The sequence below is a fragment of the Choloepus didactylus genome, chromosome 1 (genome assembly GCF_015220235.1).
Source record: "Choloepus didactylus isolate mChoDid1 chromosome 1, mChoDid1.pri, whole genome shotgun sequence".
NCBI lineage: Eukaryota > Metazoa > Chordata > Mammalia > Pilosa > Megalonychidae > Choloepus > Choloepus didactylus.
The window spans coordinates 14,846,766-14,911,333 of record NC_051307.1 but is presented as its reverse complement, the minus strand read 5'-3'; the positions used below and the strand labels follow the sequence as shown (position 1 = coordinate 14,911,333).

Here is a 64,568-nt window from a genome sequence, read left to right as displayed (position 1 = left end):
TAGGGAACGCTCACGGACTGTGTGGTAATGAGAGATCCAAACACCAAACGCTCCAGAGGCTTTGGGTTTGTCACGTACTCTACGGTGGAGGAAGTGGATGCAGCCATGAATGCAAGGCCACATAAGGTGGATGGAAGAGTTGTGGAACCAAAGAGGGCTGTCTCAAGAGAAGACTCTCAAAGACCAGGTGCCCACTTAACTGTGAAAAAGATCTTTGTTGGTGGCATTAAAGAAGACACTGAAGAACATCACCTAAGAGATTATTTTGAGCAGTATGGGAAGATTGAAGTAATTGAAATCATGACTGACCGAGGCAGTGGCAAGAAGAGAGGCTTTGCTTTTGTAACCTTTGACGACCATGACTCTGTGGATAAGATTGTCATTCAGAAGTACCATACTGTGAATGGCCACAACTGTGACGTAAGAAAAGCCCTGTCTAAACAGGAGATGGCCAGTGCTTCATCCAGCCAAAGAGGTCGAAGTGGTTCTGGAAACTTTGGTGGTGGTCGCGGAGGTGGTTTTGGTGGGAATGACAACTTTGGTCGAGGAGGAAACTTCAGTGGTCGCGGTGGCTTTGGTGGCAGCCGAGGTGGTGGTGGATATGGTGGCAGTGGGGATGGCTATAATGGATTTGGTAATGATGGAAGCAATTTTGGAGGTGGCGGAAGCTACAATGATTTTGGCAGTTACAACAATCAGTCTTCAAATTTTGGACCCATGAAGGGAGGAAACTTTGGAGGCAGAAGCTCTGGCCCTTATGGTGGTGGAGGCCAATACTTTGCCAAACCACGAAACCAAGGTGGCTATGGCGGTTCCAGCAGCAGCAGTAGTTATGGCAGTGGCAGAAGGTTTTAATTATCACCGGGAAACAAAGCTTAGCAGGAGAGGAGAGCCAGAGAAGTGACAGGGAAGCTACAGGTTACAACAGATTTGTGAACTCAGCCAAGCACAGTGGTGGCAGGGCCTAGCTGCTACAAAGAAAACATGTTTTAGACAATACTCATGTGTATGGGCAAAAAAAAACACGAGGACTGTATTTGTGACTAATTGTATAACAGGTTATTTTAGTTTCTGTTCTGTGGAAAGTGTAAAGCATTCCAACAAAGGGTTTTAATGTAGATTTTTTTTTTTTTTTTTTTGCACCCATGCTGTTGATTGCTAAATGTAATAGTCTGATCATGACGCTGAATAAATGTGTCTTTTTTAAAATGTGCTGTGTAAAGTTAGTCTACTCTGAAGCCATCTTGATAAACTGCCCCAACAGTGTTAGATTTCCTTCAGGGTGATGCCAGGTTCCATTCAAAATTCGTTTACAATCTTAGAAGACCAATTTGTGGGCAGAGAAGCCTTTCGTTTTCAGAAACCTTGGTGTAGTTGAACTGACAGTTAACTGTGTTTTGACCTGAAGTTTATCAGTTAAAAGGGTCACCCAAGCAAACTTACAGAATTTCATTTGGTTATAAAAATGATTGTTGGCACATCCTATGCAGTATATCTAAATTGAATAATGGTACTAGATGAAGTTATAGATGGGAAATGAAGCTTTTGTATCATCCATTATCATGTGTAATCAATAAACAATTTGATATCCAAAAAAAAAAAAAAAAAAAAAAAAAGCAACTTCCACCAGAAGGCCCTCCCTGATGCCCCCAACTCCTGGTAATGCTCACCGGTCCTTGTCTGTCTCCTTTCTAAAACTGATCACAATTGCCACATATTACCTGTTGTAAAACCATTTATTTGTTGTCTGTCTTCACTGCCCTGTAAGCTCCTCTGTGGGGCCAAGAACAAGCCAGCCTTGTTCACTGTGGGTTCTGTGGTGCCTGGCACAAAGTTTGCACTTGGCAAATATATACAAAGTGCATTTGGGTTCTAGTTTCAACTGAGATGCTGAATTAGCAAGACAACTGATTCCCCCAAGATAAACCTGGGAGGAATGATAGGAGGAAAACTGATAAAATTCTGAGAAGCCCCTGGGATGGGGGGTGGGGTGCTACTGTGAAGGAGTCATGGGTGGGACTCAGTGGGCTGGCTATGGAAGGAATAAAATGGAAAAGAAACCGTGGGCTTCTGCCCTTGCTTCGCCCCACAGCAAGGCAGGAGCAAATGGTGGTGCCCCACACTGATGCTGACTCTGACCACCGGTCCAGAGGTCCTCAGGATAAAACCCAAGAATCTCAAAAGTTCTGTGTTTGTGGGGACCTGAAAAAGACAGGTGGGAGCAGGAAACAAACCCCAAGCAGTGGCTTCCTCTTTCTGATACCTCCCCTTCCAAACCCTCAGCCCAAAGGAATCCAAGGAGTCCCTCCTACTAAACTGCTTCTCCTGGGGGCAAAGGATGGGAGAGCTGACCTGAGAGGTTGGTTTCCAGGGGGAGGAGTGATTGAGGGCTGCAATGTAGGAGGTTTCCTCTTTCTCTACATCCTCACCAACACTTGCTATTTTCTGTTCTTTCATAATAGCCATCCTAGTAGATTTGAAGTGGTATCTCACTGTAGTTTTAATTTGCATTTATATAACAGCTAATGGTTTTGATCATATTTTCATATACTTATAGGCCATTTGAATATCTGCTTTGGGGAAAGGTGTATTCTAATCCTTGGCCCATTCTTTAAGTGAGTTGTTTGTCATTTTGTTGTTGACTTGTAGAAGTTCTTCATATATTCTGGATTTTAAACCCTTATCAGATATTTGGTTTCCAAATATTTTTTTCTCAATCTGTAAGTTGTCTTTTCACTTTCTTGATAATGTCCTTTGCTGCACAAATGTTTTAAATTTTGATCAAATCCATTTTATCTATTTTCCTTTTGTTGTTTATACCTTTGATGTACAATCTAAAACTCCATTGTGTCTAATCTGCCAATCTCTGCTTTTTAATAGAGGAATTTAATCCACTGACACTTAAGGTAATAAATGAGAAGGAAGGATTTACTTTTGTAATTTTGCTGTTTGTTTTCTGTATGTCTTGTATGTTTTTTTGTTCCTCAATTACCCCCATTACTGCCTTTTTTGTATTTGGTTGCTTTTTTGTAGTGTACTATTTTGATTCCCCTCTTCTTTCATTTTCTCTAAATTTTTTAGTTATTTTCTTAGTGGTTACCTTTGTAATTACAATGAACATCTTAAACTAATAAAACCAAGTTCAACTAGTACCAACTTGGTTTCAGTAATATACAAACTCTCTACTCCTATATGTCTCCATCTCGCTCCCTTTATATTACCATTGTCTCAGATACATCTTTATACATTGTATGCCCATTAACATAGATTTTAATGTTATTTTATACATTTGCCTATTGTATGAGGGGAAAGCAGTTACAAACCAAAAGTACGATAGCTCAGAATTTTATATTTACCTACGTGGTTACCTTTACCAATGTTCTTTATTTCTTCTTATAGCTTTGAGTTAGTGTCCTTTTATTTCAGCCTGAAAGACTCCCTTTCATATTTATTATAGGGAAGGTCTTCTGGCAATGAACTCTTTCAACTTTTGTTTATCTCTAAAGATCTTAATTTCATCGTCATTTTTGAAAGATGAGTTTTCCAGATATAGAATTATTGGTTGTCAGGTTTTTTCTTTTAGGACTTTAAATATGTTACCCCACTGTCTTCTAGCCTCCATGGTTTCTGATGAGAAATCTGCTGTTAATCTTATTGGGGATACCTTGTATGTGACAAGTCAATTCTCTTTTGCTGCTTTCAAAATCTCTTTGTCATGAAAAATGAAATGAAATAAAGCTTCAGTGGCTGAGAGATTTCACATGGAGTCGAGAGGTCACTCCGGTGGACATTCTTATGCACTATATAGATAACACTTTTTAGGTTTTAATATATTGGAATAGCTAGAAGTAAATACCTGAAACTACCAAACTCCAACCCAGTAGCCTTGACTCTTGAAGATGATGGTATAATAATGTAGCTTACAAAGGGTGACAGTGTGATTGTGAAAACCCTGTGGATCGCACTCCCTTTATCCAGTGTATGGATGGATGAGTAGAAAAATGAGGACAAAACCTAAATGAAAAATAGGGTAGGATGGCGAGTGTGTGATTTGGATGTTCTTTTTTTATTTTTATTTTTTATTCTGATTCTGATTCTTTCTGGTGTAAGGAAAATGTTCAAAACTAGATTGGGATGATGAATGCACAACTATAGGATGGTACTGTGAATAGTTGATTGTACACCATGGATGATTGTATGGTATGTGAATATATCTCAATAAAACTGAATTAAAAAATAATACTAACTCAATAAATTTTACAGCTGCCATAACACATAAAAAAAAAATCTCTTTGTCTTTGGATTTTGACAATTTTGCTATAATGTGTCATGGTGTAGATCTCTTACAGTTTATCCTGCTTGGAGTTTATTGCTTTTCCTGGCTGTTTATATTCATGTTTTTCATCAGATTTGGGAAGCTTTTGGCCATAATTTCTTCAAATACATTTTCTGCCCCTTTCTCTCTTTCCTGTCCTTCTGGGACTCCAATGATGTGCATATTGTTATGCTTGATAGTGTCCCACAAGTCTCTCAGGCTCTGTTCATTTTCCTTTTTAATTTTTTCTTTCTGCTCCTCACACTATATAATTTCTTTCTGCTCCCCACACCAGAATTTTTCTTGCCCTTCTGGGACTCCAGTGATGTGTATATTGTTATGCTTGATAGTGTCCTGCATGTCTTTGAGACTCTGTTGATTTTTCTTTATTATTTTTCTTTCTACTCCTCACATTGTATAATAGAAATTATCTGCCTGTTCAGATATGTTCTTGTCCATTTAATGAGTTTTTTTTTTCATTTCAATTGCTGTATTTTGCAGCTCCAAAATTCCTTTTTTAAATAATTTCCATCTCATTATTTTGTTCAGACAACACTTTCCTAATTTACCTTAATTCTTTGTATATGGATTCATTTAGCTCATTGAACATATTCAGAACAGTTGATTTAAAGTCTTTGACTAATAGTTCCAATGTATGAGCTTCCTAAGGGATGGTTTCTGACAAATTCTTTTTTTTTTTTTTACTCCAGTGAATGAGCCATACTTTCCTATTTCTTTGTGTATTTTAATTATTTGTTGAGAACTGGATGTATGAGTCAGGGTTCTCTAGGGAAACATAACTGACAGGAGATACCTGTAAATATTATGAGATTTTATAAAATTGTCTTATGTAACTATAGGGATGCACAAGTCCAAATTCCACAGGGAAGGCTGCAAGCTGGGAACTCTGCATGAAGGTTTTCAATGAATTCCCTGGGAGAAGCTGGCTGGCTGAAGTACAGATGGAAATTATCTCTTCTGACCACTGAAATCATCATTTATTTTAAAGCCTTCAAATGATTGGATGAGATATCTCTCATTGTTGAAGGCAATCTCCTCAGTTGATTATAGACGTAATCAGCCATAGATGCAACCAACTTACTGATGATTTAAAACCATGAAATATCCTCACAATAACAGTCAGGCCAGTGCTTTCTTGACCAAATAACCGGACACCATCACCTGGCCAAGTTGACACATGAACCTAACCATCACATTGGACATTCAGAGTATTGTGTTGTTATAACTCTGGAAATCTGTTTCTCCCACTCCCCTGAGATTGCTAGGTTTTATTGTTGTTGTTGTTACAGGAAGAGGATAGACAGGAAGGGGTGTGGACAGCAGTTAAAATTATCTTGGAAATAGTCTTTGCCTCTGCTCTCTCACCCAGAGAAAGTATTAGAACATCAAGACCAGGTTCTCTTCCTGCCAGAATCACAGCTCCTCCGAGACCCCCAAAAGAACAGTTAGCAAAGCCTTTCTAGTCTTGCAAGTTTTTAATGAGTTCTCCAAGGCAGCTTTCCCACTGAAGGAAACTGGCTGAGTTCTCTCTGCATGACACTGGGGAACCCTTGAGGGGTGCTACACTCAAAAACCCAGGGCTCCCCCAACAACCAACTTGGAATATAGGATCAAGTCCTGGCATATTGATTGGCCCTTGGCAGCCTCATATGAGCTACCTGCCATCTTGGGCCACTCCCCTGGAAAAGCAGGGTCTTCTAGGAAACCATCAGTTTCCCATGCACTTAGATATCCACAGTGGATGCCCATGGGCCACTGGGACACCCAAGATAAGAAACATGGGAAAACCATTGGTGAGATTGGCTGTTTTGTTGTTGTTTGATAAACCTATATTCCTGCAGTACCTCACTAGATGAGATTCAATTATGTATATTCAAAATTAACTCATTGCCTCATTATAAAGTCTCAAGAGACTTCAGGAAACACCTGTTCCATCACAATGTTTTAGATGAAAACTGGCCCAAATCCCCTCACTGTCTTTGTTCTTGCCCTTCAAGCACTGTTTGCATCTGTTTCTCAAGCAAGCTTGGGGGATGGTCAGGATTCCATAGGGCTGCAGTATCCCCAATGCCCTGGAACCTTCCCTACAAGAAGACTGATAGTGTTAGGGTAAGGGCAAGAGCCTTAGAGGGTGGTGCTAGCTAAAGAAGAAGGTGAAAGAGGAAGGAAATGAGTAATTCTGAGAACCAGAAATGGAAAAAAAAAAGGTCACATGCATATATTGGCTTTGGTCAGGGGTGATGGAAGCAGCAGCCTTTTTCTGTATCACGCAAGAGCAGAAACTTGCCAAGACAGCAACACCCTGAGCTATTAGTAGAGATATCTTGCAGCTGAGCTGGAAGAAACAGCCCCTCCCTGCCCTGGGCCAAGGAAGGCAGCTGCAAGAGAGAAGTGGTTAAACCATAATTTGGGGTTTCTCAGTAAGAGACACAGCAGAGGAATTGGTCCCCACTCACCTTTTACATTTGAGTTTGCAGGAGGCACATACCTTATCATGGGTATACACCTCTAGAACCTCAGCTAAGACCTGCTAAGAGGAAGCTGAAGCTGAGCATTTGACCTCAGAAATGAACTTGAACCACAAGTTGTTGATGCCAGACAGCAGTTCTGGACCCAATTCTCCAATCTCCTAATTTGGTGCTCTTTCCACTGCCCTCCAGGAGAGTAGAAAGTGTAGGGATGTGGATTTTGTGGAGGGGTGGATCAAACCCACACCAGTACTCTCTCCAGTCCAGAGACATGCCTTAACTGAGTCACCTTCCTTTAGGAAATCTTTGAGAAACGAGAGTATTCCACACCTAGAATGTCCTTTCTCTACCAACCTTCACAGTCCACCCCACACACCTCATTCTTAGCAGACATGCACTTCCTGCAAAAGACAAAAGTTGTCAGACAGGAACTCTTCTAGCTTCTGCCTCCAAATCTACCTACTCTCTCTGCCTTACTCCCCCTGTTACTAAGGACATTTTTTAAATGCAATTTTATTGAGATATATTAACATACAATCCTTCAAAGTGTATAACTAAGACTTTTAAAAGGCCCCAGCTCCTATCTAAAAACAGCCCCTCCTGGCGATCCTGGAATGCCCCCCCCCAACCCCCATCATGTGAAGGATGTCACTGTTGACTTCCCCCCTCCCCTGCCCATTATCAACTTCTCACCATCTATGAGATCATTCTTGTGCCGGTTTGAATGTATTATGTCCCCCAGAAAAAGCCATATTCTTCGATGCAATCTTGTGGGGCAGACATACTAGTGTGGATTAAGTTGGAACATTTGGATTAGGAAATGTGCATGGAAATGTGCACCACCCGACTGTAGGTGATAACTTTGATGAGATACTTCCATGGAGGCGTGGCCCCACCCATTCAGGGTGGGCCTTGATCAGTGGAGCCATATAAATGAGCTGACAAATGGAAGGAACTCTGTGCAGCTGATAGTGACATTTTGAAGAGGAGCTACAGCCAAAAGGGACATTTTGAAGAATGCTCTAGAACTGAGAGAGGAGCTTCAACTTACAGAGACATTTTGGAGATGGCCTTGGAAAGCAGACTTTTGCTCCAGAGAGGCTAAGAGAGGACAAATGCCCCAAGAGCAACTAAGAGTGACATTTTTGAGGAGCTGTAGCCTAGTGAGGAACATCCTGGGAGAAAGTCATTTGAAACCAGAACTTGGAGCAGATGCCAGCCATGTGCCTTCCCAGCTAACAGAGGTTTTCCGGATGCCATTGACCATCCTCCAGTGAAGATACCCAATTGTTGATGCGTTACCTTGGACACTTTACGGCCTTAAGACTGTAACTGTGTAACCAAATAAACCCCTTTTATAAAAGCCAATCCATCTCTGGTGTTTTGCATTCCAGCAGCATTAGCAAACCAGAACAATTCTCAATAGACTATAACATGCATGGTAATCTCCATCTTCAAAATACCCATCCTTGTCCCCATGGTTTGTTCTGATTACCACCCCATTTCTATGCTCACGTTCTCAACGAAACTTCTTCAAGGTTGCTTTCTCTCCTTTCTCACCTCCCATTTTTGTTCCCAGCCTACTCTCTCTGCATTTGTTTCCTATTTCTGCTGTAAACAAATTATCACAAACTTAGTGGCTTAGTTCCAAAGGTCAAGAGACCTAAAATCAAGTGTCAACAGGACTTTGTTCCTTTTGGAGGCCCCAGGGGACAATCCGTTTCCTTGCCTTTTCTAGTTTTTGGAGGCCAAAAGCTATTCCTTGGCTCATGACCCCATCTTCCATCTTCAAAGCCAGCAGTGTAGCATCTTCACTGACCTCTGCTTCCATCCTGTCTTCTTTCCTGACTCTGACCCTCCTGCCCTGCTCTTATAAGAACCTTGTGATTACATGTGGTCCAGTCAGAAAATCCAGGATAATCTCCTATCTCAAGATCCTTACCTTAACCATGAGTGCAAAGTGATAACATATTCATTCAGAGGTTCTGGGATTAGGCCATGGGCATCTTTGGGAGGGGGTGGCCACTCAGTCTCCCACACTCTAACTGGGTTTCCATTGGAACAGCTCCTGTCAAGAGGCCACCAGCAGCCTCCAGGTTGTAAAGCCCTGCGGTCACTGCCCTCCTCTTTCTAGACCCATCAGCCATATTCCGCTCAGTTGACCACTCTCTCCCCCTTGAGAAATTCTCTTCTCTTGGATTTCATGACATCCAATCTCGGGGTTTTCTCCCACACTGGCCATATGCCTCAATCTCTCTGCCTCACTTCTCTGCAAGATCTCTCAACATTGGTGTGCCCCAGGGCCCAGTCCTCAGCCAGCTTCTCCATCTCCTCCTTAGGTGAATCCATGCAACGACGGCTTAACGTTCCACCTCTACGGTGATGATGAGCAAATTTATAACTCCAGCTCAGACCTTTCCACTGAAGCTCAAAATTGTATATCTCACTGCCTGCTTCTTTGTACGTCTTCAATAAATTCTTATTTTAAACAATCCTAAACTAAAAGTTGAACTACAGTACAAAGAACTTCTTCTGGAATCATTTTCTGGTGCCCTATCACCCCCACACTTTCACATTGATGGGGGAATGGGGAAGAAAGACCCAGGGGGCGGGGAGGGGTGGACCCAAAATTTACAATATTTACAAGGGCCGGCTTGAGTCTAGAGCTTTGCCAAGCCTCTCCAACTCGAAACGGTGGGTATTTTTATCTCCGTTTTATAGACTAGGAGAAGGATGATCAGAGAGGCTTATCTAACTAGTAAGTGAGGGGAACCAGAGGACAACTCATTCACTCATTCAACATATTTTTATTGCGTCTTCTAAGTGCCAGGCACTGTTCTAGCCGCTAAAGATACTACAGTAAACAAAACAGCCCCCAATCCCTTAACCTATTTCTTACGGAGTTTACCAGGCGGGTCCGGGGCGAACGTGGACGATAAGCGTAAAAGGATGACACGGAGCGTTATTCCCGCCCCCGGCCCGCCCCCGGCCCGCCCCGCGTCGGCGTCCAGAGAGCGCGGCTCCGAGGCCGGAGTTCGGCGCACCCCCCGCGAGGAGGACTGTCCCCACCCGGCCGGGAGGAGGTCCTGCGGGATCCAGCCCCGGCACCTTCCGGAGCGGAGTCTGCGGGCCACGACCCCGCGGTTCTGCCGGCTTTTGCCCCAGATCGGCCTCGGCCCGCGCTCGCCCGAGGGGCCGCCAGCCGCGCGCATCCTGGCGGCGAGCACCACCGGGGCGCCGAGGGGCGGCCGCGGAGCCCGGGCCCCGGGGCTGGGCCTGCAGCCAGCCATTGTGAGGGGAGCGGCGGGGCGCAGCTACCGAGGTAAAGCGGGGAGCGCGGAAACGGTGGGAGGGGACCGCTAGCGCCCGCGGACAGTGGGCCAAGACGCCGCTTCCCCGCCGCCGCTTCCCGGAATCCCTCTCCCGCTTCTCCTCCGGGAACGCCTCCCCTCCTGCGGAAGGGGCTTCGGCTGGAGCGCCGCTGACAGCCTCCCGGGGGCCGCCTCCGCACCCAGACCCCCGCGCAGCCCTCCGGGTCAGTGCTGGGCGCCCGCTGGCTGTCCCCCTCCGGCCCGTTCCGAGCGCCCCCGTTCATCGGCCCTGCTGGGAACCCTCTTTCTTTGCGCCCAGTCCTGCGCCCCCCCCCACCCCTACCCCTGCCCCGCGTGGGATTCCCGGGACGCTCGGACACTTGTCGCTACAGTGCGTGAGCGGCTGTGACGCTCGAGGGTCGCCTTCCTCAGGATCCTCCCTGCCTTGCAAAACTGAGTGATCAGCTCCGGCCTCCGGTTGTGGGTAAATCTGAGAAGGGGTGTTGGGGTCTCCGCCCTGCCACCCCAGGACTGCCCCCCACCGGGTGCTTTATCATCCCTAGTTCCCGCGTGGGAGAGGGTCAAGTGGGGCTGGAGTGCCCGATGTTCATCCAGATTCACTGCTCGGAAGCTGTTGGGGACAAAGGGACAGCACCACGGAAGCAGAGGGATGGACCCCAATCTCGAACTGGGTTCGAGTCGGCTCTTGAGCGTCAGCCCGGAGCAGATCAATCAGTTACGCGGATAACCATCAACCCGTTTGTTTGGCCAGTGATGGCTTTATTGAGAAACCTTGGGTATTCCTCCACCTTTGTTTCTTTTAAAATTTGTTTGATTTTCTTGCTTTTGTTTGGCAGGAGGGCTTAGGAACTAAGATAACAGGCCAGATTTGGGCCTGAGCTGGACCTTGGTGGGAGGTTCAGGGGCTGGCCAGTGGTCGCCCTCCCTTAGCGACATGCTAACTGATTGTTGCAGGGGCTGAGAACCTAAGGCTGGCTTCTGTCCCACGCCTGGCCAGGGTTCCCAAATACCTCCCCACCCCCTGCAACGGCCAGTCCTCCTGTTCAGCCTTGGGGGAGGGAGGGAGGCCATCCCAAAATCCGCTCTGAGGAAAACTGTGACAAAATGCAATTGGATGGTACTGATAAGATCTGATCTGTTTATCCCAGTAAATGGCTTGTACTTTTAGCTGTCACTCTATGGTTAAGTTGTTTTTCAAGTTGAGGACTTCAAAAACCTGCATGACTCTTTATCCTTACCTGTATTGCCTATTAGGTTTCTTAATTTTTAAAAGGTACATGGTGATTTCTCTTAAAAAAAAACAAAAAAGGTAGAATAAAGACCTTAGCAGTAAACCTTTTAGTAAAACATATAATCCATCCCTCGCACTTGCACACACAGAACCGCTTTGAACTCATTTTCCAGTTACATTTATAGACCTTCCAATAGTTGGAAAGTCAATGCTATATAAATTTTGTTCCAGTTCTTACATGTTCTGCTCTGTTGGACCAATATTCCTTGACTATCAATCATCATATTTTATCCAAACTAAAAAGCATTTGGTAATAAGATGCATTTGTACTTTATGTAACCAAATAAGACAAAACAGTCAATTATGCTATGATATGCCTTATGATTTCAGAGATGCTCAAGTGTGGAAAGGAAACATGAATTTTATGATCTGTGACATGGTATGACCCTGTGCAGAGCATGAGGGTACTTTGTCCAAGGGTGGTATTGATACTGATCAAAATATGGATATGCTGCAGGATGCCTACAATGAACAATCAATCCTGTGACACCAGGGTTTCAAAGAAAGAAAGACCTTTTATTGCAGAGCACAAGGCAAGGAGAGCAGGAGGCTTGTGAGCCTCCAATCTGTCTCCCCGAACTGGAAAGACTCTAAGTTTTATTGTATTCTCCTAAGGCCAGGCAGGATTAGGATAATGAGTATAATGGCTTGAAATGAGGAAGTTAGAGATAGTCTAATTATTAAGCATGTGCAGATTGAGTATGTGCTTAGTCACAGAACATTTTTAAGAAAATGGCAGCTTTAACATGATTTTAGCATTACAGTGAACTATAGGTCACCTATAGTTTAAGGTTTAAGCCATTGCACATGTGAGGTGGGCCAATTCTGGTTAGAACTAGCTTTGTCTAGCAAGATAGCAATAGGAATTGGGGTGGATTAGCTCTGAGCTGACTTAGGTTCCTTCGTTAACAAACATTAAGGGGCTGCCTATGTGATCACAACACTTTAGAGTTGAAAAACTGGATGGGGGGGGTACAAGTGGGGCCAGTCATGGGTTATGAAGCTTTACAGTTACAAAGTAAAGATTATACAGTTACACAGTAAAGCATCATCATGACAGTAATGAGGCATCCGGGTAGCAGTTCAGGGAGTTATGATAGTTACAGATATTTGCTTCTGGCTACATCAAAACAAGCATCTGGATTATGGTTCAGTGAGTTTCGGTAGTTTCAGGTATTTGCTTTTGGCTCTTCTACAATATGCTAGACAGTAAGAAAGCATCTATATAATGATCCAGTAACTATAATCATTTGTTGACTCTCGGTTAAAGAATGCTTTCTAGGGAGGAGGAAAGGAAAATTAGTTGGGAGAGGAGTTGGCAGAGGTAGAGAAAAGAGAAGACAAAGGAGGAAAAAGAGAAGTTTGGAGGATGAGGAGTAGTCCTGAATCACTGAAAATTTCTGACTACATTTGGTTGCCACACAAGCCAGGGCTTTATAAATGTGTACCAAGGAAGGAAGGAAACTTGGTTGTGAAAAAGCTAAGTGTGGTAAGATGCAGTTTGCTTCTTTCCTGTTTATTAGGGAGACTCTTCAAGTATTTTGACTCATCAATATAGTTTCTGGTGGTTGTAGCACACTCAAATCTTAAATATATTAAAAGGAAAAAACACCGACAAATTAGACAACTTAGAGGAAATAGACAATTTCCTGGAAACACATGGACGACATAGACTGACCCAAGAAGAAATAGAAGACCTTAACAAACCAATCATAAGTAAAGAGATCTAGTCGTCAAAAATCTTCCTACAAATGAAAGCCCAGGGTCAGATGGCTTCACAAGGGAATTTTACCAAACTTGCCAAAAAGAATTGACACCATTCCTGCCCAAACTCTTTCAAAGCCTTGAAGAAAAAGGAACACTACCTAACTCATTTTATGAAGCTAATATCACTCTAATACCAAAGCCAGATAAAGTTACTACAAGAAAGGAAAACTACAGGCTGACCTCCTTAATGAATATAGATGCAAAAATCCTCAACAAAATACTTGCAAAATGAATCCAAAGGCAGATTAGAAAAATTATACACCACAACCAAGTGGGCTTCATTCCTGGCATGCAAGGGTGGTGCAACATGAGAAAAACAATCAATGTAATACAATACATTAATAAATCTAAAGGAAAAATCAAATGATCATCTTGATAGATGCTGAGAAAGCATTTGACAAAAATTCGGCATCTCTTTTTGAAAAAAAAAAAAAACACTTCAAAAGGTAGGAATTGAAGAAAACTTCCTCAATATGATAAGGGTCATATATGAAAAAACACAGCCAGCATAGTGCTCAATGATGAGAGACTGAAAGTCTTCCCTCTAAGATCAGGAATGAGACAAGGATGCCCGCGGTCACCATTATTATTCAACATTGTGCTAGAAGTGCTAGCCAGGGCAATCCTGCAAGACAAAGAAATAAAAGGCATCCAGATTGGAAAGGAAGAAGTAAAACTGTCATTATTTGCATATGCTATGATCTTACATTTGGAAAATCCCGAGAAAGTGATGATAAAGCTATTTGAGCTAATAAACAAATTCAGGAGAGTAGTGGTTACAATATAAATGTGCGAAAGTCAGTACTGTACCTATACAATAGAAATTACCTAACTGAAGAGACACTCAAGAAAAAAAATTCCATTCACAATAGCAACTAAAAAGTCAAATACCTAGAAATAAACTTAACCAAGGACGTAAAAGACCTCTAGACAGAAAATTGCAAAACTTTACTAAAAGAAATCAAAGAGAACCAAATTAGGTAGAAAGACATTCCTTATTCATGGATAAGAAGGCTAAACATCATCAAGATGTTAATTCTGCCCAGACTGATCTACAGATTCAATGCATTTCCAATACCCTACATTGCGGACTTGGAAAAGCTAGTTATCAAGTTTATATGGAAGGGAAAACTTGCCAAAAACATTCTAAAAAAGAAGGAGTTGGGAGGACTTACAGTTCCCAACTTTAAAGCGTACTATAAAGCAGCAGTGGTCAAAACAGCATGGTACTGGCACAGGGATAGACATGTTGCTCAATGGAATCATATTGAGAGTTTAGAAATAGACCCCCAGATCTATGGTCAACTGATTTTGATAAGGACCCAAAAATCTGCTAAACTAGGACAGAACAGTCTCTTCAATAAATGGGGCTGGGAGAACTGGATATACATATCCGAAAGAATGAAACCCCTACCTCATACCCTGTGCCAGTTTGGATATGTTATGTCCCCCAGAAAAGCCATGTTCTTTAATGCAATCTTGTAGGGGCAGACCTGTTAATCTTGATTATGGTGGAACCTTTTGATTGAATGTGTTGTAGTTTGCTAATGCTGCCGGAACGCAAAACACCAGAGATGGATTGGCTTTTATAAAAAGTGGGTTTATTTGGTTACAGAGTTACAGTCTTAAGGCCATAAAGTGTCCAAGGTAACACATCAGCAGTCGGGTACCTTCACTGGAGGATGGCCAATGGTGTCCAGAAAACCTCTGTTAGCTGGAAAGGCACGTGGCTGGCATCTGCTCCAAAGTTCTGGTTTCAAAATGGCTTTCCCCAGGATGTTCCTCTCTAGGCTGCAGTTCCCCAAAACTGTCACTCTTCATTGCACTTGGGATATTTGTCCTCTCTCAGCTTCTCCGGAGCAAGAGTCTGCTGTCAACAGCCGTCTTCAGACTGTCTCTCATCTGCAGCTCCTGTGCTTTCTTCAAAGTATCCCTCTTGGCTGTAGCATGCTCGCTCCTTCTGTCAGATCTTATATAGTGCTCCAGTAATTTAATTCAGACCCACCCAATGGGTGGGCCAACACCTCCATGGAAATTATGCAATCAGAGTCATCACCCACAGTTGGATGGGGTGCATCTCCATGGAAACACTCAAAGAATTACAATCTAATTAACACTGTTAGTCTGCCCACACAAGATTACATCAAAGATAATGGTGTTTGGGGGGCCATAAGACATTCAAACTGGCACAGAATGCTTCCACGGAGATGTGACCTTTTGAACTGTAAGTGAGAACTCTGGCTGAATTATTTCCATGGAGATGTGGACCTCATCCATTCACAGTGGGTCTTGATTAGTTCACTGGACTACTTAAGAAAGTTCAAGAGCCGACACTGATGCTGACGCATGGAGATACAGAAAGAAAGATGTTTGGAAATGGTAAGCTAAGAGTTTGCCCTGGAGAAGCTAAGAGAAGATCCCCAGATGCTTAGAGAAACACCCTTGGAGAAAGAAGCAAGGACACACAGGAGCTGAGAGAGAGGAGCGAAGACAGAAGCCCAGAGACATTTTGGAGAAAGCCATATTGAAACACAACCTGGGAGCAGAGGAGCAGCAGACACTAGCTATGTGCCTTCCCAGCTGACAGAGGTGATCCAGGTGCCATTAGCCATTCTTCAGTGAAGGTATCAGCCTTAGTATGGACACTTGAATGGTGGTAGAACTGTACATTTGTAACTTAATAAATTCCCTTTATAAAAGCCAATCCATTTCTGATATTTTGCATTACAGCAGCATTAGCAAACCAGAACAAACCCTATACAAAAATTAACTCAAAATAGATCAAAGACTGCAATATAAGGGACAGTATCATAAATCTCCTAGAAAATAATATAGGGAAACATCTTCAAGACCTAGTAATAGGAGGTACCTTCTTAAACCTTATACCCAAAGCACAAGCAATGAAAGAAAAAATAGATATATGGGAACTCCTCAGAATCAAGTTTCTGTGCCTCACAGTTTTGTCAAAAAGGTGACGAGAAAGCCAATTCAATGGGAGAAAATATTTGGAAACCATATATCTGATAAGAGACTGATATCCAAAACACATGAAAAAATGTTCATCTTCTCTAGCTATCAGGGAAGTGCAAATCAAAAGCACAATGTGATATCATCTCACACCAATGAGAATGGCTGCCATTAAACAAGCAGGAAACTATGAATGCTGGAGAGGATTTAGAAGAATTGGAACTCTTATTCATTGCTGGTGGGAATGTATAATAGATAATGGTTTTCCTCAGAAAACTAGATATCGAGTGTTCTAGTTTGCTAATGCTGCCGGAATGCAAAACACCAGAAATGGATTGGCTTTTATAAAAGGGGGTTTATTTGGTTACACAGTTACAGTCTTAAGGCCTTACAGTGTCCAAACTAAGTCATCATCAATCGGGTATCTTCACTGGAGGATGGCCAATGGTGTCCAGAAAACCTCTGTTAACTGGGAAGGCACGTGGCCGGCGTCTGCTCCACAGTTTTGGTTTTCTCCCATGATGTTCCTCTCTAAGCTTCAGTTCTCTCCGAAAGGTCAATCTCAGTTGCTCTTGGGGCATTTGTCCTCTCTTAGCTTCTCCGGAGCAAAAGTCTGCTTTCAAATGCTGTCTCCAAAATGTCTCTGTAAGCTGAAGCTCCTCTCTCAGTTCCAATGCATTCTTCAAAGTGTCCCTCTTGGCTGTAGCACCTTTTCAAAATGTCACTCTCAGCTGCACTGAGTTCCTTCTGTTTGTCAGCTGATTTATATGGCCCCAGTAATTTAATTCAGACCCACCCTGAATGAGCGGGCCAGCACCTCCATGGAAGTTATCCAATCAGAGTCATCACCCACAGTTGGGTGGGGCACATCTCCACAGAAACACTCAAAGAATTACAATCTAATTAACACTGATATGTCTGCCCACACAAGATTACATCAAAGATAATGGCGTTTGGGGGCCATAATACATTCAAACCAGCACATTGAGTTACCCTAGGATCTGGCAATACCACTTCTTGGTATATACCCGGAAGATCTGAAAGCAGTGACATGAACAGACATTTTCATACCAATGTTCATAGCAGCATTGTTCACAGTTGCCAGGAGATGGAAACAATCCAAGTGTCCATCAGTAGAAAAGTGGATAAACAAAATGTGGTGTATACATAGGATGGAATACTATGCAGCAGTAAGAAGGAACGAGGTCTGGAAACATGAGAATGTGAGTGAACTTGAAGACATGATGCTGAGTGAAATAAGTCAGACACAAAAGGAGATGTACTTCCTGAACAATGCAAAATCAGTGTCATATAATGTAGAATATTGGGGGCCTAGAGATAGACAGAAGCTAGTGAAGGGGAAATGATAACCTAATATGTAGAGACATTGTTAATGAGGGTGAACTTAAAGGTATGGGAATGGACAGGGGAGATGATTTTTTTGTTGATGGATTATAAGTATCACTGCTGCATTGAAGACAAACATGATCAAAAGTGGTTGTTTAAAGGCATATTTACCGTAGATTAGCACTACAAATATAAATAAGCGCTTTCATGATATACTTCTAAGTTATGACATTGGTACAAAGAGTTAACAATAGACTGCTATATAGGAAAACTACCTATTGCATAGTAGGGACTATATTTAATATGAATACTTTATTAGCACTGCACAAATACTAGGGATAAATAATTGGGGGCTGATAAGAGCTGTGGGGTGTTTGGGGTCATGATAATTGTTTAAAATTGAGAGTGATGATGATTGTATAAGTAAGTGAAGATAATGTGAGACATTGGTTGTTTGTCTTGGGCAAAATATATGCTATGTGAAATTAGGAACCCCCTATTTAATCAGTCAAGCCATTGATCTTTTTTTGATTAGTTTATATTTTTTAATACAGTTTTATGGAGATATATCCACATACCCTGTAATCATTCACAGTGCACAATCAGCTATTCACAGTACCATCATATAGTTGTACAGTCATCAACAGAATCAACTTTTGAACATTTTTCTTATTCAAAAAAAAATTAAAATAAAAGTAAAAAAGAACACCCAAAACATTCCATCCCACCCTATTTTTCATTTAGTTTTTGTCACCATTTTTCTACTCACCTATCTATACACTGGACAAAAGGAGTGTGTGAGCCATGAGGTTTTCACAATCACACACTCACACCATGTAAGCTACATAGTTATACAAGCGTCTTCAAGAATCAAGGCTAGTGGGTTGCAGTTTGACAGTTTCAGGTATTTCCTTCTAGCTATTGCAATACATCAAAAACTAAAAAGGGATATCTATATAGCGCATCAGAATGCCCTCTAGAGTAACCTCTTGACTCTATTTGAAATCTCTCAGCCACTGCAACTGTTTTGTTGCATCTCACTTCCCCCTTTTGGTCAAGAAGCTTTTTCTCAATCCCATGATGCCAGGTCCAGGCTCATCCCCTGGAGTCCTGTCCCATGTTGCCAGGGAGATTTATAACCCTGGGAGTCAAGTCCCATGTAGGGGGGAGGGCAGTGAGTTCACCTGCCGCTTGGGCTTAGAAAGAGAGAGAGAGGCCACATCTGAGCAACAAAGCGGTTCTCTGTGGGAGACTCTTAGGCACAATTATAAGTGGGCTTAGCCTCTCCCATGGAGCAACTAGCCTCACAAAGTCACGCCCCAAGATCGAGGGCTCATCCTACCAAACTGTCAGTCCTCAACATTTGCAAGAACACTAGTAACAACCCAGGTGGGGAAGTCTAACATTTCCGCATTCTTCCCCAGTTCCCCAGGGTTCCCTGCAAATATATCCTCATTTTCTGCCCAAATTGCTTTGGGATGTATTGGAATTTTACACTAGCCTGTATAAACCTACCAGATCTTACTTCCTATTCAAAGTTCCATGTGATTATGGTGTTTGAATAAACTGACCATACAAGTTAAACTATTTAGTGTGCTACAGAAAATATAGATTCTGCACCTAATAAACATCTCTTCCCTTGGTCTCACATAGAAGTTGAAGTTTTAAAACACAGTCAATGTCGTCCTTTACCCTTTGGTCTTACTTGCCTTAGTCCTAACCAGATCTGCTTCATTCATATCTCTAATTGAGGTCTGAACTCTTTTTCAGCATTTTAAACAGTTGCTATATGAGGTAATACTGACATGCAAAGCTGCTGAGCTCTAGCTCTGAGTTTCAGGTGTCACACAGATACCCAAAGTTCCAGAGACCGACCAGGTTATACACAAAGAACTCAACATCTCAGAATTTAGAGATAACCATTACAAGTCAGGAATAGATGTGTCTGAAGCCCTCGATCTTGAGGCTTGCTTTTGATAAACTTATGGCTGTAAAGGAGAGGCTAAGCCCACCTATAATTATGCCTGGGAGTCACCTCCAGAGAACCTCTTTTGTCACTCAGATATGGCCTTTCTCTTTGCAAATAAATTCATCACCTCCCCCCTATGTGGGACATGACTCCCACAGGAGTGAGTCTGCTTGTGATGTGGGACACTGATCCCAGGAATCAGTGGTGGTGGCATCAAGGGATTGAGAATGACTTTTTTATCAAAAGGGGTAAAAGAAAGGTAACCAAATAAGGTTTCAGTGGCTAAGATATTTCAGATAGTCGAGAGGCTATCCTGGGGGTTACTCTTATGCGAGGTTCAGCTAGATATGAGATGACCACAGTAGGACAAGCCCAAATCAACAGTAGTCCCCCAAACCCTCAAGAATACCCTGGTCCCTATCTGAGACTCTATAAAAGTTTCACTCACTAAGTTTATTTTTCAGAAACTTAAATCCTCCAGAGTGTTCCTTTGCCAGATAAGTCCCAAAACCCATAGGCAACAGCCTCTTCAAGAAAATCAACCAGATGCACCCCTCTTTCTCATAATGTCGACACCCCTTTTCAATAAGAACAAGTTAGGGTGGCCCCTGCCTGACATCCCTCAAGATTGAGAAAGTGATTAAATGTGAGGGAGGGGTAGCAACAGACAAGATAGGATTTAACAAAAGATTATGAATACTTAATGTTTATATAAATGATTTATTTTTAGTTGTTAAGGTATTTGGATAGCTAGAAGGAAGTAACTGAAATGGGACTGTAACCCACAACATTCTTTGAAATTTGCTCTATAACTAGTTGTTAAATACTTTGAAAGTTATCACCTTTCTGTATATATGTGATATTTCACAATAAGGAAATAAACTGAAATTGTGGAACTGTAACCCATAACATTCTTTGAAATTTGCTCTCTAACTACTTGTTAATTCATATTTTGGAAGTTATCACTTTTCTGTAATAGGTTATATTTCACAGTAAAAAATGTTGAAATAAATAATGTATCACTGGAATAGAAGGAAATTCCTTACAATTGCTTTGTCCCTGCAACAACTTAATAGGAACATGAATTCAATAAAATATGCTCAAAGATAAGAAAATTTAAAAATAGTTATAGAAAGAGATTGCAAACCTAAAGGAATAAATTCAAGACCATAAAAACAAATTACAAAGGAAATAAGTTAAAAGAAGGAACAGAATAAACACTGCTGGAATTTAAAATATTTTAATAGACCAAAAGCTTGACTTAAGTCCAATGAATGTAGATAACTGAAGACAAAGATTAAACCAATTAGAAAGAATCTGATATGGAAGACAGAAACAATCAAATATTAAGATAATTAGGATCCCTGTGATGGTTTGAAGCTGTATGGACCCCAGAAGATCATGTTCTGAAAGCTAATCCATTCCTGTGAGTGAAGACCTATTGTGGGTGGGATCTTTTGATTAGGTTATTTCAGTTGAGGTCTGCCATGGGTGGGTTTAATCCTCTTACTGGAGTCCTTTATAAGAGGACGAAACAGAGAGAGAAAGACATTGAAGCTGAGTGAAAGAGAAACACACAGAAGCTCAGAAAGAAGGCCACAGTGGAGCAACGAGAAGTTGAAAGCAATGGAGCCCAGAAGTGAAGGGAAAAACCAACAGACGCCAGCCATGTGCCTTGCCACGTGACAGAGGAGTCCCAGATCACCGGCAGCCTCTCTTCAGGAAGAAGGTATCATCTTGATGATGCCTAGATTTGAACACTTTCATGGCCTCAGAACTGTAAGCTTGTAAACAAGTAGATTCCCACTGTTAAAAGCCAGCCCATTTCTGGTATATTGCACTTTGGCAACTTTAGTAAACTAAAACAGAATTTGGTACCAGGAGAGGGGTGCTGTTATTGCAAATACCAAAAATGCTGGAATGGCTTTATAAATGGTTAAGGGGAAGATTCTGGAAGATTTGTGAGGCACTTGATAGAAAACATATAGATTGTTTTGAAGAGACTGTTGGTAGAAATATGGATGCTAAAGGTGGTTCTGATGAGGCCTTAGGCAGAAATGATGAATGTTTCATTGCAAACTAAAAGAAAGGTGATCCTTACTTTAAGGTGGCAGAGAATTTTGCAAAATTGAGTCCTGATTTCAGATGGAAGGCAGAATTTGTAAGTGACGAGCTGGTATATTTAGCTAAAGAGATTTCTGAACTAAATGTGGGAAGTGCAGCCTGGTGACCCCTTGCAGCTTATAGTAAAATGTGAGAGGAAAGGGACAAATTGAGAACTGAACTCATGGGCACAATGAAACCAGAAATTGATGGTTTTGAAAATTCTGAGTTTCCGGAAAGCAAGCTCCCAGTGGACAGTGCCCTATGTGAGGATTTAACTGAATGTGGAACCAATCAGCCATTTCAGTGTGGGTCAAATTGGAAATGCAGTTATCCAGAAAGGATATGTGGAGAGTCATACTGTCTGACGGTGGTATATACTGCATGAGAAACCAACAAGTTTTTGCAAGAGCTGTATGAATGGAACCACTTTCAGTCCAGACTAAAAGGAACAGAAAGGGGACAGATTGATGGAAAAATGACTTCAAAGGCAGAGCCATGCAAGGTGAGGTCTGGAGCAAAGACATCTTGGGCTGAGGGAGTGGACTCACCCATGTATGTCGAAAGGGTGGGTATGCCCCGGAGCTTGCAGAGGGCAGGTTTTCTGCCCAGTTGTTTAGGAAGAGTGTTGCCATCCCAGGCTTCAGAGAGGGTGGAGCATATTCCCTGGGGATTAGGTAGAGTCGGCCGCCACCCCACTGTTGCAAGGGGGTTGAGCCTGTGCCCTGGGCAGAGTTCGGCTGACACTCCAATGCTTGAGGAGGGTGGGGCCTCAAGTCCAGCCATCACCCCGATGCTTGGAGATGTTGGAGTATTCACCCCAGTGAAGGGGAGAGCATTGCCCTTGGAAAGGATGAGGCTGCTGCTCTATCAAGCCCAGAGGACAAAGCATCGTTCTATAGATAACTCTCAGACCTTAAATCGAATGGAGTTTGCCCTGCAGGTTTTTGGAACTGTTTTGGACCAGTGACCCCTGTTTTCCTTCCAGTTTCTCCCTATGGCAATGGGAATGTTCACTCTATGACTGTCTCTCCTTTGTATATAGGAAGCAGATAACTTGTTCTAAGTTTCACAGGTCCACAGCTGGAGGGGAATTGTGCCCCAGAACAGACCATGCCTATAACTGATTTTGATGAGACTTTGGACTTAATATTTTTACTGAAATGCTTTAAGCCTTTTGAAATATTGTGATGGAATGACTGTATTTTGCATATGGAAAGAGCATGTCTTTATGGGTTCAGAGGGTGAAGTGTGATGGTTTGATGCTGTATGGTCCCCAGAAGATCATGCTGTTAAAGCTATATCCATTCCTGTGTGCGTAAACCTGTTGTGGGTGGGACCATTTGATGAGGTTATTTCAGTTGAGGAGTACTCTCACTGGAGTCCTTTATAAGAGGACGAAACAGAGAGAAAGACACAGAAGCTGAAAGAAAGGAAGCCACAGATGGAACGGCTAGAAGCTGAAAGCAACGAAGCCAGAAGAGAAGGGAAAGACCAGCAGACACTGGCCATGTGCCCTGCCAGAGAAGTCCCAGATCACCCACAGCCTTTCTGAAGGAAGAAGGTGTTGTCTTCATAATACATAGATTTGGGCATTTTCACGGCCTCAGAACTGTAAGCTTATAAACTAATAGATTCCCAAAGTTGAAAGCCAGCCCATTTCTGGTATATTGCATCTCAGCTACTTTAGAAAACTAAAATAGTCCCTAATGTAGAGAAACCACTAAATGGAACAGCAACAACAAAAAAGTCAATAAAATAGGATAAGAAAATGTGTTGAAATGAAGAAAAAGTAGTCTGTAGGCCAAAAGAACATGCCATGTTTCAGGAAAACTTCATATGGGAATGCTCAACACCAACATATCTTCAACTATTCAGATTCAAAGGAAAAGAATTCTTTAGGAATCCAAGAAGAAAAAGAAAATAAAGGAAGTGGTGGGAGGATCAAATCCCAGAAGATAATGGGTCTGAGAAAAAACTTCCAAGGGAAAGTCAACTCCTCCCAAGGGAGTATTTTACCAACCAAGAGGTCATTTAAATTGAAAGTCAACAGGCAGATCTTTTCAAATATGAAAGAACAGGAAATTCAGCACACATAAGCACTTTTTTTGGGGGGGTGGGGGGTGGGAACTGCTGGATAACAAAATCCAGCAAATTAAGACAAAAATCAAAATGAAGAATTCAGGAGTGGAAAGGCTCATGATAAAAAAGGACTATTGGATTGTTGATGAAGATTTAATCTTTAAATAAATTTAAATATGGAGAATTAATACAAGGCACCTATGGAAATTGGGGGTCAACTAGAATGGGATTGTTATGAATAGAGACAAAAAACAATATAGATAAAAAGGAAAGGGGGAGAAAATGCAAGGAAATGTTAGAGCTAGTTGTTCTCATTTTTCAAAGCATGGAATCAATAAATAGGGTTTAGAATTAACACGTGCTGTTAACATACACTACTCTGACTTAATGTCATTTATAATCTCCCTTTTTTAAAAAAAAAACTTAGAGGAATATTTTAGGAAGTTATTTTTTGGTGGAGAAAAAAATATTTAAATTTCAACAATTCCTAGAGCTTCACTTCAGTTTTATTCCCAAATAAAATTAAATTTAGACAGAAACACTGTCTATATAATATGCACAGAAAGAGTTCTGAGGTTCAGTTCACCTGAGGTTAATACTAGAAATGCCTGGATGTTGGGATTTGTACGTTTACACATTCTTTTTATATTTTTTGATGAGTATGTAGAAGAATTTTTACAGAAACAACAAATATATGTGGAAAATAAACTAGAAACAAATATGCGGAGATGTTAATGACTGATGCTGGGTCGTAGAAAGAAGATTGTTACTTTCTTTGTACTTTTTAAATATTTCTGGGAAAATGTGTAATTTATGCATATGATATTTCTATATCCAATTTATTCATTATTTGCTGATTAATGATGTGTCTGGCATCAGGCTGTGCTGAATAGAAGAAAAGACAAAGTCATGCTCTCTATGAGGGGACTGTGAGGCAGCAAGGACACTGAGAGAGGTATCTGTCTGTCTTTCTGTCTAAGAGTTGAAGTTCAGAGTAGAATTCCTTCACCCAGGTGCACCCATTTGAGCTGAGACATGACAATCATAGTATTTCTTAAGCGTCTAAACGGCAGGGAGGGTTTCCCAGAAGGAGACCCTGGGAATGGGGAGAGCCAGAGCAGGGGTGGCATGTTGGCTGGAGCTCAGACACGTGGGACAGGAACTTGAGGTAAAGCTGGAAAGACCGATGACAGCCTTGAATTCAGCCTAAGGAGTGTGGTGCATTTGTTAGGAGACAGTGAGCTACAGACAGGGCTGGCTACATAATGTGTGGGGCCAGAACAAAATGAAAATGCAGAGCCCCTTGTTCCAAAAAAGCAGGCAAAAAGTACCACGAAGGTACCAAAACATGAAACTTTTTCTTTTCTTCCACAGTGTCTCTCTCAACTTGTCATGACGTCTTCCTTATTTAACCTTTAACGTCATTCAAAGCAAGGAAAAAATGCAATTTTAAATTATTAGCATAAACATATCCTTCTTCCTATTGTGCATCCCCAGTATTATATGCAAATTTAAGAGCATTTAACTCATAGGTGGCATCAGTGAAAGCATACAATTTGTGTTTTGCGGCTCATCCCCTAAGGGTGCTACAAACCAGCCAGAAGAGACAAGCCAGACTCAGGAAGGTTGGTAGGAGGAAAAGAGGCTCCCCCGCCCCCCCAGGCACAGGGACAGCCCAAGGGAACGCCCCGTCAGGCTGTGTACAGACCCACCAACCCAGGTCCCCAGGGGCTCCTCTGCCCTTGTACCTTGGGGCGCACAAGCACTTGCCCCGACACTGTTGGCTTTCCCCTGCTGCTAGCCGCAGAGCCTACACACCACATGCCAGCCAGGGGTGGGCTCTGGAGAGGTCAGACTGGGCATTGCCCTTTCCCAAGGACTCACCATCCCAGCCCTCTGCATGCTGGCAACACCCAAGGGTCTTTAAACCTCTTCTCCGGATGCCCTAGGTAACTGGCTTGAGGATGGGCACTGAAATGCCACCTGCAGCCAGCCAGGCACTGCCAGCCCAGGGCAGGGAAGGCCCCACCATGCCCCCACCCGGGGCCACAGCTGGGGATGAGTGCCCACCCCCAACCCTCCCTGCATCCACCCCTGGAGCGTAACAGTGGAATGTGGGACTCTCCTGCCCATGTGGGGCCAGACAGTGTGTGAGCTGGCTGCCAAGAAGCCATCCTGGGAAGACAGGGGAGGAGGGGAACGAGATACCTGTGATCTGAGTTCCTCGGGCCCCCAGGGCTTGCTCCATTGCCCTATCAGACTTCACTAACAAAACACAAGTTCAAAGATAAAATTAAGAATTTAAAGATGGCAGCAGCAGAGCATTTCCCCCGCCCATTGTTTTAATCTCATAGGCAGCTCGCGCAGATACCGTGAAATGGCTCAGCTTAAACAACGGGAATTTATTAGCTTATGGTTTGAGACTGGGAAGATGTCCAAATCAAGGCACCGTGAAGGCAATGCTTTCTTCCCAAAGATCAGCTGCTGGCGAACCTGGGCTCCTCTGCCACATGGCAATGCACGTGGTGGCACCTCCCCATGTCTCTCTTCTCTGCCAGATTTCATTGATTTCACCTTCTTGCTTCAGTGACTTTCTCTCTGTGTGTCTGAATTCCATTCTCTTACAAAGGACTCCAATACTAAGATTAAGAACATTCTTACTGAGGTACGTCACACCTTAACTGAAGTAACCTCATCAAAAAGTCCTACTTACAATGAGTTTGCACCCCCAGGAGTGGATTAGGTTCAAGGACATGTTTTCTCTGGGGTACAGACAGCTTCAGACCACACCCATGAAGCTGGCCTTGCTGCAGAGATAACAGTAGCAAGTGACGCTTTGAGACAAATAACTGTTTGTAGTCAGGGAAAATTCCAAGGAGCTCTGTTAACAACTCCAGGCAGGATGCCAAGACTGGAAATTAGGTTTTACCAAGCAGGCAAGAATCTAGTTCTCAGACATCTGGTTAGGAGTGGAGTATGAGTCACCAGGAACAAAGCAAGAGGAGGCTTTCCCACACCAAGGGGGACAGTGGGATTTCTAGAGAATGTGTGTGTACATGTTTACATCTGCAAGTGGACTTACGTGTGTGTCTTTTCTTGGCTGCTGGAGGGCTCAGTGTTGCTACAGATGCAGACCAAAGGCAAAGAGGTGCAGCGTCAGACATAAACAGAGGGACCCAGACCACAAACACAGACAAGGCTACAAGGAAGTCACCTTTGATGTGATGTTCTGTGAGCTACATATCCCCAGAATCTAAGGGGGTGCATGCAACCATGCAACCCCCCTGCCCTGGAATAACAACAGGAGATGACATCGCATGCTGCAGGCATGGTGGCAGTATTTCTCAATGGCTGCAGTACTGTGGGATGGTTTGTAGGTAGAGGTGTCTCACTGTGTCATGGGAGTAGCGTGCAGCAGGGGTATAAATTTTGACTTGGAATCTCTTGGGTTTTTCTGGAATACCTTGGGTGGGACCTGCTTCCATGACAGTCAAGAGGACTTTTTTTTTTTTTTTTTACATTTTTAAAAAAATTAGAGTACTTGTAGGTTTACAGAACAATCATGCATAAAATACAGAATTCCCATATATCGCCTTATTAATAACACCTTGCATTGGTGTGGCACATTTATTACAATTGAAAGCACATTTTTATAATTGTTCTATTACCTATAGTCCATGGTTCAACTTAGGGTTAACTATTTGTGTTGTGTAATTCCATGCATTAAAAAAATTTTTTTTTTATTCTAGTGCTATATATAACCTAACATTTCTTCTTTTAACCATATTCAAATATAAAATTCAGTGCTGTTAATTACATTCACATTATTGTGTCACCATCATCACCACCCATTACCAAAACTCTTCCACTGTCCCAAGTAGAAATTCTGTACATTTTAGGCCTTAACTCCTGTACCGGTTTGGATGTATTATGTCCCCCAAAACGCCATGTTCTTTGCTGCAGTCTTGTGGGGACAGACATATTGGTGTTGACTAAGTTGGAATCCTTTGATTGAGTGTTTCCATGGAGATGTGACTCAGTCAAAGGGCAAGACCTTTGATTATCAAACCAGAATAACTCCTTATTCCCTACCCCTACCCCATGCCCTGAAACCTATATTCTAGATTCTGAGTCTATGAGTTTGCTTATTCTAATTAGTTCATATCAATAAGCCCATGCAATATTTGTCCTTTTATGTCTGGCTTATTTCCCTTAACATGATGTCTTCAGTGTTCACCTATCTTGTTGAATGTATCAGAACTTCATTCCTTTTTAGTGATTAATCATATTCCATTGTGTGTATATTCCACATTTTATTTATTGATTCTTCAGTTGATGGACACTTGGGTTGCTTTCATCTTTTGGCAATTGTGAATAATGCTGCTATGAACATCGGTGTATGTTCCGGTTTGCTAATGCTGCTATTGTGCAAAATACAGAAATGGATTGGCTTTTATAAAGGGAATTTATTTAGTTGTAAGTTTACAGTCCTAAGGCCATGAAAGCATCCAAATTAAGGCATCAGCAAGAGGATACCTTCCCTGAAGAAGGGCCAATGGTGTCCAGAACCTCTGACAGCTGGGAAGGCACGTGACTGGCATCTGCTGGTCCCTGGTTGTGTTTCAGCTCCTCTCTCAGCTCCTGTGCATCCTTAGCTTAGCATCTCCAAACATCCTTCTGTCCACAACTCCAAGCATGTCTGAGCATCAGCTTTCAACTGCCATCTTCAAAATGTCTCTCTCAGCTGCTCTTGGGGCATTCTGTCCTCTCTTAGCTTCTCTGGAGCAAACTCTGGGCTAGCATCTCAAACTGTTAGCTGTCAGGCACCTCTCCAAAAGTCTCTCTCAGCTGCTCTGAGCTCCTTCTGTTTGTGAGCTCTCTTTATAGGACTGCAGTGATTAAATTAAGATCCACCCTGAATGGGTAGTGTCCATATATCCATGGAAATAATTTAATCAAACGTTTCACCCACAGTTGATTGAGTCACATCTCCATGGAAACACTCAATCAAAAGATTAATGTCTGCCCTCACAAGATTGCCTTAAAGAATATGGCTTTTGGGGGACATAATTTATCCAAACCAGCACAGTGTGCAAATACCTGTTCAAGTCGCTGCTTTCAATTCTTTTGGGTATATACCAGGTCATATGGTAATTCTATATGTAACATTCTGAGAAACCACTAAACTGTCTTCCACAGTGGTTGCACCATTTTACATTCTCACCAGCAATGAACAAGTGTTCCTCTTTCCCCACATCTTCTCCAACACTTGTAATTTTCTGTTTTTTTTTTCGATAGTAGCTGTTCTAGTGGGTATGAAATGGTATCTCATCGTGGTTTTGATTTGCATTTCCCTGATAGCTAATGATGATGAGCATCTTCGTGTGTTTTTTGGCCATTTATATTTCTTCTTTGAAGATTCTTTTTTCAATTGGGTTTTTGTTATTGAGTTTGTAGGATTTCTTTATATGTTCTGGCTATTAAACCTTTATTGGATATTTGGTTTCCCAATATTTTATCCCATTTGTATAAATTGTCATTTTACTTTCTTGATAAAATTCTTTGATTTACTAAGGATTTGAATTTTGATGAGGTTCCATTTATCTATTTTTTTTCTTTTGCTGCTTGTGCTTTGGGTATAAAGTCTGAGAAACCATTGCCTAACACAAGGTCCTGAAGATGCTTCCCTACATTTTCTTCTAGCAGTTTAATAGTTCTAGATCTTATATTTAGGTCTCTGATCCATTTTGAGTTGGTTTTTATATAAGGTGTGAGGTAGGAGCCCACTTTCATTCTTTTGCAAATGGAGATTCAGTTTTCCCTGGACCATTTGTTGAAGAGACTACTCTTTCCCAATTGAGTGGTCTTTGCCTCCTTGTCAAAAATCATTTGACTGTAAATGTGAGGGTTGATTTCTGAGCCCTGAATATGATTTCATTGGTCTGTATGTCTGTCCTTGAGCCAGTACCAGACTGTTTTGATTACTGTGGCTTTATGTAATAAGTTTTAAGATTGGGAAGTAGAATCTTCTAATTTCATTCTGCTTTTTCTAGATGGCTTTGGCTATTCAGGGCCCCTTACCCTTTCATGTAAATTTGGTTATTGGCTTTTCAATTTCTGCAAAGAAGACTGTGATTGTGTCAAATCTGTAAATCGCTTTGGGTAGAATTGATGTCTTAGCAATATTTAGTCTTCCAGTCCATGAATATACAATGATCTTCCATTTCTTTAGGATTTCTTTGATTTCTTTTAGCAATGTCTTGTTGTTTTCTTTGTGCACATCCTTTACTTCTTGGCTAGATTTATTCTGAGATATTTGATTCTTTTAGTTACTATTATGAATGGATTTTTTTCTTGATTTATTTTTCTGATTGTTATTTGCTAGTGTATAGAAACTACTGATTCTGGGGTATTGATCTTGTACCCCACCACTTTCCTGAATTCATTTATTAGTTCTAGGAGCTTTGTTGTGGACCTTTCAGGGTTTTCTGTATATAGGATCATATCAACTGCAAATAGGGAAAGTTTTATTTCTCCCTTTCCAATTTGGATTCCTTTCATTTCTATTTCTGACCAAGTACACTGGCTAGAACTTCCAGTGCAGTCTTGATTAACACTGGTGAAAGTGGGCATCTTTTTCTTTTCATGATCTAAGAGAGAAGGCTTTCAGTCTTTCACCATTAAGTATGATGTTGGCTGTGGGTTTTTTGTATATGCCTTTGATCATGTTGAGGAAGTTTCCTTCTATTCCTGGTTTTCTCAGTGTTCTATCAAGAAGGGGCACTGGATTTTGTCAGTTGCCTTTTCTGCATCAATTGAGATTTATATGTGGTTTTTATCCTTCATTTTGTTAATGTGGTGTATTACATTAATTGATTAATTGAGCCACCCTTGCATACCTGGCATACATCGCACTTGATCATAGTGTATAATTCTTTTAATGTGCTATTGGATTCAGTTTGCTGGTATTTTGTTGAGGATTTTTGTATCTGCAATAAGGCATACTGGTCTGTAATTTTCTTTTTTGTGGTATCTTTATCTTGCTTCAGTATGAGGGTTGTACAGGTTTGAATGTATTATGTCCCCCCAAATGCCATTATCTTTGATGTAATCTTGTGTGGGCAGACATATCAGCATTGATTAGATTGTAATTCTTTGAGTGTTTCCGTGGAGATGCAACCCACCCAACTGTGGGTGATGACTCTGATTGGATAATTTCCATGGAGGTGTTACCCCACCCATTCAGATTGGGTCTAAATTAAATCACTGGAGCCATATAAATGAGCTGACAAACAGAAGGAACTCAGTGCAGCTAAGAGTGACATTTTGAAGAGGAGCTACAGCCAAGAGGGACACTTTGAAGAATGTACAGAAGCTGAGAGAGTAGCTGCAGATGAGAAACTGTTTGAAGACGGCTGTTGAAAGCAGACTCTTGCTCCAGAGAAGCTAAAAGAGAACAAATGCCCCAAGAGCAACCGAGAGTTACATTTTGAGAGAGGAGCTGCGGCCTAGAGAGGAATGTCCTGGGCGAAAGCCATTTTGAAACCAGAACTTGGAGCAGACGCCAGCCATGTGCCTTTCCAGCTAACAGAGGTTTTCTGGACACCATTGGCCATCCTCCAGTGAAGGTACCTGATTGTTGATGGGTTACTTTGGACACTTTAGAGCCTTAAGACTTTAACTGTGTAACCAAATAAACCCCCTTTTTAAAAGCCAATCCATTTCTGGTGTTTTGCATTCTGACAGCATTAGCAAACTAGAACAGATTTTGGTACCAGAGAAGTGGGGTGCTGGTGCTGCTGTGTTTGCAAATACCAAACATGTTGGAGCAGCTTTTTAAGTGAATAAGGGGAAGGTTCTGGAAGAATTGTGAAGAGCTTGATAGAAAAGGCCTAAACTGCTTTGAAGAGACTGTTTGTGGAAATATGGACTCTAAAGATACTTCTGATGAGACCTTGAGCAGAAATGATGGTTGTTGCAAACTGGAAGGAAGGTGATCCTTGTTTTAAAGTGGCAGAGAATTTGGCAAAATTGAGTCCTGGTGTCAGATGGAAAGCAGAATTTGAAAGCAACAACCTGGAATATTTAGCTGATGAGATCTCCAAGCAAAAAATAGAAGAAGTAGCCTGGCTTCTACTTGCAGCTTATAGTAAAATGCTACAGGACAGAGATAAACTTAGAACTGAACTCGTGGATTCAAAGAAACCAGAACAAGGGTGATGTTGGCCTTGTAAAATGAATTAAGGTGTTCTCTCCTCTTCGGTTTTTTGGGAAGAGTTTGAGCAGGATTCATGTTAATTCTAGGAATGTTTGGTAAAATTCCCTTGTGTTACCTTCTGGTCTGGGCTTTTCTTTTTTGGGAGGTTTTGGATTACTGACTCAATCTCTTTACTCGTTATTGGTTTGTTGACATCTATGTTTCTAGGAATTTTCCCGTTTCATCTAGGTCATCTAATTTATTGGCATACAGTTGTTGGTAGATCCTCTTATAGTCCTTTTTATTTCTTTGTGGCCAGTAGTGATGTCTCCTTTTTCATTTCTGATTTTATTTATTTGCATAATCTCTTTTTTTCTTTGTCAGTCTAGCTAAAGGTCATCAGTTTTATTGATTTTTTCAAAGAACCAACTTTTAGTTTTGCTGATTCTCTCTATTGCTTTTTTAATTCTCTATTTCATTTATCTCCACTCTAATTTTTATCGTTTTCTTCCTTCTGCTCACATTTGGTTTAGTTTGCTCCTTTTCTAGTTTTCTCAGTTTTGAGGTTAGGTATCTGATTTGAAATATTTCTTTTTTAATGTAAGAATTTAGAGCTATAAATTTCCCTCTCAGAACTGCCTTTGCTGGGTCCCATAAGATTTGGTATTTTGTATTGTCATTTCATTCCCCTCAAGATATTTCCTAATTTCTCTTGTGAGTCCCTCTTTAACCCATTGGTTGTTTAAGAGTGCATTGTTTAATTTCCACATATTTGTGAATTTTCCATTTCTCCCTCAATTATTGATTTATAGCATCATTCCATTGCAGTTGGAGAAGATACATTGTGTGATTTCAATAGCTTTGAATTTATTGAGACTTATTTTGTAACCTAAGCTGTGGTCTGTCCTGGAGAATGATCCATGGGCACTCAGGAAGAATGTATATTCTGCTGCTGTTGGGTGCAGTGTTCTACAGATGTTTCTTGGGGCTAGTTGATTTCAAGTATCATTTGAGTCTTGTATTTCCTTATTATATGTCTAGATGTCCTATGCATTATTGAGAGTGGAGTATTAAAGTCTCCTACTATTAACACTGAACCATCAGTGTTTCCCTTCAAATCTGTCAATATTTGCTTCATGTATTTTGGGACTCTGCTGTTAGGTGCGTGTATTTTTTTTTAGTTGTTACATCTTCCTGTTTAATTGACCCCTTTGTCAGTATGTAATGACCATCTTTGTCCCACTTAACAGTTTTTTACTTAAATTCTATTTTATCTGATATTAGTATAGCCACTCCAGCTCTCTTTTGGTTACTACTTTCATGCTATATTTTTTCCATCCTTTCACTTTTAATCTACTGTGTCTTTCATTTAACATGAGTCTCTTGTAGACAGCATATAGGTGGACCATGCTTTTTTTATTTTAAATTCAGTTTTATTGAGATATATTCACATACCATACAGTCATCCGTGATGTACAATCAACTGTTCACAGTGCCATCATATAGTTGTGCATTCATCACCCCAATCTATTTTTTGAACATTTTCCTTATACCAGAAAGAATAAAAAATAAAAATAAAAAAGAACACCCAAATCATCCCCCCCCCATCTCGCCCTATTTTTCATTTAGTTTTTGTCTCCATTTTTCTACTCATCTGTCCATGCACTAGATAAAGGGAGTGCGATCCACAAGGTTTTCACAATCACACTGTCACTGCTTGTAATCTACATTGCTATACAGTCATCTTCAAGAGTCAAGGCTACTGGGTTGCAGTTTGATAGTTTCAGGTGTTTAGATCTAGCGATTCCAATACATTAAAACCTAAAAAGGGTTACCAATATAGTGCCCACCAGAGTGACCTCTCGACTCCATTTGGAATCTCTCAGCCACTGAAACTTTCTTTTGTTTCATTTCACATCCCCCTTTTGGTCAAGAAGATGTTCTCAGTCCCACGATGCCAGGTCCAGATAAATCCCCAGGAGTCACATCCTGCATTGCCAGGAAGATTTATACCCCTGGGAGTCAGTGGACCATACTTTTTTATCCATTCTGCCAATCTCTGCCTTTTAACAGGAGAGTTTAATCCATTTATATTTAAAGTCACTACTGACAATGCAAGACTTTCTTCTACTGTTTTGCTATTTAGTCTTTCTAAGTCTTAAACCTTTTTTGTCCAGTTCTTCTCTTAATGCCTACTTTCGTGTTTATTTTATTTTTTTGTATTGTACCACATTGAGACCCTTCTCATTTCTTTCTGGATATGTTTTTCGTATATTTTCCTTGTGGTTATCATGGGGTTAAAATTTAACATCCTATATATATAACATTCATATTTGACTTGCTACCAACTTGTCTTCGATAGCCTATGCATACGTTGTTCCTATACCTCTCCATCCCACAACTTTTTTTTTTGTAGTTGTTAGAAATGTTGTCTTTGCACATTGTATACCCAGAACCATAGGCTTTTCATTACTTTTTATGCATTTGCATTTTAGAAACTGTGGGAAGTAAGAAGTGGAGTTACATACCAAAAATATGATACAGTAATACCGGCATTTATAATTACCCAAATGGTTACCTTTACTGGAGATCTTTATTTCTTTATGTCACTTTGAATCCCTATCTAGTATCCTTTCCTTTCAGTCTGAAGAACTCTCTTTAGCATTGCTTGTAGGGCAGATCTTGCGATGAACTAGTGTAGGGCAGGTGATGAACTCTCCCAGCTTTTTTTGTCTTGGAATGTCTTAATCTCACCCTCATTTTTGAAAGAAATTCTCACCAAATATAAAATTCTTGGTTGATGTGCCAGCTTGGATATATTATGTCCCCCCAAAAGCCATATTCTTTAATGCAATATTGTGGGGGGCAGATGTATTAGTATTGATTAAGTTGAATCCTTTGGATTAGGTTGTTTCCATGGAGATGTGACCCACCCAACTGTAGGTGATAGCTCTGATTAGATAATTTCCACGGAGGTGTGGCCCCACTCATTCAGTGTGGGCCTTGATTAGTTCACTGGAGCCCTATAAAAGCTCAGACAGAAGGAGCTCACTGCTAGAACAACTGAGAGTGACATTTTGAAGAGGAGCTGCAGCTAAGAGAGGACAAAACACCCCAAGAGCAACATTTTGGAGAACACCATTTTGAAACGCAACCTGGGGGCAAGTGGACGCCAGCCATGTGCCTTCCGAGCTAACAAGAGATTTTCCGGACGCCAATGGCCATCCTCCAGTGAAGGTACTCAATTGTTGATGGACACTTTATGGCCTTAAGACTGTAACTTTGTAACCAAATAAGCCCCCTTTATAAAAGCCAATCCATTTCTGGTGTTTTGTAAAATGGCAGCATTAGCAAACTGGAACAACCCTGATTCTGAAAAGTTAATTCCTATACCAATGGTGGGTTTCAAAGAACTTCTCTGAAGATTGAAAGCTCAAGATCAGATGACTAAGGAACATTAGACCAGACTAGATAGCGTATCTGAAGATGTTAGTGACTTACAGAAGAATCAGACTACAACTATGGCCCAAATTGCACAATACAAGAGGAAACTTATGGATCTTTCTCATAGAATCCTACAGGTCCTAGTCAAACAGAAAATTCAGAGGACAAGTGGTTATGCCATCCAGGCGGATGAAGAGCAGTTATGAGTTCAGCTAGATACAATTCAGTGTGAACTAGATGCACCTACTCAGTTCGAGGGCTGACTAAATGAACTGATGTCCCAAATCAGAATGCAGAATCATTTGGGGGCAGTCATATCTGAAGGAAGATATTGCATAGACACAGGTCTGTTAGGAAAAATCAAGCAGCATTTAAAACAACAGGAATGCCTTAGCCACTTAATTAGCATCATAAAAGATGATCTAGAAGATATCAAGTTGGTAGAACATAGACTGAATAAAGGCATCCACATCAGAGATGGTGTCTCCAGTTGACAGTTCACAGCCTTGTGCTAGAGATTTAAGACATTCATCCTCTTATTGCATCAGGCCTTCCTTAAGAAGAAAACTGACCACATGGAGGAAATAAAAAAAAGAAAACAACCCTCTGCTGGCTTGGTTTCTGAGAAGGTTACGTAATAAATTACTGTTCATCAAATCTGAATAACAAGTTACCTCACAGCTCTTCAAAGGTAGCTTTGAAAGATTTATATCTAAAAGCTGTATTTACTTTTAAAAAGAGAAGTACGTAATTACCAAATAGTACTAGTGTACATTTTTACAACAGCATTGTTCTTAAAAATAGTCAGTGTTTAATGCTTATTCTCCATCGAGTCTATAGTCTACTTTCCATAGCAAGTAAATATGAGCTGTCTACTTTGCACGTAGCAAAGATTGTATAATTACTTGGATGCTGGAGATTGTACTTCCGAGTGTAAATGTATATCTTTTTTTATATTTGTGAATTCATTTATGGGAGGAGTAAAGAAAATCCAAGAGTATTTAATGATTAATGCATTTTTCTTTTCATTCCATAAATATTTTAAAATACATTTTTATATTATTTTACTTATTTGGAATTTACAGAACATACCTAAGCAATTAGGATATAACAAAATTACTTATCATTTTTGCAATCTTTTTGTTTTTTTAACCTTTTTATTTCTAAAAAGAGGAAAACATGTAAATAAATTCTTGATTTGTAATGACTTTAAAAAAAACTAAGGGGCAAAGTGGGAATTTAAAAAGGTTATGATTCATATCACAGAGAAAGGGCCAGTTTCCTTCATGTTCACAAATCTCCTGCAAATCAGTGACAGAGAGACCAATAATTCAGTAGAAAAATGGGGCCAAGAGTACAGACAGTTAACAGGCAAGGAAATACAGAGGACTCTTAAATATAGAAAAAGATACTCGATCTTGAGTAGAAGAAATGCAAATTAATATTAGCCTGAGGTGTAATTTTTTCACTTATGAATTTGATAAAAGTCCAAGAATGTGATGCCCTGGTGGACGAGGCTGTGGGGAAGCAGTGACGATGGCTGTGTGACTTGGTACAGCCCCTAGCGTGGGCTCTTTGGCAGTTTCTATCATAATTACAAATATATTGTCCCTTTGTGCCAGGTCTCTTCTGCTGCCCCTTCAGATCTGCCTTCCCCCTTCTCCACCCTTTATTTTGTTTGGGGCACTTGTCCTATATGACAGAACCATCAGCACCCTTTCCCTGTGGCTTTGCATGGGGTTTAGCCAATGGGGAGCCCCAAGTAGGAGAAGGGAGAGAGGACTGTGAGGATATTTATTCCTCAGCCCCCTCCTTGCATGAACCTTGGGCTTGAGTTTCCCATCACACTCACACACACACACCACCACCACCACCACCACCACCACCACAGCCTTCTTCCAAGTTCCAGTATCAGCTCCTCCCCCTTTCCCCTTCAAACCCTGGGTAGGAACAGCCCATCATTGTCAGCTCAAGGTACTGCATTCTCCCTTGTGGTTTTCCCTACAAGCTCACACATTTGTAAATAGTCCCTGGATTAAAGCCTTCCTCAAAACATCCTAACTTCAGTGCAATTTCCTGCTGGGATCCTGATTGAATTGCCCTTTGCCTGGCAATCCAATCCTACTTCTGGAAAGTTTTCCTACACCTATGCTTGCATATGTGCCAAAAGATGCATGTCCAAGATTATTCATTGCAGAAAAGATTGGAAACAACTCAAATGTCCCATCAGTAGGGCACTAGTTAAATAAATGAAGGTATATCCATAGAATGGAATACTATGCAGCTATTTAAAAAACAGAAACAAGGAAATTCTCTCTGGTGCTGATGTGGAAAGATCTCCCCAATATATTTTTAAGTAATAAAAACTTTATTTATTTATTTATTTATTTTTGGTAAAATGGGGAGGGATAAGAATATATATTTGTGTTTGTTTATGCGTAAAGAAATTCTGAAGGATTCACAAAAAAACTAATAAAGGTAATTTTATAAAAGGAATGAGATTTATCACTTTACTTTTTTGTATGCTTAAAATTTTTTGAATCAAGAGAATGTATTACCTGCTCAAAAAGTTAAACTTAAGAATTTCTCTCTAAAGAAGGGATTGGTCAAAGAAGCTAAGATGAGGTTGCCCTTAGCACTGGGGTAACGGGTAGGGCTGGGGCAGGGCAGAGGAAGCTGGGAGCCAGGAATTTCTCTGTTTCTTCCTGGTCCCCCGTCTTGTCTTTGCCTGTTCTTATCTGCAATTTAGTTAAACACTTCAGAATTGTAATGATCTAATATTTGTTTCCTTTCAGATGTGAAAGTAAAGCAATGACCAAAAATAACAAAGATGCTTTTAAGCCAGAATGCCTCAGCCATCAGACCATTTAATTTGTATCCCTGGGGTAAGTGCTACTTTTTATCATTGCTCTGGAGGAAAACAGTTCACCTCATCACAGAGAGCCCTTTTGGGGAATAGCAAGCTGATTTCCCTAGAATTAGATGGAAAATAGAAAGGAAGCCTGTGCTGGTGGTTCGGGTTCCATATGGGTTGCTACCCTATTGTTAATTTAAGGAAAATAAACAAATAAATAAGAATGATAATGATAGGAAATATCCTCCTAAGTAATTTGAAGAATAATTTCTCTTGATACCCTCCCTGTAACCCAGGGTGGAGTTTATCACTCTATTCCTATAATTGGGAGGAGGCCAAACCCCTTGTCTCCTACCACATCCCACCAAACTGAACAGTTGATCCTGAACTTTGGTTCTGACACTTCATTTATGGTCAATTTTTTTTCTGTAGTCTATTCATTAGTGCCTTTTCTCTGCCTTTCTTCTGATTCCATTTCAGAATCACTGCATCATCTGTTCGAGGGTTTATGAGGAGGAGACCCATGAGTGTGGGGTGGGTGGTCTCTGTCTCCTAAATGCCAGTACCCTGCCCCCAGGCACTGTGACAACCAGAAAACAATGCCCCACATACCTGCACCGACCGCAGGGAGTTCAGAACCACCAAATCCTATTGCAAGCACCCATTTCTTCTTCCTGTCCACTGCCCTTCATAAATGTCTTTAACCCCAGAGTTTACTATTTCCCAACATGCTTATTCATACTCTGAGGATTTTTCCAGTTGGATGACTGCTCTCAGGACAATCCCCCAATCAGCCTAGCCTGTGTTGTGAGTGCCAGCTCCAAAACAAGATCCACTAAGAACACAATCCTTGGGCCAAGTGCTATGGGTACTCTGTTGACTATCTAAGACCATTTGCTTGAGCATATTTTCAAGTGCAAGAAATTCTCTTCTGGTATTAATATGTGTATGTAAAAAAATCCCAGACTCAAAGCAATAATTAGAGGTTGAATCCAGAGAAAACTGTTGCTGTTCTAACACGTTTTTCTTTCTCCTAGTGTATATCAGCCTTCTGTTTGGTACTTCACATGCTTTGACTGGTAAGATTTTCTTGGTTTGACTAAATTTTGTATAAGGGTCAAAGTAAGTTTGGGGGCAAACATTCAGAAGACTATATGGGAAATTTGATTTCTGATCCCAGATCTGTTGCCCATTGTACTGGAATCCTTTTTCTCAAATACCTTGTAAAAGGAGGTAAAATTGGCCAGCTCTGGTTTCTACATATGTCTCACAGAACTATTGCGGGAAATGAACACTAGGGATCATTTTAAAACCCCTTAAAAGAATATTCAACTCCTAATATTCTACTAATAGAAGAATGAGGAGACACAGACTATGCCAAACAAAACAGGATCCAGGAATCATTTCTCTGTATTTTGCATTCTACCACCTGTAGCTACCAGAAAAAGGAAAACAATTTTCCTAATTAAATTTATTGCCTATATATATAAATCTGTCCATAAAACTTCATTAACTGCCTGGTCTTATGCTAAGCACTGGGAATGAAGAGTTGGTAACCAAGAAACAAACGCCCATGTCTTAACCGTAGGAAACTCAGATGCTCTTAAAAAAAACCTAACCTTGGTTTTGTCATAACATTGTGACAGCATTGAATTATTTATTTGAATATGGTTAGAGGGGGAAATAAGAAAGAAAAAAAAAAAACTTAACTATATAAGGTAGAATTTGACAAGTGTACCTTTAGAGGCTGATCTGCCTCAGCCACTTCCCAGCTGTATGGCATTGCCTCCCTTGACTTTTCCATTTCACAGTCTGTATAATGGGTCTACTAAGAGTATGTTCCCAGTAAAATGAATTGAAAAAAAAGAAAAAAAGGGGGGGGTATTTTCCTCAGCATTTTGGGGATGAAATACCTGGGAAGTGCCCGTGTGGGCACACATTATATGCCCTCCCCTCAGCAATGGGGGCAGTAAGTGCTGTGGGGAATTCGGAGGGGAAGCTTGCAGTGGGCTGAGCTACATCAGGAGGACTTCCGGGAGTTGCTGGGAGTTGGGTTGAGAGTTATTTTGGTCCAGTGCTCCACTGACAGAGATAATTGGGTGAGTGCCTTTGTCCAAATTCTGTTTACAGAGAGCCAAGTCCCTGCTACCTAAGCTTGTGTCCCCTGACAATGTGTTCCTCATTAATTAATTTTATTAGCTTGTTTTTCTTGTCCAGTAGAACCGTTTCCTTCCCCTGTTTCCGTGACCCCTGGGGCTCCTGGGTGGGCTTCCCTGCAGGAGGCCTGGGCTCCTGCTCTCAGGGCACAGATTGAACAGTGGCCAAAATACAACCCTTGATTTCAAACATCAATTTTTTTTTCTTCCCCACCCACCCCACCTTCTCTGTTCTCTTTAGATTTTTCAGATGAATCTTGCATTTTAAAGATGGCATTACAAAATTTCCGGTCCATCTTATCGTGGGAGTTAAAAAACCATTCCATTGTGCCAACTCACTATACATTATGGTACACAATCATGAGGTTGGTTCAACATTTCATTTTTTCTCTTGCTGAGCCTATTACCTTTTCAGTTATATGGGGGATGGGGGAAGAGGCAATCTTACTTGTGATATACTAAACGTTTTTGCTTTCTGTTTCCTCCTCCTCCCCCTCCTGCTCCTCCTCCTTCTCTTTAATTTAGAGACCTAGAAGGCCAAAGACAAAATGTTCTTCCTTTTTTTGTTTTGTTTTGTTTTGTTTTGTTTTAGGGTCTTGGTTTTATTCTGCTTCTTTATTTGTATGGCTCTGCACAAATCGCACATGGTTCTATTTGCCATAATTTGAGAGGGCTTTTTGAAGTACAGAAGGGCAATGCTGTCCTCCTTGAGTTTCCACTTTTAGAATTCTGGCTTTTCTTAACAAATAATTTTTTTCAGAGGAATTTAGGCTCAATTTATCAGTATTCCTTTTTTTTTTTTTTTTTTTTTTTTTTTTTAATGTACCACATTTTGTTTATCTGTTCATTTGCTGTTGGACACTTGGGTTGTTTCCAGCTTTGGGCTATTGTGAAGAATGCTGCTTTAAACATTGGTATGAGTGTCTGCTTGCAACCCTGTTTTCACTCTCTTTAGGTATATACCTCGAAGCAGGATTCAAAGGTTGTATGATAATTCTATATTTAATGTTTTGAGAGTCCACCATAGTGGCTGTACCATTGTACATTCCCATGTAAATGTAAAATGGGAATTTTACAGACACTAGGGTTCCAGTTTCTCCACATCCTCTTTAACAGTTGTTATTTTCCATTTTTTTAGTATTAGGCATCCTTGTAGGAGTGAAAAAGTATCTCATTGTAGCTTTAATTCACATTTCCCTCATGGCTAATGATATTGAGCATCTTTTCATGTGTTTGTTAGTCATTCGTATATCTTTGGAGAAATGTCTTTTCAGGTCCTTTGTCCATTTTCAATTGGGTTGTTTGTCTTTTTTGGTATTGTACTGTAAAAGTCTTTATATATTCTCAATTTTAAACCCTTATCTGATACATGTTCAATAAATATTTTCCCCCATTCCATAGATTGCCCTTTTACTTTCTTGGTAATTTCCTTTGATGCAGCCCAGACTTGAATAGGCTGGGTTCATAATCTGGCTTGGTCATTAATCAGCTGTGACATTGAGCACAGAGCTCAGCCTCTCTAAGCCAATAGCTCCTACTTAGGGCTGGCTGCAAAGATGAATGACATAATAGATGCAGCATTCTTTGCTTTCTTTTTTCCACCATCACCTTCATATGTCCTTGCTTGGCCCACTAGCCCCTTGGAGCATCCTTTTGTTGACTGTTAATGGCTTAGCTTTTGTTGCTCCTGATGACAGACCAGTGAGGGGCCTCTTGTAAGTTTCTCTTTGGTGTCTGCAGAGTCTTAAAGTTTCTCCCAACGTTGCACAGTCACATGTATCCCCCACCTACCTCTCTAAGACTCAGGAGATCTAATGTCTGTGTTCTTCCAAAAATAGCACAAGCAGGGCTGACTTAGGGCTGGACGCTGTGGTCCTCAGCCAGGAAGTGAGGGAGTTTTAGGGAGTGCACTCATGATTGTCCCATAGGCGCAAGGAGATCTGGGACCTCTACCAGTAAAGCCCAAGTTTTGTTCATTCATTCATTCGTTCGTTCGTTCATTCATTCATTCATTTGTTCATTCATTCATTCACCTAGCAAATGTTTACCGCACACCTACTAACATGCCAAGAGGCTCTGTCATTAACACAGGTCCCCATCCTTCTGAAAATAGGCAGAGACCTCAATAAACAAATAAAAGTATAATGTGGCAGGTAGTGGTAAATGATATGAAGAAAAATAAAGAGGGGACAGAGGGATCAGGTAGGGGATAGGGATGGGAAGGCTATTTTACATGAAGTAATTAAGGAAAATGATTTGCTACCATGTTATTTGAGTAGAGTCCTAAAGGAAATGGGGAAGGGGTTCTCGCAGATAAATGTGATTCTTGTTCCATAAATGCTCAAGTTTTTCCTTTTCCATTTCTTTTTCTTTCCAAGTAAACCAGAAGATATGAAGATTGTTGAGGACTGCACAAATATCACGAGACCAATATGTGACCTCACAGATGTGTGGGAACACATGCACGAGACCTACATCCCCAAAGTAATAGGATTCAGAGGGAACACGGAGGTGGTCACTTGCGTAGGCAATTTATTCCTGGCCACGGACAGTGAGTTGATCCCTGTTTATCTTCATCCTCCTCCTCCTCAAGCACATCACCATTTTCTGATTAGGCAGGTCGGCAGGGGGGTTTCAGACTCGGAGCTAAGTTCACCTCCTGCCCCTGCCACTTCCTGGCTCTGCCAACGTGAATTCATTCCTCTGCCTCTCTGAGCCTCGGTTTTCTTATCTGAAAACACCATACTTTACGGGTTATTATTAAACGCCTGGGTAGGGCAGGCACTCAGTTAGGAGGGGCTGCTGGTTTTCTGTTTGTTTCATAGCCTGGCAGGAAGTGGGGGGTGAGGTTCACTTGGACTCACGCCTGCGTCCGAGCTGCCACAACCCTTCCGGCCAGGGTTTTCCTTAATCCCACAACTCCATCCCCAAGTCATAACCCAAGGCTCTCGTCCCCATGAGCTCCCAGGTGTGCACGCACCTTAGGGCTACAAGCGCGGGGAAGAAGCCTGGAGCCCGGGGGACCGTCTGCCCCTTCTTTTTGCCCCAGTGATTGCAGTTGGCTGCCTAAGACCCTTGTGTTAACAGCTCCAAGGCAATTAATTGCTATTAGCCCTCAACCAGGCTCTGTTCCTTTCTCTCTCTCTGTGTGTGTGTGTGTGTGTGTGTGTGTGTGTGTGTGTGTGTGTATGGTTACATAAATACACAACATAAAATTTGGCATTTTAACCATTTTTAAGTGTACAATTTAGTGGAATTAATTACTTTTACAATATTATGCTACTAACCCCACCTTCCATTATTAAAACTTTTCATCCCCCGAAACAGAAACTCTGTACCCTTTAAGCAATACTTCCCTACCCCACCCCCACCCTCCAGCCCCTAGTAACCACTAATATTCTTTCTGCCTGTGAATTTGTTTATTCTAGATATTGCATATAAGTGAGTCATACAATACTGTCCCTTTTCTGCCTGGCTTATTTCACTTAGCATAATGCTTTCAAGGTTCACCCATGTTGTAGCGTGTATCGGAATGTCATTCCTTCTTATGGCCAAATAGCATTCAATTATATGAGTATGCCACATAACATTTATCAGGTCATCTGTAATAGATACTTGGGTTGTCTCCACCCTTTGACAATTGTGAGTAATGCTACTGTGAACAGCGGTGCATAAGTATCTGAGTTCCACTTTTCAATTCTTCCGGCTGTTTACCTAGGAGTAGGATTGCCAAGACATGTGATGAATATATTCTTAGTTCTTTGAGAAACTGCTCAACTGTTTCCACAGCAGCTGCACCATTTTACATTCCAACCATCAGTACCCCCAAAATTCCAGTTGCTTCACATCCTTGCCAGCAGCTGTTATTTATTTATTTATTTTTAATAATCATATCCTGGTGGGTGTGAAGTGATAGCTCATTGAGGTTTGATTTCAGGCTCCATCACTTTTTTCACTTTCCTAATTTGCCACCTATTTCTAAGAGAAAGATACCACTTCAGCTCCCATTATAGACAGCGTGGGTGTGTACAAATTTGTGTGTGCTCAGCAGAATGGTAGTGATTCCCTACAGTTTGGATGCATATGAGATTTGCTGGAATTTCCTTCAAAAACGAAAGAAAAGCACAATTCATAGATCACAGTATTCATACTGTTAAAGAAAATATATTAAAGTAATAATGAGATTGTGCTTTTTGTTAATCAAAATGGGAAATATTAAAAACACATAAATGCCCAGGTTTCAAGGGAATGCAGAGAGTGTGATTTGGTACCCTCTTTCTGAAGGTATCAAGAGGTATGTATTAAAAACCTTAATATGTGCCTCCTCTATTCCCGAATTCCTCTCTAGTAATTTGTCCTAAAGAAATAATGAAGGTCGAATACAAAGATTTAGCTTCAAAAATACTCACTGACACATTGATTATATTCAGAAAAATTGAGACAATCTAAATATGCAGAACAGTGAGTCTGGGAGGTCATGGTACAGCCACTTTGTGAAATGAAATTAGCCATGAAAAATGAAGATGTAGATCAGGGCTCGGCAGACTTTCTTTAAAGGGCCAGATAAAAAACATTTGAGACTTTGCAGGCCACATATGGTCTCTGTCTTGTAGTCTTCATTTATTTTTTTACAACTCTTTAAAAAATAAAAACCATTCTTAACTCCCAGACTTTGCAAAAATCCAACCTGCAGGCTATAGTTGGCCAGCCCTTTATGCAGATAAGTAGTTATGGATATGTTTATGAAAAACTGTTAAGGGAAAAAATATATTCATGCAGAATGTGTGGGTAAGAACAATTCTGTTTTAGTTTATTTATATGTGCGTAAAAAGAGTAACCACTTTCAGGGATAATTTTATATCTGCATTTTCTAATGTTTCTACAATGATTATGTGTTATTGTAATATGGGGGAGGGGAAGAGGCATTTTAAATTTTGTGTTTAGAATACAGCCTGAAAATTGGGAAAGTGACTAACTTCCTTCCCAGTATCTGTCCTCAATTTCTTGTGGTGATGTTAAACAAATGACTTTGTTTTTATTGTTTTTAGTTTTTCACCAGCACATGCTACAAGTTGGTTAAAAAAGAAATAGCTGTAATGAAATAAAAGTGTGTTATGACAATGGGGGGACATTATCGTTATGTCATCATTGACTGACGTTGGGGTTTGTCTCTGATTTTATTTTTTAAACAGTGTCTTTTGAACCACCAGAGTTCGAGATTGTTGGTTATACAGACCATATGAATGTGATAGTAAAATTTCCACCCTTCACTCCTAAAATGCTAGATTATTTATCGCTTGTCATTGAAGAACAGTCAGGGGAGATTGTTAAGAAGGTAAGTGCCTCTGGTATTAAGATCGAAACAGTCCAGAGTTGGCAGGGAATGCACTTGATGCCCTTATCTTTTAAAAAAAGAAATTCATAGTTGCACAATTAAAAACTAAGAGGTCTGGGCTTCAGTGCAGCCTGACTTTAGGAAAGAAGTCTCCACATTTCATTCATTGCAGAAATATGTTCACCTAGCCCAGCAGTGCAGTCACTTGCACAACATCAAGGGACACGCTGAAGAGAGGGAGGTTTGTGGTGTGGACAGGAGAGCAGCCAAGTGTCTGCAAATGTCCAGGGCAGGGTTTCTTCGAAAGGAGTGGTTTGGCCAAGCCGCCCATCACATGAATCAGTCTCTGACCCTCAGCACTTATAACAAAGGAAGTGGTTCTGTCTGGCTCCTCTGTCCCCCCCTGGTTTCCTCAAAGGACCTACCTGAATGTCAGTAACCTCGAAGCAGTCCTGCTGTCAGTCCGGCCTGGGTCTTTGATCTCTCCTTGCTTTGGAATGCTGGAATGGGCAGAAACGGACAAACGGCACTCACCCGCTGTGACAGCAGCTGCCGTTTGCCTGGCCCTTTGCCGTTACGAAACCTTTGCAGGTGTACCGGCCCTCAGGATATCATGGGCAGGGGCATTTCAGGAAGTTCAGAGCCTTGATGCTGGAGTGGGCCTGGTGGGTTTGAAAACTGGCAGGGAGAGGTGGCTGGAGTGGATGATGGGGAAGGATAAAGGAGATGAGGTCAGAGAGGTAACGGGAAGCCGGGTCAAGTATGGCTTCTAGGGGACGGAGTCCTTGGAGGGCTTGGGGACCACCCTTGGAGGACGTCAGGTGGTGGGGCGACATGAGCTGACCAACACTGACGGGGCATCCTGGCTGCTGTGTTAAGGGCTGACTCTAGGGGACAAAGGCAGAAGCAGGGGACCAGTTCAGAGGCTATTGCTGTAATCCAGGTGAAAAGTGGGGGTGTGGGGACGTGATCAAGCTCTGCATATATTTGGCAAGTAGAGCCAACAACATTTTCGGATAGATTAGGTGGGCAGCTTAGGAGAGAAAGAGTTGTTACGACTGAAGCACTTTCAGCATGAGCTACCGGATGGACAGTTTGGGGGAATATGAATAGGGCAGGTGGGGGTGGTATCAGTAGTTCCGTTTTGGAACTACTGTATGGGAGAGGTGTTGAGCACAGTCTGGAGATCAGGGGACAACTCATAGCCAGAGAGTTGTCCCTGGGGAGTCCTTGGCTTCTTGGTGTTTTCTGAATACCGCGAGACCAGTGAGATCACCAAGACATGGACGTGCAGAGAGAATAGACGGATTCCCAAGGCGGTGGGGTCCCACGGTGCACCAAAACTTGGAGATGCAGAAATGAGGAAGAAACAGCAAAAGGAACTGAGAAGGAGCAGCTGGCATAGTAGGAGGAGAAGCAGGGGAGAGTGGTCTCCTGGCACCCGAGAGAAGAAAGTTCCAGAAGGAGAGTGAGCTCTGGGATCAGATGCTGTAAACGGGGCAAGATAGATGAGGACTACAAGTTGGTGATTGAATTTAGCGACCTGGAAATCAGGTGACCCGGATAAAGCAGCTTGGGTGGAACGGTAGGGCAAAGACCTGCTTGAAATGGGTTCAGAAGAGTCAAGGAGAAGGAAAATAGGAGACAGGAAGGAGAGCTAGTTCTTCTAAGGGGTTTTTCGATCAAGGGAAGGAGAGCCTTGCTGGGGTAGCTGTAGGGGAAGGTAGTGTCAAGGGAGGGATTTTTTAAGATGGGAGAAATGAAGGCATGCTCATGTACAGGTGGTATGCTGGGGGGGGAGAGTGGGGGGTGTGCTGGGTCCGTGTCCAGGCAGTGAGAGTGGGTGGGAGCTCGTGAGCACCCAGAGGAGGTGGCGTGGGCTCAGAGCAGGACAAGAAGAGGAGGCAGAGTCTGCAGACACAGCTGCGTGTTAGAGTGTGGCTGCCTGGTGGGAGCTTCTGTTTTCCTGGCAAGAGGCAGCAGGATTGCAGACTCGGGATCACACGGGGCACTGTCGGTTCTGGAATCCAGGTGTTCTGACCACTAGCCAGGTCTGCTGATTCACTGCAAGGCCAGAGACCTCCCACCAGGACACCGTGGCCTGCTTCTGTACCTGTTCTTTAGTACTTGCATGCATGAGCTTTTCATCTGTTGGGTTTTTAAATGATTCCTCTTCCTTCTAACTAGAAACTTGCAGAAACATATTGTAGAAGGCTGTTCCAATTTGCTAATGCTGCTGTTAAGCAAAATACCAGAAATGGACTGGTTTTTATAAAGGGGGTTTATTTGGTTACAAATTTACAGTTTGAAGTCCATGAAAATGTCAAAATGAAGGCATCAGCACAAGTGTACTTTAACTAAAGGAAGTCCAATGGCATCCAGAAAGGCACATTGCTGGCATATGCTATTCCCAGGTTGTGTTCCAGCTCTTCTGTCAGCTCCTGTGCTTTCTTCAAAATGTTGCTCTTAAGGCATTTTGTCCTCTCTTAGCTTCTCCAGAGCAAACACTGGGCTAGCATCCCCAAAGTGTCAGCAAAAGACTGCTTTCAGCAGCCATCTCCAAAATGACACTCTCTGCTGCTCTCTGCTCCCTCTGTCTGTGAACTCTTTTATAGGACTCTAGTGATTTAATTAAGACCCACCCTGAATGGGTAGGGTCCATATCTCCATGGAAATAGTTTAATCAAACGTTTCGCCCACAGTTGATTGAGTCACATCTCCATGGAAACACTCAATCAAAGGATTCCAACCTAATCAACACTAATACATCTGCCCCCACAAGATTGCATTAAAGAACATGGCATTTTGGGGGACATAAGACATCCAAACCAAGCACAGCTATAAAGCCAAATTTATAAAACTGCTAGTAAGAATGTATTTTGAATGTGGGAAAGAAGAGGCAAGATGTATTAGGCAAGAAAACAAGAAACCTAGAGAGCTGCCTCAGTTCTGTCACAGGCAGGCTGTGTGACCTCGGGGAAGTTACTTAACCTCTCTGAGATGCAGTTTCCTCATCTGTAGAATGGGGATACTACCTACCTTGCTGGCTGTTTAGATAATGAAATGAGTTAATGTGTATGAAAATACTTAAGGAAGTGTAAAGTAAGCACATGTCATTAATGAAATAAGATAATCTTGCAAAAATGACAGCCCGGAGCCCTTTACTCCTCTTTGGGACTCTTTATCCTCGTTCATGTAAAACAAAGACACTAGACTCAACTCCATGTGTTCCGGTTTGCTAATGCTGCTAGAATGCAAAACACCAGAATTGGATTGACTTTTATAAAGGGGGTTTATTTGGTTACAAATTTACAGTCCTACAGCCATAAAAGTGTCCAAGGTAAGGCATCAACAAGAGGATACCTTCACTGAAGAAAGACCGATGGCGTCCGAAACACCTCTGTCTACTAGGAAAGCACATGGCTGGTGTCTGCTGGTCCTTTGCTCCTGGGTTCTGGTTTCAAAATGGCTTTCTTCCAAACATTTCTGGGCTCCTATCTTTGCTCCTCTCTCTCAGCTCCTGTGCATCCTTGCTTCTTTCTCCCAGGGTATTTCTCTCTAAGTGTCTGAGGGATCCTCTCTTAGCTTCTCTGGGGCAAACTCGGGGCTTTATCTCCAAATGTCCTTCCTTCTGCAGCTCCAAAGCTCTCCAAGCATCAGCACCTGTGTTGGCTCCTGAGCTCTCTTAAGTACTCAGGTGAACCAATCAAGACCCTCCCTGAATGGGTGTGATCCACACCTCCATGGAAATAACCCAATCAAAAGGTCTCACCACAGTTGGATGAGTCACATCTCTATGGAAACACTCAATCAAAAGGTCACACCCTTATCAAGACTAATAAGTCTGCCCCCACAAGACTGCATTAAAGAACATGGCTTTTCTGGGGGACATAATACATCTAGACCGGCACACAGTGGTTTAAAAATATGTGTGTGTGAGTATATGTATATACGTGTACCTGTAGTTTGGTGATAAATTGCTTGCCCCAAATGACTTATAAATACTCTTCCTTGCCAAGCCTATAGTGGTTCTGTCCCTTTTTAAAATTTGAAGACAAATCCCAAAAGAGACTCTTAGGGCCTGCCCCTAAATGAAATTCTCACTAAACATGTTTTTTATTTTTGCTTATTATTTTTACAGCATAACCCCCAAATAAATGGAAACATCACTGGAAATTTCAATTATGCCATGGACAAGTTAATTCCAAACACAAACTACTGTGTATCTGTGTATTTTGAGCCTAAAGACCTGGGATCAATAAAAAAATCTCCCTTAAAATGTACTCTCCTTCAGCCTGGCCAAGAATCAGGTATGTTACGTTTTTGAAAATTCATATTTTGCTTTTACTCTGAGGGAAAAGAATCTGAAAGTCATGCATGCCAATAACATCCCAAGGGGTGTTTTCGATTGGGTCAGTCCCTACAAAATGGCAGAGTCACTTAAGAATGTATTGTCCTACCCTAGGAGCAGTCAGGTCAGAAATCCTTGTGAAATGGAAGCAGGTTTATTTCAGGGAGTCAAGATTAAATTTGTGTTCTGTGTCCTGAAGTTGGCCAGCCTTCAGGCCAAATGCTTGAAGATCTGGGGTCTCCAAAACAGTCGCATGCTGGGGACATGGGAGGATAAAACCTGGATGTCGTGATGCTTGGGCGTGGTCCATAAATAGGGCCTGGGTTGTAGGAGGGTGGGATGTGGCTCCGAGTTAAAAGGAAAACTTTCTGGCATGGATGAGTTCGCTGAAGAAGGCTGAAAGTCCTTCAGTTTCAAAAACCGCCTGATATCCAAACTTTCCACAATATGGAGAACAATCAAGCTTAGGAAGATTCACTACTGATTGGTTTCTCAGTGTCTTAGTTTGCCAGGCTGCTATGATTCATACCACACACTGGTTGGCTTAACAACAGGAATTTATCATCTTGCAGTTTCGGAGGCCAGAAGTCTAAACTCAAGACATGGGCAAGGCTGCACTTTCTCCCCCCAAGACTAGAGTTCTGGTGCTGGCTTGCCACAACCCTTGGGGTTCCTTGGCTCCTGTCTTCCTCCCCTCATGTGGCACGCGCTCTCCTTATATCTGCTCTTCTGGCTTCCAGCTCCTCTGTGACCTTCTCTTTCCAAGGCCTCCAGTCATGTGGATTCAAGATCCACCCTGATTCAATTGGCTACACCCTAACTGAAAATGACATCCTCCAAAGGTCCTATTTACAGAGAAGTTTATTTTACAGAGTAAGATAAAGAACATGTGTTTTGTTGAGGTACATGATTCAATCTTCCACACTCAGGAAGTAACTAGGTCTCCAGCTATTTCACCAAAAGTGAACAGCTACAAAAATCTCCCCAAAGAAGCCCTTCTGAATTTCCCCACCCTAGTGGATATTTCTAGTCTTTATCTTAGCCAAAAGGCCAAGAAGCAAAATTTCTTTAATGTTCTCCTTTAGCAGAGTAAAAAATAAGGTGGGATTTATAAAGAAATGACTTGCAAGTGGTAAGTGGGAAACACTAAGCAGTAGTTAGCCCCTCAAGATGCTCACTGTTGGCTACAACTACCACGTAGTGTGATTTTATTCCCCACCGTTCTTCAAAGGCAGATGATGAACAGACCGATTTTAAAGGAAAAAGTATCTCACACTTGCAGCTTAAGTTATTTTTGATTGAATATGGGCAAACCTAAAACTGCAAATAGCCTCTTTAGGCCTGTAGCTCTTACAAAAATGTAAACTCCCAACAAAATTACAAGAAAATATCCAATGAGCAATGTGACATGAGAGGTGATGACTTGCTGAGACTCACAGGATGCAGCTGACTCCAGAGGTTCTTTGGGGGTTAACATCCTGTGATGACCGGTTGCCTCCTCCCCCCTTCTTTATACCAATTTCACTTCAGCTTTTCTTGGTGTGAACACATCCTCTTGCATTCTAAGTCAACCACCATTCTTTGATCTTTGCCTGAGCCAGTGCATGTGCCCCTCACTACTCATATACTTGCTATCCAGATTCTAGCTGCTTCCTGATGGAGTGGAGGCCAGGTGACATACGACCTTGGAGGTCACTGCAAGAGCTGAGACCCCCAGAGGGTCCTGATCCGGGAGCCTTCTCGTGATCCCACCTGGATGCTGTGAGGTAGAAGCCAGGTGACCCCCAGGCTGGATTCCTCAAAATCCAGGTGGGAGGTGGTGGAGCAGAGGGTCCACCGAGGCAGCAGGTGAGGGACTCTGGAGGCTGACATTAATCATCATCAGTTTTTTTATCAAGTTCTTTTTAGTTCCCATTAAAGATAATGATAATCAGAGATGACCTGCCCCTGTTGCTCAGCCCTCTGTTTGTCAGGTTTCCTACATTTTGTTTAAAAAGTCTAAGCAAAGAATCTGAAGAAACATAAGTTTGTCCAGAGTCAAAATCTGCAGATTCAGTCTAGTCTTGCCTGCCAAGATGGGTGGATCTTTTCTAAACAAGTTGATTAACAATGATAACATCCGATTACAACTTCTCCTTTCTGAGCTGGAACTTTATGAGGCTTCCTCTATTTTCAGATTGGAATATTTAAAAATAGCATGCATGCAAAATTTCTCATGACACCGAGAGAGACATTTTTATATTTTTTAGATTATCATCAAACTAAAAACCAACCAATTTTTTTAATCCTCCGGAAGAACTCTCGGACTCATGAGAATACCCCAAGTTGAGAAACATTGTTATTAGCATGTAACTGCAATTTACATAATTTGGTTTGTAGGATGATAAATAGATTATATATGGTCTTCTGTTCTTATTCTTTAAGAAGTTGGATACGAGTACCTAGGTCAGAATCTCAGTATTACACTACTACTTCTCCAAAGAGATCATTTTGGTTTATAGTATCCCTTTCAGGAATGTAAACTTCATATGACTAAGAATTTTGTATCATAAAGGAGTGTCTTTGTGGCTGGATCTGATTCCTTAATTTACCAGTCCCTCATCCACTCTGGCTGGGGATGGGTTTGGGCTCATGAATCCTTAGTTATCTATCCATACAGGGTTCTTTACTGAAGTTCTTTCTGTTTGCTTCTTAACCTTCTAAAGACTTTTTAAAATACATGATCCATTTTTATTTCCTTTTTTCTCTTCTGTATCTATTTTGACTAAGGCTGTGGTTACAGGGTTAAAATTGATTAAGGGCTTTTCAGGAATTCAGAAGCGCTTAGTTTTAGTTACATAACCACCAATTTCTTCTCCATCCATTCAGAAAAAAAAAAGCTATTTTCAATCAGAACTTTGAAATTTTCCAAAAGGAATTTTGACCGGGAAACTAAGGGGAACTTGATATAGGACAAATCAGAATCCTGATTTCTGGCCTGGCTGAAGTCCAGCCACAAAATGACCCATTTGTGTTTTTTTTTCAGGCGCATATCCCCTTTCTGCTTCTTCCTGCCAGCCACGGATGCTAACATGTGGCTGTTGGGCATTTGAAAAATGCTAGTGTGACTGGGGAGCCAAGTTCTTAATTCGTTTTAATTTAGCTTCGTTTAAATTTAAATAGCCACACATGGCTTATAACTACTGTATTGTACAGTGCAGTTATAAAACATAATTAGAAGACAAAAGAAATTTTACTTCTAAAAACTTAATATCATATTCTCCATTCTTTTGTATTTCATAATAAAACTGTTTTTTCAAACTTCTGCTTTCTTCTTAGCACCTTCTGCCACCAAACTGATATGCGTTTATTCCCGTCTGTGATTGTTTATTGGATTTATTTTGAAATAAGGTCGTTTAATTTTTCACCAACAGAGTCATCTGAATCTGGCAAACTAGGAGGAATAATTATTGTGTTTTTAATAGCCACTGTCTTCATAAGCATCATAATAATACTGAAACGGATTGGTTATATATGCTTAAGAAATGATTTCCCCAAAGCTTGGGTATGTAGTGTTTTGTTTTGTTTTGTTTTAATTTCTATCTTTATATTTTATTTTAACTTAAGAATTTTTATTACACACTTGAGCATTTTCACAGAAGAAAATCCCACCTTCTAGAAACACAGAGGGAATATATCACTCTGGGTTCTTTTCCATCCCTGTAAGCATATATTTTGCAGTTATAAGTGTGTGCATGCATTTCATGTTTTCTTTTTTTTTTTTCTAACTTTTTTTGTTTTGAAATATATATGCAGAAAAGTGATAAATTTCAAAATACAGTTAACAGGTGGTTATAGAGCAAATTTCAAAGGGTAGTATGGGTTACAGTTCCACAGTTTAAGCTATTTCCTTCTGACTGTTTTAATACTCTAGAAACTAAAAAGAAATACCTATATAATGATTCAGTAGTCTTAATCAGTTGTTAAATCCTAACTTCTCTGTTACAACTCCTCCCTCTCATTTGAGCATTTTCTCAATCTTCAAGGATATTTGGGCAATGACCATCCTAACTTCTTCATATTAAAGAAGGGTGTTGACATTATGGGGTAGAGGAATGCAACTAGTTAATGTTCTTAGAGAGACTGATACCTCTAAGTTTCAGGCCTTATCAGGCATAGGAACAATCTGAAGGTTTTAAGTTTCTGGAAAGTAATCTTAATAAGTATAACTTTTAGTGTCTTAGATAGAGCCCTGGGTTTTCTTTAGGGTTTTCAGGAATACTGTTGGTTGGGGCTTGGCATACCATGGCAATTTGTAATAATCTGTAGAAGCTTACATACGAGTAACCTCCAGAATGACCTTTCAACTCTATTTGAAATCTTTTAGCCACTGAAACCTTATTTTGTTACATTTCTTTTCCCCCTTTTGATCAAGAAGGCATTGTCATCCCTCAGTGCCAGGGCCAGATCTCATCCCCGAGATCCCTCATGTCCCACATTGCCAGGGAGACTTACGTCCCTGAAAGTCATGTCCCACATAGAGTAATGAGTTTGTTTGCCAAATTTGGCTTAGAGAGAGGAGGCCACATCTGAGCAACAAAAGAGGTTCTCTGGGGATGACTCTTAGGCATGTTTATAACTGGGCTTAGCTTCACCATTATAGAAAAATGACAAGTATACACATCTACCCATAAAAGAAAACCTAAAACACCCTATATCCATAACCCCCCCCCCAATTATTTACCCCTAATAGTGTGGTACCAGTAAGGTATTACTGCTAAATATAGTCCATAGCATATAATAGGTAATTTTTCCCATGTACCACTCTATTATTAACTCTTTACAAGTGCCATACATTTGAAGTAGTTTATGCAAGAACTTATTTATATTTGTAGTGTTAATCAGTGAGATACATGACTTTAGACAACCCCTTTCAACCATACTCACCTTCAATACGCACTATTACTTATAATCCCAATAACAATCATGTTCTCTTTCAATACTTTGTCCACATATTATTTTTAATGATCACATAGTATTCCATTACTATTACTGTATCATTTTTTTCCCTTAACCATTTCCCAGCAGTAGCGTATTGGGATTGATTTCTTTTTCTTTTCTTTTCCTTTCTTTGATTTCTTTGGCCATTGTGAATAGTGCAATGAGCATTTTAATACAGATTATCTTCTTATTTTGGATTCCTTCAGTGGGACATATACAGAAAGTGAATTTATCTTATAAAAATATACTATTAAGGAGCAGATTTATAATGCCAGTGACATCATAGGTTTACACATTTCTCCATAGCCCTTCTGACATTGGGATTAATTATTGTTACTACTGTTGTTCATTTATTGTGTGTGTAATGGCCCCACATAGTTGCTCTCATTTGAGTTGCTTTAGTCATTAGTGAAATCAACTGCTTGCCTTGTCTTCATTTCTTCTTCCTGAGGCATGAGCTTTCTGTTCAGAGCCCTTGACCTCTTACCCAGCTCCTGGATATTGATCTTACATATTTCTAAAACCTCTTCATGTCTTCTGACTCACCTGCTTTTACCCATCATGTATCATTTTTCCTCTCCCACTGCTTTCTTTGTGCATTGGTTTTGTAATTTTTCATTTAGTAAATTTTTCTGTTTGAACTCATTCACCCTATTCTGTTATCTTCTGTCTTTTCACATATTTAACCATCCTTCCAGAGTTGATAAAATTGTGCTTGCCTTGCTTTTATTTGGAAATTTTAATTACATGTAATATTTGAATCTAACTGGCATTGGGGTGTGCATTGTGAAGTGTGAATGACTCTATGTTGGGTTTTGTCTACATCGTGGTCCCCATCTAGGAAGAATGGATGTTTCTTATCCATCAGTGTAACATATCTTTTAGAATCACACAAGTCTTTTGTGTTGAGTGTTCAGTTGCAGCTTTAGGCCTTCATGACAAATCCTGTTTGCTAGGCATTGCTTTTGCCTAGAGATCTTAGGTTAATCCTACACCAACCCCTGTTTCTCTTTTTGGCCTTGAGATACAAAGTCCTTTAGGACTATATCCTTTCCCTTTTAGGAACTTCTTCCACCAGGGTTACCTAAACTTGTTACAGACCCTCCACCCAGGTCTTCCCCAATTTCTACCCTTCTCTGGGTGAGTCCATATTAAATGCTAATGGCAGTTATTCCCTTCATTGTGTTACACCCAAGTAATAAGAGGAGGTGGTGTTGTCTTGTGTCTGTTCTTAACAGCAAATGCCCCTAGTATTTGTCCCTTAAAAATTGTTGCTCTCTGCTTAACTAAAAGTTGTAGGAATGTTAAAACAGAACACTCTAGACCCAGTGTGTTTGTGTATGTGTCTTTGATCAAGAATAGCTGGTAAAATTTTTAATGGCATCTTTGTTTTTTCATTTATAAAATATTTATGGAGCATCTACTATATGGCAACATTCTCTAGGTGCTAGAGATATAGAAGTGAACAAAACAAACAAAAAACTCTATCCTTATGGAGCTTAAAGTCTGAGCCTAGGGGCAGGGAGTGAGTAGAAACAGTGATTATTTATAGACGATATGATTGTCTAAGTAAAAAATTCAAACAAATCTACAGATAAGGTATTAGGATTAATAAGAAAGTTCAGCAGAGTTGTTACATATAAATCAATATACAAATGATTGCATTTTAATATACTGGCAGCATTCAGTTAGAAAATAAACATGAAGCTGCTTTTTTCAACATCCAGGAAATAAATTACACAAGTTGTAGGTACAGCCCTGTGAATTTTCTCAAACTGAACACACCGTGTAACTCATGCCCAGATCAAAAAAGAGAACATGGCCAGACCCACTTCACCCCTGCCAAGTTCTTCTCCTGCTACCTTCCAATTACTGTCTCCTACATAGGTAACTGCTGGCCTGATTCCTGACACTGTAGATTAGTTTTACCTGGTTTTGAACTTTACATAAGTGGAATAATACAGTTTTTTTTTAAAGAAGAAGATACCATTACAATAGTAACAAAAATATTTTAAAAGCATCTAGGGAATAAAACTAAGAGAAGACTTGCAAGCCCTTTGTCGAGAAAACTAGTAAACCTTACTGAAAGGCATTAACAAAGACCTAATCAGGTAGGGATCCCCAAAACAGACTTTCACATATGGAGACTTGATAGATGACTGAGCAAATATTGCAAATCACTGGAAAGGACAGGCTGGTCAATAAATGTCATCTATATGGGGGAAGGGCAGTACAGTGAAATTAGATCCCTACCTCACACTGTACACAAAAAAATCAGTCCCAGACAAATTAAAGACTGCAACATGAAAGGCAAAACTGTAAAAGTTTTAGCAGGCAATATGGGAGATTCCATATGACTTTGGGCTAAGGAAGATTCTCTCAGAGACAAAAAGCAAAAACTGTTAAGGCAAAACAATGATAAATTCTCTTACATTAAAATTAAGAATTTCTTTTTGTCAAATATCATCATAAAGAGAGTAAAATAATGAACCACAAACTGGGAGACGATATATGTAACTTAAATAATCAACCAATAATTTATGTCCAGAATATATAAAGAACTCCTATGAATCAATAAGAAAAAGTAGACAACCCAATAGAAAAACTTATTGAGAAAACTGAGATTTACTATTTTTTGTGTTCATTGAATGTATTTGCCATGCATTTTTCAAGGTTTTCTGAGTTTTCCAATTCCTAGTAAATAATTATATTGTTATATTTTTCCTAAAATTTTATTTAGGTTTTTACATTTATGCTAATAAATGAGATTGGCCAAAAACTTTCTTTTCTGGTGGTAGTCTTGTCTCATGAAACTAATTGACCAGCCTGTTCCTTCAGTCTATATTTTGAAATGATATCAGGTAAAGATAATTTGTTGTCAGGAGGCTTGATAATTTTCTCTAGCATTAAGGCCAGGTGCCTTTTTTGTTGTCATGCTTTGGAAAATTTTATTATTTCTTCCTTGTTATTTGCCTGCTGAACTTCTCTATTTCTAATTGCGATGTTCTTAAATTACTTTACTTAAATTACTTAAGTAACTAGTCTGTTTAATTTGAGTATCAAATTTATTAACCTGTTCCACGAAGTTGTTTCTTTCTCATTTGCCTCTGTTTCTCCTTTACAGTTTCTGATTTTATCAGTTTTGTGTTTTGTTTAATCTTTGTATTGATTAACCCAAAGGTCCATTTTATTAGTCTCTTTGATCCCTGTTTGGTTAGCTAGTTTCATTATATTGTAGTTTGTAGCGCATTTATTTCCTTTTTGCTGCCTTTGTTCAGTTTCTGATCATTGCATTCCTTTTCTTGATATTTTAAGTTTAATCCATAGTTTCTCTTTTTCTTTTTTAATAGTATAGGCTTTTAGACCATTAACCTTAAAATCCTAAGTCCAACTGTTTCTCATTGCCATTACTCCACCCAGATATGTGACTTCTCACTGGGTCTCTGGGAAAAGCTGGATGGCAAAGTCCTTTTTGATCTTAGAATTCCTAGAAGGTCCCATAACCTCAAACAACCCAATCCGCTTTCCTTATATACCTCTCTTTCTCCCCAAACAGGTAGGATTTCAAGGTTTTTGGCACAAGTAAGCAAATATTGGCCTCTTTCTTCTGTCTGTGGGCACCCTCTCCACGCTGGGTCCAGGGAGGGAGGGGAAGGTTTGTCAACATGGGGCCTGTGTGGCCAAAGGACAGTAGTGGAGAGGACAATCCTGGTGGCAACTCCAGATCTGTGAAAAGAACCTGGGGACCGTCCTCCTCACCACTTGTCTCATTGTGGTCCATCTGCGGACAGGATCCTCGAACTGTCAACTTTCCTTACATAATCCCCAGGGTGAAAACCAGCCTGCCTCCTTTTCCTGGAGACATTTTCTTCCAAGCACTGAGATAGAGAGGACCCCAGACTCCTGCTCTTCTCACCCCTGACCCTTTACCCTTTAGGAATCATCTGCATCTTTAAGGTCCTCCAGAGCTGGAGACACACATTTCCCTGGCCTCTGACCCATTAGAATAGGCTCCCTAGAGCCTTTCCCCACCCGCAGCTCCTTGACACCTCTTAAGAATGTCTTGGCAGTTGGAATGGACCCCCAGTGTAAACAGATTTCCCCAGACATGCAAGAAGCAGAGAGGTGAGAAGACACAGGGAGGAGTGGTCAAGAACGTAATCTCTGCAGGTAGCCTGCCTGCTTTCAAATCCGGGCTCTGCCACCTACTTTTCATCAGTCTGGGGCAGGTTTCTTAATCTGTCTGGACTTCACTTTCTCATCTGTCAAGTGGGGATAAGAATAATAAACCTCTACGTCCTAGAAAGTTGTGCGGGTAAAATGAATTTTAATATGCGTAAAGCACTAAGAACAGTGCCTGGTAAATAGTAAGCACAATCCAGCCATAACTAATGTCGATGTTATTGTCACCATCACCAATCTCATCATCCTGCAGTGAGTCTCGTTAAGTTTTATTATGTAAAACATAATGAGTAAAAAACTCAGAATTGATACAGACTTTTGTTTTTTCCCCTGCCCAAGAATTTTTCTAACAAATCAGCCTGGATATTTCCCGGACCGCCGTCACTGGAAGCCGTGGATGTGGTGGAAGTCATTTACAACACCAGGAAGAAGAAAGTGTGGAATTATAATTATGATGATGAAAGTGACAGCGATAACGAAGCGGCTTCTGAAAGAGGCGCCGATGGTTACACGAAGCACAGACTAACAGGCAGGCCTCCGAGCGAGGCTTCTGCGTCCTTGTCCCCCTCCGTGGGGTCCCAGTTCTCAGACCCAGACGCTGGTGAACCTGACCCACCCGAGCCCCCGCTGGCGACAGTGCCCTGGCTGGGTCCCTGGCAGCCGGGATGCATAAGTGAGCCCTATCAGAGGAGAGAGAGTCCGCCCCAGGACCCCGTTTCTGAGGACAGCGACACTACTGAGAGATCCGGGGACAGAGTTGTCTTCAATGTGGATTTAAACTCCGTGTGTATGAGGGTCCTCGATGAAGATGACTCAGAAGTCCCACCGGTGTTACCATCTCTTCCAGAAGACACCATCACCCTAGAGGGTCCCGATGAAACAGAATCAAGCCTTCTGATACCCAGGGAGGAAGGGACTCAGCCACCCTTCCCCAGCCCCTCTGGGGAGCGCCAGTGGCCTGAAGTTGCTTCCGACAAAAGCGACTCTGAGTCTGATGTTGACATGGGGGATGGTTACATAATGAGAGGAGTCCGAAACTATGCGGGGAGCCAGGACTGAAAAATACCTACAAGGTTCTCTCTCCTTGGAGCCTTACTTGGTCACATGTGGCCTGGAAGCATTCTAGGAGGGAAGGAGTAGAAAACCCTAGAGACTGCCCCAACCTTCTGATAAGACATCTATGCAGAGTCCCAGCCTCCTGGAGGAGGAGGAGGTGGGAAACATAGTATCATCCAGGATATTGTTTACATGTTCAAAATGATACACTTTGGGGGGAACTTTCCCAGCCAATTCTCTGTACTCTAATGCCCTTACTAATGTCTGTGCACTATGTTTCCCAAGTAAAGAGCAGACATCCCGGTGGTTTTCAAGGGTGGTCCAAGGCCATGTGATATTTCTGGGAAGTAGTTAAATCAGGCCAGGGTGGGAGTGGGGAGAGAAAAGGAAACAACTCAGCAGAGTTCCCGCAGGAGCAGGCGGCAGTGTTTCACAAGAGGAGCCCCTCAGCTTTCTGTCCCAGCAGGGTCAAAGGAAAGCAGCAAATCACACAAAAAAAAAAAAAAAGAGGAGGAGGGGAGGACAGCTGGAGAGCAAAGGAAGGCACAAGGAAGCAGACGCAAATGTGCAAAGTTGGAAGTAGTCCAGCGATGTTTCAATGAATGATCCTTGGGGACCTCCCAAATGTCATATTCTGTCTCCTCCACTCTCAGAATTCAACTTAGATCCCTCTTCCAGCTCTCCTCAAGTTGAGTGGGGAACACACACACACACACACACACACACACACACACACAGTTACTCCAGGACTAGGCAAGCAACTAATAGATGAAACATTTAGGTGGGAGAGAGGGATGGAATCTCAGTGCCATATTTTAATATTGTAAAAAAAGTGAAAGAACAAGTGCCAAAGGGCTTCAGGGTCTTTAGAAGAAACAGAGCATAAAAATCCTAGAGATCCCATTTAACAGTGTGTGTGTGTATTGATTCCAAATATCCTACATAAAATTACAGTTCTTGTGAATTAGGAAGGAGGAGGGAGGGGACAGGACAGGGGCATGTGAAGTTCTAGAATGCCACATAGCAAAAAGTACAAGGACCAGGACCTAGAGGTCTGACTCAGCTGCTGTGTGACCCTGGAAACTTTGCTTGGCCTCTCTGAGCCCCAGTTTTATTCACCTGTCAAAGGAGGAGACTGGCCTAGGTAATCTCCAAGATCCTATGTTCCTAGGAGAAATGTGAGACAATATATAGTAATAAAAATTCAGGGGAATGTGCTGCAACTCTGAGAGGCCGTCATGGTGACCAAAGATACAAGACCCTCCTATCTGGCTCACCTGGCCCCAAGAGCATGTTTCTCAGCCCTTTCATCTGGGCCCATTCAAAAGGGGGGAAGCAAAACATGTATGTCCTAATTCAAGGACTCTCAACTAGTTGTTCTTATAATTGCTCTAAAGTAACTCAAATGAGAGGGCTATTAGAGGGGAGGTCCTTATTTAATAATCTAACGAAATTCCATAGGAAGGGGATCTTTACACATATGCAGTCCATTTCTCTATCATATTTGAAAGATTTCCAAATTTGGGGGGATAACCTCTTTATGACTGCTTTTATGTAGGTCTGTGGGGTGTGTGTATATACTATATATATATATATATATAAATAAATGGTTAGAGGTTAGTAAAGTTAATACAAAAAAACACTTTTTAATACAAATTCGATGATGCTCTTCAGGGTTGCTTTCCATTAGAGAGTGTGTACATGCAGCAGATTTGGGGTTCTGGGGCATGCTCGGGCCCTCCCCCTTTGCTCGAGTTCGCATGGAGTGTTCCCGTGAGTCAGCCCGGCTCACCCAGGCGGAGTCGCTCCACATTACGGATTACGTTGTTCTGGGTTTTCCAGCTTCACCGCGACGCAGATTAACAAGGAGAAAACGAAACCTTTCTAAGCAAGTTCCTGCCAAATAAACTTGTTTTTGGTTGTTAATCCCTGGGGTAGGGAGAAGGGTGAAGAAGACCTTGTCAAACTGGGTTTACTAATGGAGTGCTTTCAAATCATTTGCCATGGGGAGAGGGGATTCTACAAGCCCTGTAAAGGTCCATTGGAGAAAACTTGGGAAACACTGAATGGTCTTTTAAAAAAAAAGCAACCAACCACCACTCATAATTCCACCTTTCAGACAGAAGCCCGGGATTGGCGTTTTAGTTTCGGTATTTACCTCTGGGCTCCTTTCAAAGCCTGTATTTAATATTGGGGGCGGGGTTCCCCCCAACCGGGATGCCGTGCGCGCTGTTTTGCAACCTGGTTGGCTGTCGGCGGGGCGGGGACGGGAAGACCCGGCCGGGGGCGGGGCCGCGGCGAGGGGAGGGGGAGGGGCCCAGGCCCGCTCCGCCCCGCGGCCGCTTCCGGGACGCAGCGGGGTTGGGCAGCCGGCGGCTGCCGCGGCGCCGGAGCGCCCTCCTGGGCCGGCGGCGGGGCCATGGCGCGGAGCCTCGGGGGCTGGCTGGGCGGCTGCCTGCTGGCGTCAGGTGAGGCGGCCGCGGGGAGGGGGCGCCGGGAAGGGCTCCCGGGGCGCGCTCTCCAGCCCGGAGCCGGCACCGGGGACCCGGGCCCGCCGCGGGCCACGCCCCGGCCGGAGGTGCGCTGTGTCGGGGGCAGGGCGGGGCGGCGGCCCGGCCCGAGGCGCTCTGCTTTACGCCGAGCGGGGAGCGGCGCGGTGGGCGCCCCCTGAGGGGACCCCAAAAGTGTGTGAGAGCGTCTGAGTGCACGGTGGAGCCACCAGGGCCTCCGGGCAGGGAAAGTCGAGCGCCCGATCGGAGGCCCCAACCCACACCCGGGTCTCAGCCTGGACCGTCAGCTCCCCAAGGGGTCGACTCCCGGCGTCTTCCGGTACTCAGGCGTTGTTTTCCTGAGAGGCCCGAAGCATCCCACCGTGGCTGTCATCAGGCCCTCCTGGAGGCCGTCCCGCTGCACCCAACAAGCTCTGCCCCATCCGAACACCCCTGCGCCGACCCCACGCCCCCTCCGGCGTCGGCTGCAGTTCCCCCCAGCCCCCGCCCCAGCCAGACTTCCTGGCTGAAGTGTCCGCGCCACCGGCTCCCCACACCTTCCCACTAAGTCCTCGGTACCCCCAAGTCTGCATTCTGCCCCCGGAGCTCCATGGCTTCTGAGTTCTAAAGCCTGTGGAACGTTTGCTGACCTCGTCTTAACAGCTGGGGTTCGAACAACACGTTTGACCGCCTTCCTCCCCTCACCCCCCTTCCTTTCTGATTCCTTCGAAGAAGAGCGCCCGCTCCCGGTGTTCATCTGGGGTCCTCCTGGACCACTCCTCTAAACAGCTGCATTCCTTTCCAGAACCCTCCCTTTAAATACTAGTCTAGCCAGTAACTCCTGCCTTTACATCTCTGCTGGCGCTAGTTGAGGGATGGACAGGTGATGGTTCATTATACTCTTCTCTCGACTTTTGCACAGGTTTGAAATTTTCTATAATAAAAAATAGTTTTAAAATAATTTCTCTTTCTTGCCCAGATGTCCCCACTGTGCTTAGGCTCATTCACCCAGCTGTCCCCCTGACATCCCTATTTGAATCTCTCTCCAGCATCTCAAACATAACATGGTTAGAATGGGACTAGTTGCCTAAGGTAAAAGCAGATATTAACCTCTACTTCTCCACATCAACTTTATCAGGAAGTCTAGCATTTATATGTCTAAAACTGTATGTAAAATCCATCTCCTCCACTCTGCCACCTCATGTCTTTCTGCCACTACCCAAGTGTCCCTTGTCTGTCCCCATTTTACCCTTGCTCCCCAGTAATTTCTTCATATGGTTCCTCAAATGAAATCCAGGTGAAAAGGCTGTACATGATGTGGCCCCCATCTCCCTCCCCATCATTATCTTATCTCTCTCCCCCTCACCCATTTGACATTTTAAGACAAATGTTGGGTATGGTGATTTTCTCAGGCCACCTTTTTGAGGGAAAAGTTGCCAATCACTTTTAATTTTTACAGCATTGGGAATTGTGCCTCCTCCTGAAAATGTCAGAATGAACTCAGTTAATTTCAAGAACGTTCTACAGTGGAAGCCACCTGCTTTTCACAAAAGGAATCTGACTTACACAGCGCAGTACCAAAGGTGGGTCTGGCGACGTTCTTGGCAGGAGGGCGGGAGGATGGGTGGCCCTGTCCTCGGGCCGGACCGCAGCAGAGGTCCTGACTTCTCTTGACCATGAGAGCAAGACAGGAACCTCCCTCCTGGCCTTTTTCCTTCTGCCCAGGAAGTTCTCATGGTCATCTTTTCCTTTTTATTTTTTTCTTGCAGTGGTGGTTCATGGTTTGACTGTTTATCACAGGGCTGCTGGTGGATGTAAGCATTTTATCATGGATTTGTAGATGCAATTGGCCACAGTGCAGA

The 64,568-nt window shown here is 41.9% G+C and overlaps 3 protein-coding genes across 12 annotated transcripts in view; all 3 read left to right on the top strand.

Moving 5' to 3' along the window:
• The first annotated feature begins 8 nt into the window (after positions 1-8).
• Positions 9-1,131, top strand: LOC119513915 (heterogeneous nuclear ribonucleoprotein A1-like). Its single transcript, XM_037809749.1, has one exon. The coding sequence runs from the start codon at positions 28-30 to the stop codon at positions 853-855; it is 828 nt and encodes a 275-aa protein (XP_037665677.1). The 5' UTR covers positions 9-27; the 3' UTR covers positions 856-1,131.
• An 8,719-nt stretch (positions 1,132-9,850) lies between these two features.
• Positions 9,851-60,781, top strand: IFNAR2 (interferon alpha and beta receptor subunit 2). Of its 10 annotated transcripts, none has more exons than XM_037832409.1 (10): positions 9,853-10,912; positions 38,099-38,188; positions 39,195-39,236; positions 40,555-40,678; positions 42,692-42,864; positions 45,506-45,648; positions 49,790-49,958; positions 53,413-53,543; positions 58,536-58,561; positions 59,501-59,830. In XM_037832409.1, exons 2-10 carry the CDS (start codon positions 38,134-38,136, stop codon positions 59,685-59,687), a joined length of 1,050 nt encoding a protein of 349 aa, XP_037688337.1. In that variant the 5' UTR covers positions 9,853-10,912; positions 38,099-38,133; the 3' UTR covers positions 59,688-59,830. The 10 variants fall into 10 exon arrangements, 9 of the variants coding, with proteins under 9 accessions (XP_037688346.1, XP_037688337.1, XP_037688359.1 ...); XM_037832357.1 differs by lacking the exon at positions 58,536-58,561 and having other exon boundaries at positions 9,865-10,599; positions 10,679-10,912; positions 59,501-60,761; XR_005216297.1 differs by lacking the exons at positions 53,413-53,543; positions 58,536-58,561; positions 59,501-59,830 and adding exons at positions 51,639-51,847; positions 53,025-53,385 and having other exon boundaries at positions 9,851-10,912.
• A 1,788-nt stretch (positions 60,782-62,569) lies between these two features.
• The window catches only part of IL10RB (interleukin 10 receptor subunit beta), a 26,043-nt gene continuing 24,044 nt past the window's right edge, over positions 62,570-64,568 (top strand). The window contains exons 1-2 of the mRNA XM_037832443.1: positions 62,570-62,685; positions 64,166-64,289. Of these exons, the coding sequence (XP_037688371.1) occupies positions 62,637-62,685; positions 64,166-64,289 (173 nt within the window). The 5' untranslated portion in view covers positions 62,570-62,636. The remainder of the gene's footprint in view (positions 62,686-64,165; positions 64,290-64,568) is intronic.

Excerpts from the sequence above, each read along its gene's own strand:
- LOC119513915 (XM_037809749.1), top strand. The coding sequence starts at position 28 with ATGAGAGATCCAAACACCAAACGCTCCAGAGGCTTTGGGTTTGTCACG.
- IFNAR2 (XM_037832374.1), top strand. The coding sequence starts at position 38,134 with ATGCTTTTAAGCCAGAATGCCTCAGCCATCAGACCATTTAATTTGTAT. Across the intron at positions 40,679-42,691 it reads TTATGGTACACAATCATGAG|TAAACCAGAAGATATGAAGA; the intron begins GTTGGTTCAACA and ends TTTCTTTCCAAG. Across the intron at positions 45,649-49,789 it reads CAGGGGAGATTGTTAAGAAG|CATAACCCCCAAATAAATGG; the intron begins GTAAGTGCCTCT and ends TTATTTTTACAG.